At 63.6% G+C, this 68397-nt stretch overlaps 1 protein-coding gene across 1 annotated transcript; it reads left to right on the top strand.

Moving 5' to 3' along the window:
• Positions 1-17692: 17692 nt before the first annotated feature.
• WNT7B (Wnt family member 7B) lies at positions 17693-67058 on the top strand. Its single transcript, XM_047868527.1, has 4 exons — positions 17693-18179; positions 42566-42792; positions 58134-58405; positions 64347-67058. The coding sequence occupies exons 1-4, from the start codon at positions 18109-18111 to the stop codon at positions 64824-64826; spliced, it is 1050 nt and encodes a 349-aa protein (XP_047724483.1). The 5' UTR covers positions 17693-18108; the 3' UTR covers positions 64827-67058.
• Positions 67059-68397: the final 1339 nt, after the last annotated feature.

The raw sequence follows: 68397 nt of genomic DNA, 5'->3' as shown, positions 1-68397 counted from the left end.
AGGAAGCCCGGCCTTTCTCGTCACTTTGAACGAGACCTTCGGGCCTTCGTGGGCTCTGCACCTGCTACCCTGCAAGGGCCCCGTGCCAGGCAGTGGCTCGGGGCACGACAGGGAGGTGGGGGTGCCCAAGGAGTTAGGCGGAGGGCCGAGGCCTGCAGCGCAGGCCCGGTGTCCAGAGGCCGGGAAGATGAGGTCACGAGGACGCGGCCCAGGGTTCAGTGCGCCTGTGACGGCGTCCTGGGGACAAAGGGGAGAGAGCACACCACGGCCGTAGAGTGAAGTCACAAAGCTGAGAGACTGAGCGCCAAGGACAGACGGACCGGCTACATCCTGAGGGACAGACTGCCTCTTTCTTCCATCTCCTTAAGTTGTACAGTTGAAGGAGCGACAGACACGGGACCAGCCCGGGAGGACGAACTGAGGTGCAGGGCGGGCATGTGCAGAGCGGCCATAATGCCTCAGCAGCCTGCTTGGGTTTTCACCCAAAGCTGAGCCCGGATCTGGCCCAAGCTGCTGCTCAGAACATATACAGGACAGAAGGAAATCTCACACTAACCCCCAGCCCCCATGATGCCTTCCCCCGGAGGGAAGCTTCAGGATTAAAATCTGATGCCTTCCGACTCTACCCATGGAATAGTCACTTGGGTAAACTGCTGCTTTCCCTTTTTGCCTTGGCTGCCAGGGAGCTTTGAACCAAAGTTGTGAGCACCTCTCTGGCTCCACTTAGACTCAGCTCCTTGCCCTCGCCTTCCCTTCATTTTTGGCCTCTGTTTTTAATGACGTGCCCCATGGCATGCTCGTTGTACCCCTAAACCTTTTCTGGGCAAGGCCTGACTCCTTTCTTCGGGGTCCTCAGTCCCCACACCCTTTGGATGCCCCCACCCCCGAGTGATGTGGAATTCTGCCCTTGGGAAAGCCTGGGATGCTCATGTCCTGGGCTTGGGCTCAAAGCCCTGGTCCCCTAGTCAGTGTGGTGCCGGGACCCCCTCCGCCCACACTTGCCCCGTCAGTGGGCGCTTGTAAGACGCTGAGTATGGAAGGAACACACAGGTAGAGGTTAAGCGGCAGCTGTCCACCTTGCTTCTATATCTTCTCCTGTTCCGATTCTTGGTTCATCTTTAGCCTGGCCCCTGGCCTCGCGAGTACAGCAGGCCCAAAGTGCCCCTCGCCCCCCAGGCTGAGCTGTCTCCTCTCATCGGACGGGCCCCTCAGATGGCACCCTAGCCCTCTGTCCCTAGGAGCTCACGGTCTGGCCAGGAGACGGGGCAATGGACAAAGTCGTGGGGGCCGAGAGCCCCGGGGGCAGGCGGGGACCATCCGAAGAGGCTGCCTTCAGGAGGGCGCCCCGGAGGGGAGACCGTCAGCCACCAGGAGGCGGTGTCGGGACAGCAGGGGGGAAGGAGGCTGAGGAAAGATCAGACCAGGTGGATCGACAGCTCTTCTGAAGCCGAGGAGATGAGAAGGTCCTTTTCGAACGTGTGCTACCGCGGCAGAGAGGCCTGTGTCAGCCAAGACCGGGAGGTGGGACTCCCATGGGCCTGGGGAGGTGGGGGCAGGTGGGAGGCTCAGGTGGGCTGTGCCTTCAGGGAGGCAACAGGGAGCCACAGAAGGTTATGGGGGGAGAGAGAGAGAGAGAGAGAGAGTGTGTGTGTGTGTGTGTGTGTGGCAGGCCCTCAGATGCTCACGCTGAACACAGTTCTGATCTGCTCATTTATTTGGGCACAATGACCCCTCCGACAAGGGGGCATAACCATCCTTGCCTGGTGTGGGGGATGAGCCGTTCTCTCCACGACTGGCACCCCACAGCCGGCCAGGCAGCCGCAGAGCGGAGGGAGATATCTCAGGGAGGGATCACAGACATTCTTGCCAGCTTTTGACATTAAAATAGACTTTGGAAAGCATGGCTGAGACATTTTGAAAGAAAAACAACAAAAGAAACTTCTAGAAGCCAGAACCCCGGCCAACATGAGTTCTTGTCCCAAACAGCCGCTCTGGAGAGATGAGGAGCCGGTGACTCCGACCTGGCACCGCTGTGGGGTCGATGGGGACCAGGGGCTGGACCTGAGAAGGGTCGCAGCCTATGCAGGCTGCCTCAGGTTCCTGGAGCGGCCGTAAGAGCAGGTGCTTGTTTCCAGACTCCCCAAGAAGAAAGTGCAGTAACCGAGGCCTGGCTGGAAGGGGGACCCCCCAGGGGGGTGCCTGCCTGGACAGATGGCGTCTGAGGCTGGGCACCCCTGGCCGTGACGCCGTCGTCATCAGATGCTGCTGGAACAGGACTCTGAGTTGTCTCAGTTTACCCCGTTGACCAGAATCGTCAGGCTGCTAGATCCAGAGGTCTAGATACAAATTCCACTGCGAAGGAGAGAAATCCATTTCCCTCTTTCCTCAAGGATGCTCGGGGGTAGAGCCCGGCTGGGAGGTCTCAGCCCCTGCAGCCCCCAGCCCAGAGCTGGTGGCATGGGGACCCGTGGACACCTACCGGTTCCCGGGTTTGACCTCTGCGCCCCCTCCCCCCCCCCCCCCCCCCCGCAACGATCCCCGGACGTGGAGTCTCGGGTCCGAATTCCCACGGGGCCAGGAGCTGAGACTATGCGGCTACACTGGCTTAGTGGGAACCTAAAGGCTGGATTATTTTTCTTTGGGGAGGAGGAGGTGGCCGGTCCCGGAGACATTTCACTTGTAAATTAGGTCTTGGCTTTTCTCTCCCCTCTGTCTTCCCTCCCCCCACCCCAATGTCCAGCCCGGGGAGCGGTGGGCTGGTCACAGAGAGTGGTGCCGGCAGAGGCTTCTGGGCGGACAAGTTGCTGGACACTGGTTCAAGGTCCCCACACCCCGCCTGCCTCGGGCAGGAGCCGCTTCCGGCCACAGCACAGACAATGCGCCAGCGGGGGAGGGGTGGCCTGGGGCCAGAACCCCTCCCCCCCCTTCCCAGCCACACAGGAAGACAGCATGTCCTGGAGTGAACCCGCAGCCAGGCGCTGTGATTTAGGGTGGCAGATTCCCAGAGGAAGCATCTCCATGTGAATCAGACCGATTCCTTTCAGCTTTAAAATGACGAGGGGCCCTAAGACCCTGCCTGGAGGGGAGGTGGGGGCTTTAGAAAATATCGCCCTCCTCATCTGCACCTCTCTTGCAGCCCTGGCCCTGGGGTTAGGGTGACCTTTCCACCACAGGGCCTTTGCACCGGCTGTGCCCGCTGCCTGACACGCTGTCCTCCAGGTTTCGGCTGCGATGCTTCCCTATGGCCTGTGTCCCTCTCTGCCCTTGCAGGAGGGTCCCTTCAGTCAGGTGTTAAACGTGCTCATGTGTTGTCTGTTACCCCTGCCCTGCCCCCCTCCCCCTAACACTGGCTCTAAGCTGTGCTGGGACCTGCCTGTCTCGGTCCCAGCTGTATCCAGTGGGACTGTATGAGTTTTCCCCAGTCACTGCCACCCGGCCTTCCCTGCCCAACCCCCACCTGGCAGTCCCCCCCTGCACCCTGCAGGGCTCAGCGGTCATGACCACACCCCAATGTGTCTGGCTGCTCCCTGGTTTCCCCACCCTGGAAACGCCCCCTCAGCCTGGGCCAAGGGAGCCGACGGGCCCTCTGCAGGGCGGTCTGTGACCTGGGCCTCTGGGCCTCACCACAGACCGTCCTCCCTCTGGGTGCGGCCCAACAATTGGGGTGAGGATTCTGGCACCGGGGGCTGGGTGCTCCAGTGACCGGTCAGGGTCAAAGCCGCTGACAGCCCCCTTCTTCTGTGACACCAGGGCTGGCCCCTGGAGACAGGAAGATCCCCCTGCCACCGGCTCTGTGGACCAGGGGGCCGGCTCGCAGAGCCTGCTGGGAGGACCTGGGCCCCCGGATCAGTGCAGAGAGCAGACGTCTGGAGTGGAGCTGCCCTCCCCGAGCCTGGAGGTCCGAGCGCCAGCCCCAGCCCTGCTCCAGCGGGCAGGCCTTCCCACCCTCCCTGCAACCTGGCCGAGGACCCGGCTGCTGGCCGCTCTCCCTAGCCTGTGGCACTCGCCCAGGTCCCCCAGCCCAGCCGTACCCGGGGCCTTGCGCGTCCCGTACCCAATGCCAGCAGCACTCCGGGCTCTGCTCCCATCCCATAGACTCAGCCAAGCAGCGATGCCTCAGGGAAGCCCTCCGGGATCTGCCTGCTCTGCTCTCTCTGGCACCTGAAATTTTCCCAGCACTGAGAAGGGCAGTTTGAGCAGCTCTGACTGGGTTTCTCTCTTGCTCGCCTTGGCTTTTTTTCTCCCCCTGAGGGGAAGGAAGGTGTTCGATTTTTTGCTTATTTTGGTATTTCCAAAATCTCTTAGCATGAAACCTGGCATACAGCGGGCCGCAAGAAAGTACTTGTTGGTTGACGTCTTGCTGGGTGAGTGGGCTGGACCCGTGGCCCGATCCCTGGTCGTCAGAGAGTGAGAGAATGTGTGTGCGTGTGTGTGTGTGTGTGTGTGTGCACGCCCCTTCCTCCCCACCCTCTCCGCTGCGATCGGGGAGGACCATTCCACGGGTCCGCCCCTACCCGGGTGTCCCCAGCCTGGAGCTCAGGAGACTCAGACCTGCTCTGCGGGCCAACTCACCACGCCCCTCGTGCCTTCTGGAAACTTCCCTGGAGTCCCGGCTTCTCCCCCACCCCGCCGCCTCTACCGCTGCCCTGGCCACGTGGGGTTTAGGTATTGGCTCCGGGGTCCCTCTCCCTCGCCCCGGTGACAGAGAGCACGGGGTACTACGCGGCCATGAAAAGGCATGAAGCACGATGAAATTCTTCACACCCACGAGGAGGCTAGATAATCATAATCGTGACCATAAAAACACAAGGGAAATAGCAGGATGGGTAGAAGCTGGGACCCTGGTTCAGTCCCTGGGGGCAGGTTTGGCGGCAGCCCCGCTCGTGGCTGTGCCCCAGGAAAGCGGGGAGCAGTGACTCCAGCAGGCCCCGCACGCCCACGTGCACCGCGGCACGACACAAAACGCCGGGGGGGGGCGGGGGCTCCGCTGCGTCCCACTCGCCGCCCCCTGGGGTGCAGGGGTGCAGCTGAGAGCAACCCGGGTCCTCATCATGTCCCCCTACGGCCCCCCAGGCAGACACCCCTCCCGAGAGGTGAAGGAACCCGCCCTGGGCACACTCCTCCCGCGCCCTTCCGGACTCGCTGCCTGCGGCCACGTCCTTTCCTGGCTGCAGGGCGCCCTCTGGTGGGCGCACTGGGAGTTGCCGGGGACCCACAGGAGAAACCCGGGGTGGAGCGGACCCCAAGGTCAAGCCAGAGGCCAGGGGCGGCCTGGGGACAAAGACCTGCCCACACGAGTCCTGGGGAGGAGCTTGTGGGGAGGCAGAGACCTCTGATTTCTCAGGCGTGGGTGGTGTTCCTGCCCCAAGGCGCAGAGGGGACGGGGAGCCCCGGAAGGGCTCCGGTCTGCATCTCCCAGGGACGCACTTCCTCCCAGCCTGTCGGGGGCACTGCGGACCTCCAGCCACGTCGATGCTGCGTCTACCCGCAGAGGAGAGGATGCCCCCTGCCCTCGGCCACGCAGAGCGAGGAGACCCCGGGGCCCGGGACTGAGGGCGGGGCTGGGAGGGGTGACACTGTGACCTGTAACAAGAAACGTGTGCTGATCTGCAGAGCAGTTCTGGCACGGGGAGCTCCCCGGGAATTTCCTGAGAGCTGAGAACGGCAAAGGTGTCTTTTGTCATGTGAATGAGGTGGCTTGGGGGGGGGGGGGAGCCCACACCTGAGGATGGGGGCTGGTCACCAGAAGAACCCACTTGGGGGACAGAGGGCTGGAATTTTCCCTCTCTGCCCTCCCGCCCCCTTCCCAGGACCTGAGAGGAGAGGGGCCGGAGGGGAGGATCAGTCCCCAAGGGCCAGCAATGTCCTTAGCCTATGGGGCTGGACACTTGTCTCCTGGCAGACGGTGTTGCACCAAGTGCAATCGTAGGGCACCCCCTGGCTGCTGTCCAACAGTGGCTTGGTGACGGAAGGAACCCCCACGTCAGAATTAGGTGCGGAACTTTTTAGAGGGTGACCGAACCACCTGTCACGTCTCCTCCTGTTACTTCCATGGAAAACTGAAGCCGAACTGGGCAGCTCTTGTCCAGAGATGGTAACATGGGGGAGCAGGGAATCCAGGTTCAAAACTGGACCCACCGGGTGGGGAAGAGATTTTCCTTCTTGTCGTAACCTCAAATACCACCGTCACCGTCTCCATCACGACCATCATCACTTGCCAAAGAAACTCTCAGCGGTCATCACTGGGCAGCCCACGCCAGCCCCGGCCATATGGTCATGGTCCCTTCCACACATACCCCAGCCGCGACTCTGGACTCAGGTTGGTGGGGGTGAGGCAGGGTATAGGCGGTCATCGGCCCCAGATCTGCCCAGATCTCTCTCTCTCGGAGGGACAGGGACAGATTCAGCACTCTGGGACCCCGGCCGAGATGGAGGGCAAAGGGGCTGTACGGGACAAGGGAAGGGAGTGTCTCAGACTAGCTGGGACAACCAGGAAGGCTCCCTGGAGGAGGTGCCAGCCACTTCAGTGGGCTGGAGAAGCGTTTCAGGAGTCTCCTGGTGAAGAAGGGGTGGGAAGGGATGCTGTAGGCAATGTGCCCAAAATAGACCATGGGAGGGGGGGTCCCTGTGGTCAGAGGGGGTGAGTGGGGGATGGAGCCTCAGTGCAAGTGGGCTTGATGAGGGTGGGGTGCAGGGACTGTGCTCCTGGGAACCACAGGGAGGTCCCCTATGGGGACAGGCAGGCGTTACACCCCATTTCTAGATCAAAGCTCCGAAACTTATTTATTTATTTATTTATTTATTTATTTATTTATTATTTTTGGGACAGAGAGAGACAGAGCATGAACGGGGGAGGGGCAGAGAGAGAGGGAGACACAGAATCGGAAACAGGCTCCAGGCTCCGAGCCATCAGCCCAGAGCCTGACGCGGGGCTCGAACTCACGGGCCGCGAGATCGTGACCTGGCTGAAGTCGGACGCTTAACCGACGGCGCCACCCAGGCGCCCCAAAGCTCCGAAACTTCTAAAGGAAGCCACTCACGTAACACTGGAGCGCAGCCCAAGCCTGCGTGGCCTCCAGGCTCAGCTGACAGGCCTCACTCTTGCTCACCTCCGTGTCTTTGCTCATGCTGGTCCCTCGGCCCCAAAGATTGTCCCTTGGAACGTCCAGCAGCCCGGCAACGGCTCTCTCCCCCAGGAAGCTTTCCCCGACCACTGCTGTCTGGGCAGCCCTCCCTGGGGTTCTCACTCCGTGGGACCCCTGGGCTCTGGCCTACCGTCAGACTCCGCGGTGGTCTCCCCTCCTTCTCTGGCTGTCACCAGTGCCAGGGAATGAGCCTCTGTCCCCAATGACCGAGAGTGCCATGCCCAGAGAGGCTGGAACCTTGCCCAGGGTCTCCTGGCTGGGACAGGACAGCAGGCCCCCTCAGCTTGTCCCTTATCTGGCGGGGGGGGGAGGGGTTCCTCCACACTTGCCCGTCCTGGGCCACAGGCCCCTGAGGGGACCAAAGCCCCAGGGCCTCAGAAAGTCTGCACCTACATTTCTGGTTTCATAAGAGTTCGACCAGAATAGGCACCTCCCTGGCCAGAGAAGGACGCACCTGCCAGGTGGACCCGGCCAAGCAAACCATCCCAGCAACGTATTCACTCGATATATTTATATATTTGCTGCCGCTGCTGTTACCGTCCTGCGAAGGGCTAAAGAGCCAGTGTGATTCGATTCCAGGCCTTCCTGGCACCCCTGCGGGCTGTCACTCCGTTCACACTTGCTTGCAGGACCCAGTTGTGACGGCCCCGGGGAGCCCCCAGCACCGGTCCAGACACGGCAGACCGTGTCTTCTCCTCCCGTGAGGTGCCTTGGGGAGGAATGCAGCCCCCGATTCCCGCAGGGAGTGTGCGCAGAGGAGCTGGGTTCAGACCCACTCTGAAGACTGGGAACCCCCCCAGTGGGTGGCTCAGTCGGTTCGGCGTCCGACTTCGGCTCAGGTCATGATCTCGCGTTTCGTGGGTTCGAGCCCCGCGTTGGGCTCTGTGCTGACAGCTCGGAGCCTGGAGCCTGCTTCGGATTCTGTGTCTCCCTCTCCCTCTGCCCCTCCCCCACTTTGCTCTCTCTCTCTCTCTCTCAAATATAAATAAATAAGCATTAAAAAAAAAAGACGGGGAACCCCCAGATCCCTCAAGCAGCAGCTCCGAATGGGGGTTAAACCTGGGTGCAGGTGAGTGGGGGGCAGAGGGGGAGGCAAATTTGGATGGGCAACACAGTTCCATCACCCCCTCCATTCATTCATTGGTTCATTCATTCACCACTGTGGGGTGCTGCCCAGGTGACAGGCCACAGGGCATTAGGGCTGGCCCAGGACTCAGCATTGGTGACAACCTCCCATTTCACAGCTGGCCAAACCGAGGGCCAGAACTCGAGATCCAAAGGCATCTTCTGGACCAGGACCGGATCCTGCCCTGACGCCCCGGACGCTCCTTCCGGTGGCACGTGTGCGTCTCAGGCCGAGATGAGGAACCCCCATGAGGGCGCATGCTGAGGGGCGGGGTCCGTGCTCCCACCTCCCCAGGGCCCTCGACGAGGCAGGCAAGGAAGTCCACGTGGCCAGGCCGGGGACCCCAGCCCACGGGTAGGATGCTGGATCTGCTACAGGAGGGGTGGTGGTGCATCCAGGGGACCCCCTTGGATGCCGGGGCAGGCGCACTTGGGCGTGAGTCCTTCCTTGGCCACCGGGCGACCCTGGCGGTTCTCCCCGCCTGCGCTTTCTTCCCACCCTTAAAGCAGGGGCTCCGACCTGATGCTTGGACTCTGGGTCACGTGGGGCGTGGACGCCCATTTCCGGCTGCTGCCGCAGCCAGCGGTCAAGCCCTGGTGCCGCCGCTCCAGTGCGTGAGACGAAGAACTCAGGTCCCATCGATTTGGGGAGGTCAACCTGGCAAATAGGATTATGGCCACGGTTGCAATGACATTTCAGACAGCTAATCCGGCTTCCTGAGGATGAGTCCTTGGCTCAGAAAGGAGCTTCCCACTCCCCCAAATGATTGGCCGGTCACTCCCTGAGTGGGTCCTACTCGACACTCTTCTTGCGAACAGGAATGGCTGGGCGTGTGTGTGTGTGTGTGTGTGTGTGCACCTGTTCCTTTATTCCTTCAGCACAGAATTCCTGGACCTGGCTGTCGGCGAGGAGGGCTGAGCTGAACCCCCGGGGAGGAGGTCTGAATAATCATTTGGGTGGATCCAGGCCAGGGACATCTGAGTAGATCACGGGGTGGGGAGAGGCTGGTGACTGTGTGACCCAATGTTCATCTCCCCATCTGCCTTCATAACAGACAGAGCTCCAATTTTAGCTGGGGGTAGGGCTGCTCAGTGAAAAGACTACATTTCCCAGCCTTCCTTGCAGCTAGCAATGGCCATGTGACCAAGTTCTGGCCAATGAGAAGTAAGCGGGAGTGTCCTGGAATGGATCCGAGGAATGCCCTTATTTGGTCCTTCTTCTTCCATCTTGCGTCCTGGAAAGTAGATGTGATGGCAGCGCCCTAGCAGCCACCTTGCAGTCAGAGGTGAAGGGACACATGCTCAGGAAGGCAGAGTGATGAGTTGTCAGGGGCCTGGGTCCCTGATGCCAGATATGGCCTTTATCCCAGTCCTAGTTTACCTACATCTAGACTTCTTTTATGGGAAAGAAAAACACACATTTATCTTGCTTCAGCACTGCCGTTTGGAATTTGATCATAATATGCCGTTGAACCCAGTCAGACCTGGGTGTATTGGGTGTATGGGGGAACAGCATTTGGAGAGGAGAACAACACGTGCGAAAGCCCGAGGTGTGATCAACTTGGGGGGACTGCGTAGGGTGGGGATCACGCGGTGCCAGCAGGGCGGGACCTGACCCTGGGTATACGGCCTCCTGCACGGCGCTGAGGAGCTGGGGCCACACCCTCCAGACCAGAAACTGTGAAGTCAAAGGCCTGGAGGGGCCCATGGAAACATACCGAGTGGCATGGGGGGTGTCAGGCAGTGGTCGTGGAGAGGGCCGTGGTGTGACAGGAATCTCAAGGGTGTGACAGGCTGCTGGGTGTCCTCCAGAAGCTGTCGTCCCCTTCTCCCTTCTCCCCTGGTTGGGCTCCCTCCTGTCCTGTGGAGTGCAGCCCCCTGGCAGCTGGCCGTGGCCACCGACCCGAACAGTGGACCACAGACTACTGCCCCAGACCCCGGGCTGGATGGCATTAGGGGCGTGTGTCAGGAGCCCAGAATGCCCAGGGCTTGAAAGGCTGCCCTTGTGGGGGTGAGGGGGGGTGAGGGAGAGCTAGTGAAGTCCAGGCCTTTCCTGTCATGGGAATGAGGTAGACTCCGGGCCACGTTTTCGAAGTTTCTATTTGTCGTGGGCTTTTTCAAAGCGGGAAAGGGTCTTGAAGTTTTCTCAGGGCCTTTTTGGCGTCTTTGGCGATGATCCTGTGGCCCTTCTCCCTTGACCTCCTGACGGAGCATGCTTGGGCAGGTTTCCAGGGCCCTGCCATCCTCAAGGCCCTGAGCGCCCCCGTCCCCCTGCCTCAGTTCCCTCGTCTGTCGGCGGGGGCTCGCTCACAGGGCTGCGCCGAGGAGTAGGTCAAGGAACAGAGTCTGTGCCACACGCGTGTGCTAAACACAACACGGTTTCTCTTCCTGCCCTGCTCACTGAGGGGCCTGTGACCCAAGCCAGACCAATCGCAGGCAGTGAGAGTCAATCTTGCAACTTTTGGTTGGAACCGTGGGAGAGGAAGCTCTTTCCTCCTGCGTCCTGGGGCTGCAGGGTAGGGGCCTGGGCTGGGAGGGGCTGCTGCCTGGGGTGGAAAGGGGCTGCCTGAGAAGGAGGCCAACTCCTAGGTAAGCAGAACCAACAGAAGGAGAAACAGAGATCACTGGTAACTTTACCTGAGCCCTGGATTCAGCTCTGCCTGAAGCCGCACTGGCCTTGGGCGCCTCAGTCACCTGGCTCGAAGGTTCCCCCCTTTCATTCCTTACAGCCTGGCCTCTGTCATTTGCACCAGGAAGAGTCCTGACTAATTCAGGGGTCGGCAAGCTACGGCCAGGGGCCAAATGCCCAAGCGAAGAATGGATTTTACACGGTTACAGAGTTGTAAAGAAAACGAACAAATCAAAGAAGATTATATGATAGAGACCGCGTGTGGCCCCTGCCAAATCGGAAATATTTACCATCTGGCCCTTTACAGAAAAAGTTTGCCAAATCCTGGATTAATACATTTCTTACTAAATTCTTTTTTCTTCTCTTTTCTTTTCTTGAGGTGGGGGAGGGGCAGAGAGGGAGAGAGAGAATCCTAAGCCGGCTCCATGCCAAGCATGAAGCCTGACATGGGGCTCGATCTCACGACCATGAGATCATGACCATGAGATCACGGCCTGAGCCAAAATCAAGATCAATCAAGTTAATCACACTTAACTGACCGAGCCACCCAGGCGCCCCTCTTATGAACACGCTTAATCTCAGTACTTGGTTTTACTGATTTTCATCTTCCCTTTTAGCGGTGGAAGCAATGCATTTCCCCGAGCGCGGCTTTGACCGCCTTCTGCACATGCGGCCTGCGGTTCTCTGGAGGGCACTTTCACAACTGGCCGCCCCACCCGAGTGCCGACACGGGGTCTCGTCTTCCATGCTCACTGCCCATCACTGCTCCCACCCTCTGTCCCGAGGGGCTTCTGAGTGTCCTGGGTCTTTGAAAAGAGGGAGGGGAAGGGGTTTGCACAGGGACATCTGGATAGGGAGGGAAAGTCCTGGGTCCCAGGCAGACAGACGTCTTTCCGATGGAAAACTCACGGGTTCTGTGCTGGCAGGTGCAAGACCCTGATGGAAGGCTCTCGCTCCACAGCAGTGAGAAGAGTGGCCGTATAGAGGGTGGCCGACGTGGCCTGGTCCTCCCGGACTGTCTGGTTCCAGGACGGGAAGTCTCTCATGCTGGGGAACCTCCCCCCCTCCCGTCCTGGGAGAGTCGGTCATCCCGGCTGGAGCACCTCCACCTGGGCAGGTATGTGACACTCTCCTGAAGGTGGCCGTCCTCGGGCACCGGCTGAGCTTCCATATGATGGATCATGTCCGAGCAACTCTTCAAAGCCTGGCCCCTTGTGTCCCCAAGTGTCCTCCCAATGCCGGTCCCCCCGTCCCCTTGTTCCTCTCTGGCCCCAAATCCTGGGGGCCCTGTCTCCTTTCCACTCCGGCTCATGCAGCCCAAGTGACCATCTTCCGGTAGCTGGTGCCTGTTTTCTCTCTATTCTGCTGTTAAGATACCCAGTCGCTCTCCACTTTTCTTAGACCCTCCCTCTGGATTGCAAAAACCTGGCTGGAAAGTCTCTAAACTAGGGAGGGCCGTGTCCCCCCTTCTCCCTCTGGCCGTAACAATCTTACTTCCCATTTGGGCAGGTGCAGACCTCTGACTCAGCAGAGGAACCCCGATAAGCCAAGGGGGAAGCAACCCACTGATGCAAATTTCACAATGGTGCTTCGCTCTAAGACTTTTCTTTTCTTTATCCTGGCGGTTGTGTTCGCGGGCAGTGGGAGAGGCGCATCACAAGCCACCGTAAGCTGGAAGTCTGAACAAGGGCCGCTGAGCTGGTGGCCTCTCTGGGTTCAAGTGCCACATCTGGGGGTGGGGATCAGCCCCCCCTGTCCAGGCAGGTGGGGTCTGCATCAGCCAGGGTAAGTCACACAAGACGCAATACACAAACCACCCCCCCATCACGGCGCACTGATACCGTAAAGGTGGATTCCTCTCTCGAATCCCAGTTCAGCCGGGTTGGTGGGGTTCTCTTGGGTCCTCTGTCTGCCCAGCAGGTGTCAGTGGAGGGGACGACACCCACCTGAGAGTGGAGATGAGTGGAGGAAACCCGGTCACCAAGGTAACAATTTGTGATGCTTCCCTCCACAGGGGCCGACCTGACCCCCCGCACCTTTGAGCCAAATGGCAAGTTTGTGGCCCTGAGCCCCCCAACAAATGCCTCGCCTGCTGGGTGCAAAACCTACGCAGAGGTCAGAAGTCATGGCCCCGTCACATAGGATAGCCTGCACGTTTTATTTGTGATGAATGGTGGCCGGCCGCAGGAGCTGACTCTGTCCAGTTCTCTGGGCTTCTGGGCACCCCATGCAATCTTGTCCAGCTCTGGGATCTGCCCTCGGGGAAGGGAGAAGCTCAGTCTGTCCTTCTCCAGGGGAGCCCTCGGCAGCACGTGGAGCGTGGCTCTCTCGAGCTTCTGCTGGAACTCATCTGTCTCCTACAGCCTCTTCTCCCAGGCAGGCGCCGGTCCCCACTCACCGGAGGGTGCACTGCCCCTCCCACGAAGTGGGGGGACTCTTTCCCCTGGCCCCCTCCCTGCCAGGGGCTCTGGAAAACCTTGTGCACAGAGAGGACCTGGGATATGGACTCAGAACGTTCATTTGTCCAGTGGGAGCATTTCCCAAATGTGCTGATCTCCAGAGCCCCTTCCCCAGGACATTCTGGAGAAGTAGGTCTAGGGTAATGCAGGGGTCGGCCGCTCAGGCAAGCCTGGGACGCTCCATTCAGGACCCACCCCCGGTGGGCCTTCTCCCTCACCAGTCTTCAATAGCTCCCCAGTGCCCATGAAATCGAGTCCCTGCTCCTCAGCCTGGCATTTGCGCCTCTCTGTGTGTGAGCCCCCGTCTCCTGGTTTCGTCTTTCACCCTGGTCCACGACCTCCCAGCGCCCAGAAGCCCTTGTTCACGCTGTTCGGTCATTTGGATTTCTGCCTCCCTATCTCCGCATGTCCAAATCGTACCGTACCCGTTTTATATCGCTGTGGGGTTGATTACCGCACACGAAGCAGCTTAAAACAACCCCTCGTGGTTATCCCACGGTTGTGTGCGCGCAGAAGTCCGGCAAGGCGCGCCTGGTTCTCCGCTCAGGGTCTCACAACGTGGGAGCCCGCGTGAGGGCAGGCAGGAGCCCAGGTGGCTCTGGGGAGTTCGTGGCAGAATTCAGGTCCTGACACTGTAGGACCGAGGTGGCGGGTCCCCGGCGGCTGTGAGCCAGGGGCTGCTCTGGGCTCCCAGAAGCCATCTGGATTCCTTGCCGCGAGGCCTCCTCATCTTCAAAGCTGGTGATGGTGCCCCACATCCTCCCCGTGCTTCAAATCCCTCGGACTGCCTCAAGCCAGAGAATATTCTCTGCTGGTAAAGCGTTGGCATGATTAGGTCCGTTGCACTTGGGATCCCCTTTGGATGAACTCAAAGTCAACTGATTAGTGATCTTATCACACCTTTGCCGTGAAACGTAACGGGCATGCTATCTCGTCATAGTCACTCACAGTCTCTGGGATTAGGGCAGGACATCTTGGGGGGGGGGGCTGTTAGGAACTCTGCCACCACAAATCCGCTCCTTTCCAGGCCCTTCTCATGTACCTCCCTACCCCTGGGGTTTGTCCCGTGCCATTGGCACCCTCCTCATGGCCTCCTGCCACACTGTGCCCCCCCTTGAACTGGGGACTTCCAGCATCGGGACGTGGACGTGCGCATGAGGCACAGGCCCTGTCTCCCTAGAGGCCGAGACGCGCGGCGGGAGGAACCCGAGCTCTGCGCCTGATGGGCCTGGGTTCAAGTCCCAGCTTCGCCAACTCGCGACCTCGGCCAAGCACGTCCTTCTCTACCTCAGTTTCCTCATTTTGCGCAGTGAGTCTGCTAACACCATTTCACGAGGCCGCGTGAGGTCCAGCAGCCGGGTACTTTCTGGACGAGGCCGCACCCAACACTCAGTATAACCTGGGGCGGAGCCGACGGGGTTCGGGAAACACTTGCCGGTGAAGCCCGTAGCAAGACACGAGAGCAAAGCAGGAGAAAGGCGGCGAGAACGGGGTGCGGTCGGCGCTGGAGATGGTGGCTGAGCTCAATCTCAAGGTTGAAAAGAGTCCCTGTCAGGCCCCTGCTCCCCACAGCTTGTAACATCTTGGGTCTTGGCTGCCGGCTCCCTCCTAGAAAGTCGTTTGTTCATTCATCGATTGTTTATTGAGCACCTGCTGAGCGAGAACCAAAGCAGAGGTGGACATGGTCCCCATGGAGCTTACAGGCTGGCGGTAGACAGGAAACAAGGAATGGCACATTGTCCTCAGTGTCACAAAGGGAACAATGGAATGTTATGATAGGGAATACCAGTGAGTATGTTCAGGAGGAGGAATGTGTGGGCCCCTCCGATGCGGGACATTTATGCTGGAGCCACACAGAACCAGGGGAAGAACGCTGCACTGGAAGAAGAGACAGTGTGTGCAAAGGCCCTGGGGCAGGAGCCAGTTTTGTGTTTTGGTATGGACGTGAGTGTGTGTGTGTGTATGTGTGTGTGTGCTCACACACACACATACACACACACACACGGGAAAGGGATTCATAGAGCTCTTCCCACCCCAGATGTCTCCCAACCTTGAAGCCATTCAGAGCTCCAGCCATCCCCCTGGAGACGCCGAGGAGAAACCACACTGTCCAGGGAGGGCCTTACAGGTCTCCAACCCCGGAGATACCTTCCTCCGCCCCGCCGCCTCCCTCCCGTGGCCGGCAGGGGGCAGCACCACGCCGCGCCGCTGTCCCTCTGCGTCTGGAGGGGCGCTGCTCTGCGTCCTGCCCTCCCGGGGAAACCGAGGCACAGGGAGGCAGGTCGAGACCAAGAAGGGACCCAGGCGTCCCGCCCACCCGCAGGAACCCTCCCCTCTCCCCTGCCCCGCCCTGCCCGGCTGCTTCAGGAGCCGACCCGCCCTCGGGGACCTCAGGCTCGGGATCCGATGGGGGTGGGCGGCTGGGGGGGATCCGCGCGGCCGGGGGTCTCGAGCGGTCGCCCAGACTGGAGCTGGGGAGGGGCCACCATCGCGGCCGTCGTTATTCAAGCCCCGCCTCTGCCCAACAGCTCCTGACCATTCGCCCCATTCTCGGTCGCTGAGACTGAGGCTGGCGGCGGCGGGGGGCGCGGAGTGGTCCCCGGACTCGGTGACAGGGTCGGGGACCCCGCTCACCGCGCCGACCCGGACCCAGCGTGGCCCCGCGGCCCGCGACGCCCCGGCCCCAGTGCGCCCGCGGGCCCGCGTCTGAGCGTCCGTGGTGTCGCCGCCGGGGGGCAGCATCGGCCCGCGCGCCCGGCTCCTCCCGCGGCTCCCCGCTCCCAGCCGGCCCCGCTCCCGCCTCCGGCTGCTGCGTAGGGCTGGGCCCTGGCCCTCGGGGTCCGGCTCTCAGTTTCCCGTCCCACCGAAAGGGGCGCAGGGGACACCTGGGAGCGACGCTGTTACTCCACTTCTCTTTGAGTCTCAGTTTCCCTGCCTGTGTTCAATCTCCAACGTCCTTTTCCTCTGGGGGCCCTCCCCACGCGCCCGGCCCGGGACAGCGGCACCTGCGCGGCCTCTGATCGACGGGGCGCGCCGACAAAGGGCCCGCGCCCCGGTCGTGGCGAAGGTTTAGGGAACCTGCGAGGATTACCAGGGGATGGGGCAGCGATCTGAGCAGGACTGCAGGGGCACGGGTAGGTCAGGTAGCTAGAGTTCCCGCCCGGGGCTTGGCTAGGTGGGACCCAGGTCTGGAAGCAACCTAGGTGGTTGGTCTGGAAGCAACCGCCGCCGCCCTCCTCCCAGCCCCGCGAGTCTCGGGTCCCAGCGGGTCGTCGGGAATTAAGCGCTTCCCAGCTCCCTCCGCGCGCCCAAGGGTGGCACGCTCGAGGGCGTCCCGGGGCTGTGAGCGCGCGCAACAAGGGCTTGGCCAGGACAGCTGTTAGGCGGCTGGTCACGTTGTGCCCCTCAGGACAGACCGGACTTCGGCGCAGCAGGGTCTGTGGGGCTGGCCACCACTCGGCCCCCCCTCCCCCTGGCCTGTGCCAAACCGGACAGTTCTGAATGTGCGAGGGTTAGACCTCGCGCTCCGGGCTCTGAACGTGAACACTGAGCCGGGCACTGCGGAGGGGACTGAGCAGACTTCGGGGACCTCGGGCAGTGGAAGATGGGACGCAGGGGCCCCCTCCACATCCTCCTCTCCCTCCCCATCGCGGTGCTTAGCGCAATGGCTTCCGCAGGTCATCCAAGCCATCCGCCTGCACCTGGCCGGGCCTGTCCGTCCCTTCCCGGTCCCCTCTGAGTTAGTCTCTCTGGCACCAGCGCTGACAGGCGGGGGTGACCCTGGGTGCCAGGGGAGGGCTGATCGAGGTCTGCCAGAGAAGCAGTGATGCTTGGGTTGAGGGTGTGGCCCAGGAGGCCCCCAAGTGTGTAATTGCTGGGGGGGGGAGGGGAAGCGTGCAAAAGAGGCTATGGGTTGGGTGGTCTCCCCCCCACCCCCCCCTCCCACCAGCGACTGGAAGCAGAGCAGCCATCAAGACCTGTACGGGACGTTCCTCCGGGCCCCACCCCCACCCTTTCGGCCAGCCCCACCGCAGGTGTCTCTTCCCAGACGCACCCTCCCCTGCGGGCCGCCCCCCCCCCTCCGCGCACCCAATCCCCCTCCCCCTGCCCAGTCCCAGGAGGGCGATCGGAAGGGAGCCAGCCTGGGCCGGGGGGTGGTGGGGGGGTGGTGGATGTGTTTGTGTGTCACGGGGGAGGGAGGAGAAAAGGGAGGGGAGAGCCCGGGAGCGAGGGAGAGAGAGCGCGCGGCGAGCGAGGAGGGCGGGCGGGAGGCGGATCCTCCTACCTGGGGCGCGCTCGCTCGCTCGCAGCTCGCTTGCCGGGGCCGCGAGTCACCTGGGGAGGCGGACAAGTGCGGACACATTGGCCGCGCGGCGCTCGGCGAGGCGCGCACGGCCCCAGGCGGCTGCGCCCAGTGGAGGCAGCTCCCTCTCGCCTGCCGTGCTCGGGCCCCGGCCCCCGCCGGCGCTCGCAGGCCCCAGCGATCGCGCAGCCCAGCACCGAGGTCGCGGTCCCCGGCCCAGGTCACTACCCAGGCGCACGCGGCGGCGGCAGCGGCAGCGGCGGCGGCGGCGCCCCGAGCTCACCATGGTGGCAGCGCGCGCCGAGTCCTCGCGCGTCGCCGGCCGCCCGAGCCGCAGCGCCGGCTGAGAGAGGTCCACCGAAGCCCCCTGCCCTTGCCAGCTCCCCGCCCGGCCCGCGCGTCCCCTCCGGTCGCCGCTGTCTATGGCGCAGCCCCCCTCCCTGGATCATGCACAGAAACTTTCGCAAGTGGATTTTCTACGTGTTTCTCTGCTTTGGCGTCCTCTACGTGAAGCTCGGGTGAGTAGCCCCGTGGGCAGGGGCCGTAGCCCCGGGCAGGGGCAGCCGGGAGGGACCGGTTCCAGAGGGTCCCCGCGGAGACGTGGGGCCTGAGGGGGGGCACAGCCGGCTCCTGGGGATCCAAGGCCGGCCTGTGTATCGGACCCTCCCCTCCCCCGGCCCAGCAGGGACGCCCCGGAGCCCCGTGAGCGGCGGGTACTCCCGAAGCGCGCCGGCTCCGGGGCTGCTGGAAGGAAGGCAGGGCGCGCGGGCGGCGGCTAGGCTCGCGGGTAGCGGCGAGCGTGCCCGGCGCGTACTTTCACCTGTTTGGGCTCCAGGCCCTGGGGGTGGGACGCGCCTTCCCTCCCCCGGGCTGCGCTGGGCGCCGAGCCCGGGCCGAGCGCTCGCCGTCTGGAGGGCGCGCCGGGGCCGGGAGCCGGGCGCGTCGGGCGGCCGGAAAGGCCTGGGCGGGCGGGGGGCGAGCACCCCGGCCGCGAGCCTGCAGGCCGGGGCACCTGCCCGGGCCCTTCGACCCTATCCATCACCCGGACGTGTTGAAATTGCCTTGACAACTCGTCCGGCTGGCTCGGGATGGGCCGCGCGGCGGGCCGGCCGCCTCGGGCTCGGTCCGGGGCCCGCGCCCCCGCCCGCCCTGGGCCCTCGGCCCGGCCCCCTCTCGCCGCGCTCGCTGCAGTAGCTGCCCCGAGTCGTATTTCCACATTCCTGAACCCAGCCGAGTCCTTACCTGTTGAGCTGCGATCTCCTTTAGACAGAATCTGCCTCGGCCTCGCTCGAAGTGGGGGGTGGAGGGGCGAGGTGACCGTGAGGGGGTGCGGTGCGCCGTGCTCCGGGGCCCCGCCGCGCCTTTCGCCCCTACTGTGCGCCGCCAGCCGCGGGGAGGCAGGCGGTCCCGGCCGGAGCACAGGCGGCGGGCTGCCCGGCGGGAGGCGGAGACGCGGCTTCCCAGGAGGAGAGGTGGAGGCACCACCGGAGAATCGTCTCGTCTGCCGCCCATCGCCGTCCTTCTGTCGCCCCTTCCGCCGTTTTATAGATGGGGAAACTGAGGCCGGTGGCTGCAGGGGCAGGGCTGGAAGGCCCCGACCTCGCCTCGGCTCTGCAGGCCTGGGCCGGCGTGCCTGCGGCCGCTGGTGGCTCTGTTTGTGGTGGGTCTGGGTGTCCGCGCTGTGTCCCTGGGTGTTTGTTTATGGGCGGTGAGGGTGCCGGCACCGAGTCCGCTAGGGGGTGGGGGTTGGGAGGGAGGCCCGGTTTGGGGATCCCCAGCAGCCCCCGCAGTTCCTCTCTCTGTGCTACCCGGTTCTCAGCTCTAAGGCCTCGTCGGCTCCTGGCGATCCTAGATTAAGCTCCCGTTTTAAGGATCAGGAAACTGAGCAAGGGAGGCCGAGTCGCTTGTCCCCAAGGGTCAGTGGCAGAGCTCAGACTGGCTCTGGCCTCCACCACTGACCACTCCTCCTAACACCCTGACACCAGTTCCTAAACGGGAGCCACCCCAAAGAACATCCACCCCCAGCTTGTGGGCTCTAGGACCCTCACTCCCCACCCCAGGCAGCGGAAGGAGATCCTGATGCCACCGACTTGGGCTCCCAGGGCTGGCTGCAGGGCTCTGAGACCTCCGGGTCCAGCTACCGACTGACGGTGGCTTCCCTCTCCCCACTTTCCTGGGCCTCCCTTTGCCCTCTGTGAAGGAGACTTCAGCTCTGGCCATCCTGAACACGATGGTGGCCGGTGTCTGAGTAGAGAGAGACCAGCCTGTGTGCCCAGGCACTGTGCCCGCCTCTCTGGGAGTGGGCAAGAGAGCCAGACTCTGCCTTCTGCACCAGCCCCCTCCGGAGCCCTGGAGTGGGAGGCTTCTCCCTCTGCTGTGCCCCCTGAAACACGCGCTCTCCCACTCCTGGGGGGAGAGGAGAAAATCTAGTGTCCCCACACCCCTGCGGAACCACATCCAGGAAAGCCAGGGAGCCGCCCTGGGATCTGCTAAGGGGAGGGGCTCTGCCTCTGCCAGTAGGGCAGCCCCTGCCCACCCGAACTGGAGCTGGGGGCTTTGCTTTCTTTGCAAGCCACCTTGGCTGCCCAAAGCCCGGAGGAGGCGGGAGCTGGGCCCAGATGTGACCTGAGGGGCTAATGACTTGGGAGCCCAGTGCATTCAGGGTGAGGTTTTGGCTCCCCCCTCCCCCTCACTCATCGGTGGCCTTGGGTAAGCACTCTAATCTCCCCGGGTCTGCCTCCCTCATCTGCAAAATGGGGTCACAGTAGCACCTCCTTCACCGTACCGTGAAGATTAGTCTTGGGTGCCTGTGTCCTGGGGGTAGGGGTGGGGCCCAATAAACACCTGTGCGCACCAGTCAAGCTCTTCTTATTGTTAATGACCTCGGGATCATAGCCGCTGCCCGCGCCCTGGGGACTCCTCCAGAGAGTGTCTTTCAGGGCCTCAGAATCCCAGGAGTTGGGCTATTAGGGCCCCAAAAGTTCTAACCAAATGTCAGAGATTGTCTGCACTGGGTGTTGGGGGGGTATCCTGTGATCACAGCCCCCCTCCCCCTGCCCACTCCTGTGTGTGTGTGTTTTCGATGTATACTGGGAACCTCCCCCACTCCGGCACACACATTGACGTGCAGCCCCCGGGGGGGCAGGGGGGGTTCAGGCCAGCAGAAATGGAGAACTCAGGCCTCACAATCCCTTTGGCGATCCGGGCCCCAAGAGGAGTTCTGTCTTGGATTTTCAGCAATTTCGAAACAAACGGCTTTGGGGAGTCACGGTTCCTCACCCTGGGACCGAGCCCGCTCCAAGCGGCAGCCCTTGGAGGAGGCCAAGCCGGGGCAGGGACAAGCCGTTGGAATCTGGGCACCCCTCTGCCCACTGAAAGTGGGGTCACAGGAAGTCCCAGGATGAGCCCAGCTCCGTTCCTGCCTCCTCCCCCTGGGGGAGGGGCCCAGTGGAAAGAGGTGAAGGAGACAGCCCCCTCCTTCTGGACGCCTGCCGGGGGTGAATCTCCATGTCAGGTCTAGAAGCCCGGGGTCCTTGGCCATATCACACAGACCTCTCTTTTCTTGTCCCCTCCCCTGCCTGGTGCTTTCGCCCCAGCTGATGGGGGTCTACACTGCATCCAGAAGATCACTCGTATGTAGCCAGGCTTGGCAGACAATAGGAGGTGGGACTCAAAACCTCCAAACAGGAGGTGAGTTTCTGGCCTTTAAAACAAAACTCACTGGAAGAAGGAGGATTGTTTAGAAAGCGTAACCTTGCGGATCTGCTTCTCCCGATACTTATTCCAACCAACGCTTCCAAAGAAAGCAAAAGAAGCGAGATGGGGAAGCCAGAGCTGGGGGCCTCTGTGCACCAACCAGGGGTGCCTTCTTCGCTCTCAGCCCCTCCCAAGAGGCGCCGAGGCAGGACCCTACAGAAACACCAGTGCGCATGTGCACAGGTGAGCCCTGCCTGGCTGGGCCTGGTGGGTTAGCCCGAGAGCCAGCGACTCACGACCCGCCTAACCAAATCCAGGGGCGCGCGCGGGCAGAGGTACAGCGCACACAGTGCATCTGTGAGCACACACCTGCGCCCTCAGACGCGCCCACGCTCCCGCGGGCACACACAGGCACATGCAGGGACATGTATGCGAACACGAGAACAGATTGCCGAGCACAGCCCCCCAAGAGGAGCGCACGCCCTTACGCGGTTATCCCGCTGGTGCCTCCCCCCCCCCTCCCCCAGGTGCACCTTCCAGAACCGGCCAGAGCTGTGTGGTTCGCCGAAGTTGGGCGGGGAAGGGGGGGGGGGTACGGGCCTAGGCAGTTTGGGCAAGCCTTGGGGGCGGCTCCTGTCTCACGCTCCGGTCAGCCTCCCCTTTAAAAAACCCGCCCGCAGAGGAGGCGGATGTAGGGGCGGCCCGTCCAATGGCAGCTGCGCGCCTCGAGAGACTTGGAGACTCGAGCCAGAGCGAGCGACAGAGCCGGTTCCGACCGACCGACGGACGGAGGGCTAGACGGCCGCCGAGGCGCACCCGCTACCCACTTGCCGGTCCCCCGGTCCCGCGCTCCAGCCCCAGCGCCCGCCGCCGTCCCAGCCCCAGCTGCAACGCGATGCTCGGCCCTGGCGGCGGGGCACGGACGAATCCTGCGCCGGGGCCCGCGCGCCCGGGTGCCTAGCGCCTGGTGTCGCCGCCCCACCTCGGGGAGGGCCGCGGAGACCCCGGCCTCAGCTGGCCCAGGCGCGCCGCCCGCGGGGCCCGCCAAGCCCTTCCAGGAGCGCCGGCCCACCATGCTCCTGCTGTCTCCGCGCGGCGCGCTCCTCTCCGTGTATTGCCCGCAGATCTTTCTGATCCTGTCCAGCGGCAGCTACCTGTGAGTGCCGCGGGCCGCACGCGGGGTGGGCGGGGTGGGGAGAGCCCGGTCTTCGGCCTCCAGCGCTGGAGCCGGACGGGCAGGAAGCTCGGCAGCGGAGTCTCTGGGCGGGGCACCGGGTGCCCGACGCGCTCGGCAGCCCGGGGACTTTGGGTCGTCTCCTCGGCCTGAGCCGCCGAGGTGGAGGGCTTGGGGGGCGGCTGCAGCAGTGAGAAATGACGGCTGTGGGGTCAGAGAGAGCGGGGCCCGCGAGAGGCCCTAGCGCCGGGGTGGACCAGACTGCGCGCACGGAGCGCGAGGGCCGGAGCGCGCGCGGCGGCGCGGGGATTCCCTGCGCGTCCCACCCGAGTCCTGGACCAGCGGGATAGCCCGTCTCCTTTATAAGTCCGCGAGGCCCGCACGGCTGCGCCGCACTCGAGAGAGCCGCACGCACGCACCCGCTCCCCCGCGTACCCACAGGCGCACACGTGCACGCTGCGCCCCGCCAGACAGCGCCCAAGCTGTCCTCGGTGGTGCCTGCGGCTTCCCGCGCCTTCCTGCCGCGCTGAGCGGCCAGACCCAGCGACGGGTGACTCCTCACCTGGGGCGAGGGGGACACGCAGCGCGCGTGCGGCTGGCCGAGGTGCGCCCTGGGGTCCGGGCCAAGGCAGCGCGCGGAGCGTGGGCGCGCGTGTGCGTCGGGACGGGCAGCGCCCACCGGGCTCCGGGAAGCTCCAGGCAGGGCCCGGCCGGGCCCGGGAGCCGAGGGGGCGCGTCGGCGCAGCAGTGGCTTCGCCCGATTCCTAATGGGACGCATATGCTCTGGCCTCCGATTTAAAAAGAAGTTTGATTTATGGAACCGCCGTTTGGGGGAATTTAAGCTGGATGCTACTGATTAAACCTCAGAGCTAGCTCTCCCTCCCCTCCCCTGCTCCCCTCCTCCTCCCCCTCCTTTACACGCGGGCCACGTCCGGGGTCGCCTAACGCGGCCAGAGGGGGCAGGCGCTGTCTTCCCGCTCCCTGCGCCACCCCCGCCTCCTCGCGGCCGCAGTCCTAATAAATCGCCGCGCCCCCACCCCCTTTTAATAGAGGCGCAGCCAATTTCTCCTCCAGCTCCTAGGAAATTACTATCCTACCAGTTTTCCTTCTATAAATAGTCGCGCATCTTGAAACAAAAGTTCGCAACCACAGCCAGATGCTGCGAGGCCCGCGGTTTCCCGGGCTGTGGGACATAATTACAAGGTCCAGGCGCAGAGAGCGCTCCAGGCCCGGCGGGCAGCCCCGGCTGCAGAAGCATCGCCTGGGGAGAGGAGTGGGGGGGGGGGGTGGCAGGCCGCCCCAGGCAGGGCAAGGGGCCGGATGGGGACCGCCTGATCGTTGAGGAATCAGGGTAACAAAGTGGCGGGCCGGGAGAGTCCTGCTTTGTGGCATCCCTCCGGGTGAAATGGATCAACCAAGGGGGGCCTTGGAATCCCCGCCTCCAGTTCTCAGAGGTCAGAGGTCGGGAAGCCCCTCCCCTAAACACCCCGCATCTCAATCTTAAAACTAGAGAAGCATCAGCTATTATGCTTTAAGAAATCATTTTTGGAAGCAGCTGGCTGAGGTTTGGCATTATGGGGAGGTGGCCAGGGGTAGGAATCCCGGGGTGGGGGGTGGGGTGGTGGCTGGAGCAGGAATCTGAGAGGGGGAGGTGGGCAGGGGGCTCAGGAGCTGTAGGGGACGAGACCAAGGCAGCAGTGAGGGGTGCCACAGGTGGTGGCCCGTCTGTATCCGTAGACCCCAAGTTTTCCTCCGGGGTTGGCTCCCCCAGTCCAGGCCTGCAGTGACTGCTATCTGTCCCCACACCGGCTCATTCCCTGCGTGTTCACTGCCAGCTTTGTTGGGGAAAATTCTCCGAAGGCGACAGTTTTCCAGACGTTCCCGGGGCAGTGCTGGGGTCCAGAGTAGGTGATGGGAGACAGCAAAGCGGACTCTGCCCCCTCCCCCCCAGCCGGCCCTACCTTCAGCACCCCTGCCCCAACCCCAGCCCGCCTGCCCTTCAGTCCCCTGGGTGGGGAGAAGGGAGGGAGGAAGTGCCGAGGCCAGGCTGTCCCTGAGCAGAGACCAAGTAAGGTGTCCCCAGGAGCAAGAGAAGGGGACCATGACATCTCTGGGATTTCCACCTTGCCTCCCTCCCTGCCCTGTTTGGGTGGGCACAGGGCTGGCTGGGTGGGGAGGATGCCATGGGCGGGAGAGAGCCCCTGCGGTGCAAACGGCACCGGTGAGAGGGACCTCGTGGGTGGCTACGAGCCGGGGCCTGGGTGCAGGTGAGGTGGCCGTCGCGGATGTGCTTCAGAGAACGGCTCGGGGTCAGCGGGAAGCCCACCTCCGTACCGCAGGGATACTTGGCACCGTCAGCCCCGTGGGATCTGAGGATGCCAGGGGCAGGAGGGGCCCCGGGCGGAGGCTTCTTTCTGCTCCAGAGAACTTTCCAGAAGGCATCCCACTGCCGGGATCACAGACACTGGTGGACAATTGATCCTGCCCCTTTCATCTGGGCTGCTCTCCCAGCTCCCTGTCTTGGGCTGTGGTCCGTGCATAGCGAATCCCAGATGCATGCCTGGGCCCCTGCCACTGATTGGGTCGGACGGGTGTGCTGGCCTGGAAGGGCCCTGAGCCCTCCCGCCTGATGCTGAGCTTGGCTGGCGGTGGGAGGCAGCTCTGGCCGGCCTCACCCTTCTCTGTGCCACTGCTGTCGGAGCAGAAGCTTCCGGGGCCGGGGGTGGGGGTGGGGGGGTCAGTGAGGGCCCAAGGGAGGGCAGGTGGGGGGCCGCAGGCCAAGAAGAGGGCCTGCGGTGCCAGTCAGCTGGTGTGGGGGCCTTGTGCCAGGACTGGGCTGGCCTGCTGTCCTGGGCAGGTCCCTTCCGGTCTTGGCCTCCACTCCCAGATGTGGAGGCTGGCTGCAGTGATGCCCCCAGGTCTTCCGGTGCGAGCCTCTCATGGTGACCGCCCGCTCTGGGGAGCTGAGTGAGTCATGGGTGACGGGGCGGTTACTCACCGACCACCTGGCCGTGGGGGGGGCGGGGGGCGCTCACCACTGCCCTGCCGAGGCTGGACCTCTTCCCGGTTCTGCCGCTGTGGCTTTATTGGTGGTGCCAGCCGCAGCCCCAGAAACCCCGTGGGCAGGGCCCTGGGGGGCGGGCATTGCTGAATCAGGCCCCCTCCCCTGGCATTGGGGCCTGTGTGGCAGCAGATGGGGGGCCGCCCGGCTTAGCGTGGACGGGTGTCGCCTTGGGAGGGGCCGCTCCCCGCCTGCAGGCTGCGTCTGTCCAGGTTGGAGGAGAGCTCTGCTGTGTGGCCTCGAGCAGGTCCACGGGCTTCTCTGGGCCACAGTCTCCTCATCCGTCACTTGGCTGGGCCCTCAAGCCGCTGGGATCGAAAGGCATGGGCACGCGGTGGGCGGGGGGGGGGTGGTTAGCGCCGGGAACCTCCAGGGCGTGGGCTGGAGAGATGGGAGTTTGTCCGATCACAAGCGCCCCAGGAGCCTTGCCGTGTGGGCACAGCTCGGCGACCACTAATGGGGGGGGGGTAGCCTCCGGAGATGACCCCATTCGACCCTCTGTGTGTGTGTTGGGGGAGGAAGGGCCAGGAGGGGAAGGCGGGTCCCCATGCCCTTCCTCCAGGTCCCGGTGTGGCCCGGCATCACGTGGAGGCCTGCATTTTCTCATCGAGTTTCCCTGGAATCTTCCCTGATCCGGGGTCCCATCCCTGTTCCTCCTCCTACTGTCGGGGTGCCTTCCGTAGCCTCCCTGTGTCCCAGTACTGGAACCCAGGCGTCTTAGAGTGGCTGTGAGGATCCAGAAAGCCGATGCAGAGACGTGCTCAGCCGGGTGCTGGGTACACAGTAAGTGCTCAAGAGATGACACTGCTCAGCCACGAGGAACAGGGAGGCTGGCCACCCATGAAGCAGCAGAAGGTGTGGTGGCTGTGTGCGGGGGAGAGTGTTGAGTTCTCTGGGGGGGGGGTCTAAGAGGGCTTCCTGGAGGAGGCGGTGCCTAGAAAAGGGGAGGAGTTGCCTAGACAGTAAGCTGGAACACAAGAGAGACTCTGGAAGAAGGAAGAACGCATTCGCCCAGGGTTCCTCCTGAGAGAGCCTCATGGAACCTTGCCGAGACAGGCAGATGGGTTGTGGGGGCCCCGCGGGGAGGCCCGTCGAGGTCACACAGGTCCCAGAGGAACAACCCCCACCCCCCCCACCCCCGATCCCAGAATCGCTCTGACAGTGCCTCTGAGGAGAAATGCTCCAACAGAGAAAGGCGTCCCCCGATCCCTGGGTCTCATCCTCCAGGGAGAGATGCTCTTCGGGGAGCAGACCATCACGAAGGGAGGTCATTTTTGAGGCCCTCACTGCACATTTTTTGCACATTTGGCTCTTCCAGGGCCACTGACCACAGCCTAGCAAATCACACTCCCTGCCCCTGCCTTTCCACCCCTGCCATGTCCCCCCGAGCCTCGCGCCAGCCTTCGGCGGGGGCAGGGGGCTGGGGCTCTGCAGCCTGTGGGGAGCCCGGAACCCCTACTGGGGGCCTGGCCCAAGGCTCTGTCATCAGACTAGGCTGAGCAGAGTCTGAGGGTGGTGGCAGGGGAGGTCTTGACTGTGGAGACCCAGACCCTCTGTCGGCTCAGGCTGGGGGGGTGCCTGAACGGCGCCCCTCTCGGGGCCTGTCTCGCCCCAGGGCAGATGGAGGGGCTTCAGCAAGCTGCCTCGGAGCCTCCACTTTTCCTGGCCCTGGGTCCGGCTCAGATAGGGCTCGGCACCCCCGCCCCCTGCCCCCCCAGCAAGGGACAAGAGGCCGGGAGCCCTCTCTTGTCAGATGAAACCTCGGCCCGGGGCTCCCTCAGCCTGATGAAAGGGTCATTGTGTGGTGCGGGCCGCCCGCTGGCCAAGGACAAAACGGCCGTTTGTCCTCCTTCCCTGGCGCGGGGCTGGGGCCTCCCCTTGGGCTGGCTAGCAGGGTGGGGGTGGGCACAGGTGCGCTCCCTCCTCCCTTTCTCCATCTTCCCGGCCTCCGTCCCCGGAGCCGCTCAGCCTGCCTGGGGCCCCTGCCAGTCCTGCCCTCAATGCGGGGTGTCCTCACCCTCCGAGCGGGGGGCCCCAGGCCTGGGCCAGTCTGCGGTTGGCAGGGAAGCGGTGAGCTCCCCGGCACTGGAAGCATACAAGCAGATGCTGGGCCAGGGCCCCGCCTGGAAGGGAGCCAGCACTCACGGGGCCTCTGTGCCAGGCGGCCGAGGGGTCGGCCCCCACGGTGACCGAGGATGCGGAGGCCCCCGAGAGGTCGTGCCGGAGCCGGTGGCTTCTGAGCACCGACGATGCCACGAAACGCTCCGTCTGAGGGTGTGGCATATGCACTAAAGCCGTGCAGCCCGAGTGGCCGTCCTCCCGCTGACCCTGAGCGGGACGGGAGCAGCGCCACGTTCCCCGGCCGCAGCTCCCGGGGCATCGGCACCTCCTGGTGGCCCCATCCCGAAAACACCTGTGGCAGAACCCCACCCCCAAGGCCACCCCGGTTTCCGACCCTCCTCCAGAGAGGTTCCCTGTGCTGGAGCCTGTGCCCAGCGGGAGCTGCGAACAGGCAGGGCCCCTGAGGGAAGGAGCCTTGGGACAAGGTGGGTGGTATCTGGATCCCCCCCCGCCTCCCCCCTTCCGATGAAGCGGGTGTTGGTGCTGCTGCAGGGTGCGGGGCCCACCACGCCGAGGGGTCCAGAGCTGAGACTTAGGCGCCCAGAGGAAACGCTCCTCCAGAAGGATTGCCCGTCCGGCAGACTCCTGACGGGGGGGCCCAGGGCTCTGCATCCTACTCCTGGAAGACTCAGGTCCTCGCAGAGGGGCCCTTCTGTCACCGGACTGATGGGTGCGCGCCAGCTGGGGTGGCCACCCACTTGGGAGGTGGTGAAGTGGGGATTACGAGGGTCAGAGCGCCGAGTAACTCCCTAGGTCGCACGCAAGGGGGCTGAGCTTGGATTCGAACCCAGGTCCGTCCGGCTCTCAGGGCCGTGCTGCCGATTCCTTCTCGCTCACTGTCCGTGACCTCGAGTGGGAAGAGAGACCAACTAATCCAGCTGGTTAGAATTATCTAATGGCCAGGCGTCATGAGGCGCTGAGCGAGGGCCCTCTCTCTGTCTCTGTCCCCCCCCCCCCTTTCTTCCCCTGTCCCTACCTCCACACGTTCAGATTCGGAGCCAGAGGGACAGCTTTCCTTGGGGGGGGGGGGTGGGTGCGGGAACCAAGAGCACCTCAGATTTCTGCCCCGGGCTGCTAACCCAAGGGGCTCTGAGGCCGGCTTGAGGGGAGAGAGAAGGTGGTCCCAGCTGGCCAGCTCATGGCCTCCGCTGGGTCAGCACGTGAATCGTTGCCTCATGCCATGGACTTCAGGCAGCCTTGGGGACACCACCGCCCTGTTCTGCCTTGGCTTGTCCGTGCGGGTGATGGGGCTGGACGCTGCAGGGCCCCTGCTCTCCCCGCCTCCCCTTCTCTCCAGCCCTTGCCTCCACCTTCAACTTACCCTTCACAACAGCGGTTCCGGCAGCCCCCGGCCCGGTGAGCAAGGCTGGCCGTGTCAGCGGGTGTAATGGGGACTTCCTTCCCTGTCATTTACCCAAAGCCCTGCGGTGCCCTACACGGCAGGGGCCGCTGACCCGCTATCCCAGCTGCAGTGAGGGTGGGTCAGGGGAGACCTGGGCCCTGAAGAACGTGCTGGGGAGAGTGGCATTCTCGGCCGAGGGGTGGATGGCTGTGGGGCGGGCGGGGGGAATGGGGAGTGGGGTCACAGCGCTGGGGTGGGGGGCAGCCCCGGGCGTGGGGAGCCACGGGAGGGAAGGTTTTAAGCAGGGCAGGGATGAGCAGTTTCATCCTGAGCTCAGGAAGGACCGCGGGCGTGGGTGGACCAAGCCAGGGAAGTGGGGAGGGGGCTGGTCCTGCCCCTGTCCCCCCCCCCCCATATCTGATGCAGGTGGGGCAGAGGAGAGGGACAAGATTCCCCAAGGCAGGGCCTACGGGATGAATTGGGGGCAGAGTGCGGGCGAGGGGCCCTCTGCCCACAAATGGTTGCGGTTTCGAGTTGGCCCCCACCCCAGCACCCAGGACCCCGCACAGCACTCGGCGCTAAGTCGGTGCCCAATAAACACCGTGAATGGTCAGATGGCTGCTCCCGTGTCTGCGTCCCGGCAAGACCCATTGACCCGGTCAGGATCCTCTTGCCCAGTGGATGGCAGAGGCCTCCAGGCCCCAGGTGTGCTGGCCCCCAGTGCTTGTGGGCAGGCACAGCGGGGGGGGGGGGGGAAGGGGGGGATGGGCCGGTGGGGGGGGGACTTCCTGGCTCCCTGACTCACGTCTTCCCAGGGTGACTGCATCACTGGCGGGGATCACGGGGAATTTCCAGGTGCTGCCGACACGCCCCCCCCCTTTGGAAGCAGCCGCTTCTATCACCTGCCATCCCCGTGTTCCCTGGAGGCCCGTCCTGCGTGCCCATCCACCCATGTGAGGCCCTGTGGTGGGCTGAGGTGCCAGCTGGCCGCACCTGGGGGCCAAGCCCCCCTCACAGCCCCGGCAGAGTCACCTGCGGGCACGGCCCAGGCTCGTGGGATAGGCTAGGGTGCCAGCGGCCGGCCTGCGGAGGGTGCCCAGGGAGGATGTGCGCGGGGTGGCAGGGTGGGCTAGTGTCACGGGAGCACGGGACAGGGAGGTGGCAGCCTGGCTCTGGAGGCTCACCCTGTCCCCAGTAGCTCAGGGCACTCAGGCTTGGCCCGTCACGCAGGGCGTGGGGGACCCCGAGGGCACGGGCCCTGGAGATGCCAGGTGGAGACTGCTGTTGGTCAGCGTCTGGGAAGGGGTGCTGGGCCGAGGGCTGAGAGCTGCCCCAAGGCCCCAGCGTATCATCTGTGTCAGACCCTGCCTGGGCCACCCCTGCGTGATCGGGCTTTGCTCACGGCTGTGGCTCCTGGAGGGGTGAAGCCGCACCCGCCTCGTTCCTTTATTTCTCTTCGGGCAGGTCCAAGAACCACGAGGCAGGGAGTAAGGTGTGACGATCCCATTGGACAGAGGTGGAGGCTGTGGAAAGGAGGGGTGGGGCAGGACTCCAGGCCACTCACTTAAGGCAGGGCGAGGGTGGGGGGCTGCTGAGCCCCGGGGAGGTGTACTGGGGGTGCGAGGCTGGTGAGGGGTGCAGTGGGCTGCTCCGGGGCAGGGGTGAGCACCCTGTCCCGTGAGGCATCCAAGCCGAGGCGGTTGGCTGGGGTGGCCCCGGTGGCCCAGAATTCTCAGAGGGAGCAGTGGGATGCTCAGAAAGGGAGGTGGGTGGTGAGCGAGCCACGTCTGGGGTGTCCTGGCCCAGAGGGGTCCCCGGTTTTGACGAGAGCAGATGGCAGGGCGGTGGAACTGGGGAGAGCCTGGGTGGGGCCGGGCTCGTTCTCTGCTCTGCGGTGCTGTGTGGCCCAGGCAGGCCCCCGCCGCCATCCAGTCCCGGAAGGGGGCCCCTCCGGGGCGCTGGCCGGAGGCACAGCCCCAGGACCGGGAGCTCAGCCCTGCCCTGGCGTCTGCACAGAGGAGACTTCTCAGTGTCCTCTACCTGTGGGGACTCAGCCCCTGACCCCACTGCTCAGACCATGTCTGTAGCAGCCAGGAAGGCTGAGGTGCTGGCCGACCCATCAGGCGCCCAGACTGCCAGCCTGGCCATGGGCCAGACTCCCTGCCAGCTCCCTCCCACCTGTTCCCCTTGCCTGGCTGTCCATCCACCTGTCCTGAGGCTTCAGGTTGACATCCCGGTCACCCAGGACTGCAGGGTGCCCCAGGGTCTGACAGATCTGGGGTATTAGGGCCTAGGCCAAGGGCCAGGGCTAGGGGTCTCGTCCCTGCTCGGGCCTCAGCTCACGACGTGGCTTCCATTGCCACGGGTCGGCGTCCCCATCTGCACCATGGAAAATGAGGACACAGGTCAGGGTCAAGGCCTGGGAAGGTCCAGAGTATAGCAGAAAGAGCCGGAAGTGTGTCCATGGCCAGGACAGGTGTCGCTGAAGGTCAGCCCCCCAGCAGCCCCCTCGGGAGGCTGGTGTAGATGTGAGCACGCGGGGAGGGAGGAAAGAGGAGACACCGGGGCAGGCTTCTCGGAGGAAGAGGCACCAAGCTGGACCTGGCTGCTGGGAGGGTCTGGGTGCCTCTAGCCTTGCTGGTCAGTGTGACCTGAGCCCAGGAGGGTCACGACGGGTCCTGCCTGCCCAATAGAGATCTGGAAGGGTCTGAGGCCGCAGGTCAATGACCTGGGGTTTTGGGGTCACGGTGAGTGAATGGGGTTCTGATTTCACTGACTTAGCAGGTATGGGGGCTGGATGGACCCTCCAGACCCTATGCCCTTTCATCCGTCAGCTCCCCGAACCGGGCACAGGATAGACAGAACCCCCGGGCTGTGCTGGCCCATCTCTGGCAGCCTCGGCCCCGCCCGAGACCCCCGTCCACCGCCTGCTTTCTCCCAGGATGCCTGGTTTCTCTCCAGGGTGGGGTCCCAGAATGCCAGGCCAGGAATGCCAGCTATGCGGGGAGGGCGGGCGGGCGGGCAGCCGCCCGCCGGGGGCGCGAGGGAGCAGGTGGACGCTCCGCTCTCTTCCCCGGGAACACTGCGGGCAGTGAGCTGAGCCGGGCAGTGGGCTGGAAAGATTGCAGCAGGCAGGACCCACGGAGGGAGCCGGCCTGCACGCGCCCCACCTACGAGCAGGGGCTGTTCTGCCCATCGGACAGATGGGCAGACTGAGACCAGTGAGAGTCGGCGGCCGAGCAGACCTCCGACCCAGGAGCCCCAAGCCCAGAGAACCCTCTTTAGGATGCAGCCACAGGTACCTAGATTGTCGCTTCACTCCCTCACCACACGCGCAGATGGGAAACTGAGGCCTGGGCAGGGCAGGAAGGGGCAGAGGGATGGCTTTCTTTCCCAGCTGAGCCCCCTCCTGCCTCCGGCCCTCTCTCTGGGACACCCCCCCTGCCCACCACCCATGAAGCTCCCTTCGGGGTGCTCTCTCAGAGCCCCAGTGTCCTCATCTATAAAGGGTGCAGTGGGGGTGAGGTGGGACAGTGTGGGGGACGCCACTCATGAAGGGTGGTCATGTTGGCTTGTCCCTCCCCTGCAGGGCCCCCCAACCCCCTTCGAAGTTCTTCCCACCCAGGCCAGCAGGGGGGAGAAGCCATTTGCCAAAACAGGGCTGTTAGGCCCTATTTTCAGATTGGAACACTGAGCCTCAGAGCAGTGAGGTCCGGGAAGGTCCCCAAGCCCCATGCCTCCCACTGAACTGAGCCTAGAGCCCCAGCAGGGGAAGACGAGCAGACGAGCAGGTGTAAGGAACGCCAGGACAGGTGGGCTGAACACCACCGGGCCTTTGCACCAGCTGTGTCCAGCTCGGCCCCGGCCGTTCCAATCTGTCCCGCTCCTCCCCACAGGGGAAGGCTGCGGGGACCCTGCTGGTCCCAAGCTCTGGCACTGTGATGGTGGCTTGGAGGGGGGCGTGGTCTGCAGAGTGACCCCAGACCTGGCAGACATTCTTATCCCCGTTTGACGTGTGGGAGCACCGAGGCCACACCGGCCGCTGCCCCGCGGGACTGCTGGGCTCCGGAGCCGGAGAAGAGCCTCTTCCGGGAAGGGCTGGGCCGACCCCTGCCCACCTGAGGGAGACGCTGGTGGGGACCCACTTTAGGTGGGCGTGGGGGCCGGCTGCCATCTTCCCAGGTATTTGCCAAGTTACTTCCTGGACAAGTGGACCCAGGCCCGCCTCCCTGGCTGATCGCAGATAATTAGAACATTCTTCAAATATTTTGCCGGAGGATGCCCGAGAAGGAAGAGTTATAAAGCGCCCCGGGCCAGGAGCGTGGGCTGCAGGAGCTGTGGGCAGCCAGGCCAGGGCCAGGGATGGGGCCCCAGAGGGAGACCGGGGATCCGGCCCAGGCCCGGCCAGCCTGTCCCCACCTCCCGGGGAGCTGGGGCAGGGTGGGGGCTCACGGTCAAGGCCGGCTCACGGCTGGGGAGGGTGCTAGGCCGTGTGCGGGGATCCCTGCGCTGGGGAGCTCACAGCCGGTGGGGGCGGACAAACCCTACCCCAGATAGCTTTCGGAAAAGCCTGAGGGGGTCAAGCACCCCCCGGCCCCCTGGGGGGGGCAGGCGGGCGAAAGGGTCTGTGGAGGAGGGGCTCTACGGCGCATCTGGAAGGAGAAGGAAGGTGCAGGGGCGGCGGGGTACGGAGTGATGTGGGCGGAGAGGGAGCGATAAGGGGGTGCCCGGGGCCACCCTCGTGGCTGACACCCGCAGCCGGGGTAGCTCAGCACCCAGAAGCCCCGCTCAGGCTCCGAGGCCGCCGTCCCGCTGTGTTGGGCAGGGAGGTGGGCGGCCCCGGAGGGCAGAGGGTGGGGAAACCCTTTCTTATCACTGCTGACCTTCCTAAAAGTGGTGCCTACCACCTGAGGACGTGGGGAGACCGGGAGGACCCAGGGAGGGGGAGACGTCCCCCCCTCCGGCTCCTGCGGCTTGTGGGGGGTGGTGAGTCTGGGATGTTGAGGTCCAGCTCCGTCATGAGGTCTGAGTTCTGGGAAGTACTTGGATGCTGCGTCTGTGTCATGGCGTGCCGTCCTGGTCCCAGCCTAGGGAACATTCCCAGGATTCTGTGGTTGGTTCGGGGCAGGGGCTCCTCCGACCCAGGAGCCTGGGGTGGGGGGTGGGCTGCAATGCGGCTGCTGCTCAGGCCAGAGAGAGGGTACAGAGGATGGTGACCGGCCTGGCACGGGGTCCCCGCCGTGGTGGGGCCGGGTCCCCTCTACTGGGGCATTGCGAGCTTGGGCTGTGGTTTGTGGGGTCGGTTGCTGGGGAATTTGTAGGAGAAATGGAATACTGAGGTCGAGGTGCCTGGGTCCTGCGGCCTCCTCAGGACACTCGGCCACATCCGTGGCCATAGTTTTAAGGCCCTGTGCACGGATCAGAGGGCTCGAGGCTTCCTTGGGATCTGAGAGGCCCGTCTGCCACGCGGTCCTGGGCTCGCAACGACACGATTTCTCACTGGCTTTTTTTTTTTTTTCCAACTTTTTTTTTTTTTTATTAATTTTTTTGGGACAGAGAGAGACAGAGCATGAACGGGGGAGGGGCAGAGAGAGAGGGAGACACAGAATCGGAAGCAGGCTCCAGGCTCCGAGCCATCAGCCCAGAGCCTGACGCGGGGCTCGAACTCACGGACTGCGAGATCGTGACCTGGCTGAAGTCGGACGCTTAACCGACTGTGCCACCCAGGCGCCCCTGTTTTGTTTTTTTTTTTGAGAGAGAAAGAGAGAGAGTGCAAGCAGGGGAGGGGCAGAGAGAGAGAGATTGAGAATCCCAAGCAGGCTCCCCACTGTCAGTGTGGAGCCCGACCTGGGGCCCGAACTCACGGACCGTGAGATATGACCTGAGCCGAAACCAAGAGTCAGGCGCTTGACCGACCGAGCCCCCCAAGTGCCCCTCTCTCTGGCTCTTGAACAAAAGAGGCAGAGCGTGTCGCGCCACTGGCAACGCACAAGGGATCAAAGCCCTTTGGAGGATGGAGGAGGAAGGCTCTCCAGGTAGACAAGTGACCACCCCCCAGCTGTCTTGGGGGTCAGGGACAGGGATGATGAGGCAATTGACCAGTCGGGGGGCGGGAAGGGTGGGTCCCAACCCCTGTTCCCTCCCACCCTCCCTGAGCTACTCAGCAGGTGGCTGGACAGCACGGCTCTGATCCCGGGTCCCCACTGACGCCCCCATCTGACTCCTCTCTGGGCCTCAGGCTCCCTGGCGGTGAGGTGCCCCAGACGTTGTTACCTGAGGAAGCTGGAGGAGGGAGGCTGCCCCCAGGGGGCCCCCAGGCTGGGCTTTGCAGGAGTGGCGGCCAGACCAAGACGGGGTCTTAGCTAGAGTGGCCTCGGCCCGGAGCTCTGTCCTCTCCCAGCCTCGGACAGCACTGGGAGGCTGCCTGGCCGGACCTGGCCCCACTGGTGGGCCCAGCCCCTCTGGGCACAGGGCTGGCCAGCAGGGATGGCCGAGAGCACTGGGCCAGGTGCAGGCTGAGAGCAGGAGGGCACCGTCTGGTGAGCGGGCAGTGGCCTCCACAAGCTGCTTCGGGAGGGGCTGGCACCCCTCAGGGGACACACAGACAGGGCATGACGGGTTGATATGTAACGCTCATGTTATTTCTTTTTAAAAAAATGTGTATCTATTTTGAGAAAGTGAGCGAGCACACGCGCGCATGTGTGTGCAAACGGGGAGGGGAGGAGAGAGAGGATCCCAAGCAGGCTCCGTGCTGTCGGCACGGAGTCCCACGCGGGGCTCGATCTCCCAAACCGTGAGATCACGACCTGAGCCGAAACCAAGAGTCGGATGCTTAACCGACTGAGCACCCCCCCCAGAAGCCCCCGTATTGTATTTCTTAAGTGTATTTACTTTAATTTCTGTGAGAAAACTTGGAGTTTTCACTCTGAGTTTGTACTGCATTTTCACTATGAAGTTTGTATTCCAATATTTTGCTTTTTGGTTGAGATATAACGTGCATAACGTACAGACGTCTCGAGTGGACAGCGTGGTGCGTTTTTACATATGCGGGCGCTCATGTAATCCGTTTCTCAGCTTGGGAGAGGGAACAGTCTGGAACCCAGAAGACTCCCGTGGGCCCCTCCCGGTCTGTCCCCAACCCCCCCCCCCTCCCCCCCCAGCTAAGGGTAACTTCTGGCCTCTATGTTGAAGGTGCGTTTTGCGTGGTCTGGGCCATTCCTCCCGTCTGGCTCACGCGTAAGCTGTTTGCCTTTTGTCACTGCTAAAGCCTCCCGCCGTGTGCACGTGCCAAACTGTGTCCTTCGGCTGGTGACGGACGGACGGACACCGGGGTTGTGGTTCCCGGTTTGCGCTGGGGACACCTGTGCTCGTCCCGTGGTAACTGTGAGGGTTTGCTTCACTTGGGTGCGTAGGCCCAGACTGAATCTGCTGCGTCCGAGGGAAGGGCCGATCCACGAATGGACCCAGTCGCGGTGGGTGTGGCGGTGGGTGTGGCCACCCGCCGGCTCCAGAATTGCCAGTTTGAGCGCTGGGCCTCCCGATCGACACAGCTGGTCCCTGATCCCCACGAGGGACTGGATCCCGGTGGCTCGGTGCATGGAGATCAGGAACGGGTCCCCAGGGAGGGTCGACAATGGCCAGGCTTGAGGACCACTCATCACAGGCCAGAATCGTGTCCTCCTCGGAGCCGCTCTGACACACCCCACTTCACAGGTGTGGAAACCGAGGCACGGAAAAGTTAAGAAACTTACCCAAGTTCTCATAGCTACGAGGAGTCAGAGCCAGGGTTCCAACCAAGCTGGCCCGCACCGGTGCTCGTGTCCTAACCTCTGCCCCACCGGCTGCCAGCTGGGTGACCTGCCCAAGGCCATAGCCAGCGTCCCACCCCCTTGGCCAGTTCTGCACCACCTGCTACCTGGCAGTGGCCACCTCGCCCCTCGCCCTCTGGCGTCCCCTAGTCCCAGAGGCGGCCCTGGCCCCTTGGGACCTCTGGCAAGGTAGGAAGATCTCCTATTGTCCCTTGGCACCCTTGACGGAGCCCAGAGCCGGGAACCCGCAGGGAGGCGCGTCCCTGCAGGACTCGTCCTGGCTTCCCGCCTTCGTCCCGAGGCCCCTGAACAGCGCCAGGGGATGACTGAAACGCGAGCGGCCAGCCCGGCTTCTCTGTGCTCGGGGCCACTCAGAACGTCCCTGCCAGCCCTCCCGGGGCACCTGGGTGGGCGGCTGTGGGCTGAGAAGCCGCCCAGGGTGGGGATCTTGCTGCTTGGGGGTGACAGGCAGGCCCATCCTGTGGGCGGGACCAGGGTGCTCACAGCCTGCCCTCACTCCCAAACTGCCGATTATTCCAGATTATTCCAGGATGCGGCCTGCGCTCACCCTCCTCCCTCTTCCCTTCCCCCTTCCTCCCTCTCTTTCCCCCTGCCCCTTCCCCCCTCCTTCCTCCTCCTCCCCACTGCCCCTCCTCCCCTTTCCCTCCACGCTTCCCTCCCTCCTCCCCCCTTCTTTCCCCTCTCCTCCCCTCCTCCCCCTTCCCATCCCCCCTCTTCCCCTCTCCTCCAGGTCACCAGTTTTCAGTTATCACGTAATTTTGCCTCTTTCCGCTCTGGCGGTTTCCTGATGAGGGCCGGTGGCCCAGGGCTGCAGCCCCTGTCCCCCCAGGTGGCAGGAGCATGGCTGAGGGTCGGAGTGTGACAAGGCCAGGCCTTCCCAGGGAGGGCAGCGCTCAGACTCGCGGTGAACGTGTGGGCCGTAGTTGGTGGGGAAGGGACAGCGCGGCTGAGACGGCCAACACCAGCCACAGAAGCCGTCCGTAAATGTGGAATGGTTAATGAGTGACCTTGGAGGATTTCAAGCAAGGGAAGGATGTGAAGCTGTGTTTGGGGACTCGGGAGTGGGCACAGCTTTCCGCTCGAGGCCGTCCACCGGCACTGGTCATGCACCTGCTGTGTGCGGGGCTCTGGACCCCAGCGCCGCCTTCACCTGAGTTCTGGAAGCAGAGACCGGGCTCTGAGCCTGGCTGTGCAGCCTCAGGCGCGGCCCCCAGCCTCTCTGAGCTGCGGTCTGCACATCTGTGACACGGGGATGCAGGGAGGGCACTGAGACCCAGCAGAGGCCCGTGTTGCCCAAGATGGGCGCTCGGAGTAAGTGTATCTACTACCGTTAGTGGAGAAACGATTTCTGAATTAGCAACCGCATCTGATTATTTATGCTCCTGGCACAAAATAGATTCCCTGATGCCTTTGCTTCGCCTTTGACCCACGCGCTGGCTGCCGGGGGGTGGCCGGGGGCTCTCGTGTCCCCTACTCCGTCAGCCCCGCACGTCCTGGGAAGCGTACAGGCGGGGATCAGCCAGGCAAGGCCCCTCTTGTTCCCTTCTGCCCATCCCACCTGTCCAAGGGCGCAGAAGTCCTGCATATACGCAGGGTTTTTAAAACTTGTGTCCAAAGTCCACATAACATAGGGGCAGCCTGGGTGGCTCAGTCAGCCGAGCCTCCGACTCTTAATCTCCGCTCGGGTCCTGATGTCACTGTTCACGGGTTCGAGCCCCGAGTCGGGCTCCGCGCTGGCAGTGCGGAGCCTGCTTGGGGTTCTCTCTCGCTCCTTCTCCCTCTGCCCCTCCCCTGCTCACACTCTCTTTCTCTCTCTCCCTCTCAAAATAAATAAACCTGAACAATTTTTTTGAATAAATTAAAAAAAAAAAGAATGTGGGGCGCCTGGGTGGCTCAATCAGTTAAGCGTCCGACTTCAGCCAGGTCACGATCTCGCGGTCTGTGGGTTCGAGCCCCGCGTCGGGCTCTGGGCTGACGGCTCGGAGCCTGGAGCCTGTTTCCGATCCTGTGTCTCCCTCTCTCTCTGCCCCTCCCCCGTTCGTGCTCTGTCTCTCTCTGTCCCAAAAATAAAATAAAACGTTGGAAAAAAAATTTTTTTTTTAAATAAAAAAAAAAGAATGTAACTCGGAGGCGTTCTAGTACATTCACGATGCTGTGTGACCGTCACCTCTCTCTGGTTGCCACGCTTTGTCAACGCGCCTCTCAGGCAGGCGGGCGCTCCCCGGGTCCCCTCCCGGCAGCCCCGGGCGACCACTGGTCTATTTTCTGTCCCTGGGGATTTACACCTGTCTTCGGGTCTTGGCGGCAAATACCAAGCAGTGGAATTGTTGGGTCCGAGGGAATTTTCGAGGCTCTTCCTGACGGCTGCCCACGTGGCCGCCGCCTTTTACGTTCCCGTCGGTGCCACACAGTTTCCCCACATCCTGCCAACACCTGTCATTTTCTGTTGTTGTGACTGAAGCCGTCTCAGCGGCCGTGTGGTGGCACGTCACTGGCTTCGGTTTGCGTTTCTCTCGCGAGCGAGCGGGAGTTAGAACCTCCTCGTGTGCTGGTTGGCCGTTTATGGCTCTTTGGAGAAATAGCTATTCGAGTCCCTTGAGCATTTTGGACTTGGATTGCCTTTCTGTTATTAAGATGGAGAAGCTCTTTTAGATGTAATCTTTGAGTATTCACTCATTTGTTCATCCATTTTGCCATTCTGCAAACACTCAGGGATGGCTACAGGGGGAGCCCCCTGCCCCCTCGCCCCGGCCCACCAAGCCCCAGATTTAGCTCTGACCTGGCCCTGCTTGTGGTCTGCTGGGAAGGCTGGATGTGGAAACAGCCACTGTGAGCCCGTGGGGGGCGGGTGGGGGGTTGTTACTCGAGAGACAACGCCCACCACCTGCTTTCTCAGTGCCTGGGGGCCAAGGGGTGTGAGCTCAGGGGGCTTTTCCACTTGGGCACAAGGCTAGCAGAGTTTGCCAGAAAGAAAAAGGCAGAGAGACCGGCACAGGCAGGCATGGCAGGGCGGTCGGAGGTCGGATCCCGGGGGGCCTCTGATTCTACACCAAGGAGCCTAGGGAGCTATGGATGGTCCCTGAGCAGGGGAGTGACATGGCCAGACCTGGGTGCTGGCAGGGGGGCTTTGGGGGCTCCTGGAGACGGGAGACCAGGGCTGCAACATCTGCGTCGGCCCCTGGGATCCCCCCTCGGTCCACTGGGGATCCCCCCCGCTCCAATTCGGAACCCATTTGTCCAAGCTCCTACCCCCAGCAGGGTTCTTACCCCAGGCAGTGAGCTTTGCAGCCTGGAGTCTGCTGGAAGACTTTGGGATTGGGGAGCTGGCTTTTAGCGTCCGGGATCCAGAGCGGGCTCCTGCCCGAGGCCTGGAGGCTGGTTCCCATCCATCTCATTTCCCCGGGTCGGTTTTCTGAGCATCTACAATTACTTTGGGCTGAATTCCCCGGATTCCAGCCCGCTCCCAGCCCAACCCGCCCAGATGATCTTCCTCCATGCCAGCCTCGGGCATTTCTGCCCATTGTGCCCGTGGGAGACCCAGGGGGGTCTTGGCCAGATTAGTGAGTGGGGCGGGCGGGCCGTGGGGATTGAGTGTCGCCGGGCACTCTGGCTACAGCACGTGCTGCGGACTCGTGCCACACGGGGACTTTCCCAGCTGGCTGTGGGTGCCTGGCTGCCCTGGAAAAACACTGCCTCGTTTCTCTCAAGAAAGGGGCCGGCAGCCAGTGGGGAGGAGGAGGGAACTCAGTGGCTCTAGGAGGCCAAGGCCAGGGACATCAGCTTTGGGGAGCCCCTGGTGGTCTCCCTCGTTCCCACCCTTTGCCCCTCGCTAAGCAGGCCTGGCCTGCCGTCTGGAAGCTGGATGCCACTTTGCAACTCAGCCGTTGCCCAAAGGTCTGCCAAGATCACCCCCACCTCCTTCCAGCTTGCCCGCCCTCCTCCTCCGGGCGCTCGAAACCAAATAATGAGTTTTCCAGCCTCTGCGGAAGAACAGTTCGGGGGCCGCTCCGAAAGCTATACAAACTGCCACGTGACCCAGCAATTCCACTCCTAAGACTGTGCCCCAGAGAAGCGGGACAGGGGCTCAGACCAAAGCTTACACGCCCATGTTCGCGGCGGTGCTGTTCGCGGTTGCCGAGAGGTGGGGAGGAACCCCGCGTCCGCTCCCTGGTGCCTGGATCCGTGCAGGGTGGTCCCTGCTTACGATGGAGAAGGATTCAGCTATAAAAGGGCACTGGCACCTGCTGCAAGGGGGCTGAGGCCGGGAAACAGGATGCCAAGTGAAAGGAACCAGCCACAAAAGGTCACACAGCGTGCGATGCCATCGATACGAAAAGTCCAGAATATTCCACAGGCACCGAAAACAGACTGGTGGTTTCAGAGCCTGGGAGAATAGAATAAGGAGTGACCTGCCCAGGGGACTTGGGGTTTCTCTTTGGGGGCGGTGAAAACGTGGGAACACGGTAGGGGTGGTGCCTGCATGGCTCACCGCTGCTGAACTGACTGCACACTTTAAAATGGGTGACGCTGGCGCCTGGGGGGCTCAGTCGGTTGGGCGTCCGACTTCGGCTCGGGTCACGATCTCGCGGCTTGTGGGTTCGAGCCCCGCGTCGGGCTCTGTGCGGACGGCTCGGAGCCCGGAGCCTGCTTCGGATTCTGTGTCTCCCTCTTTCTCTGCCCTTCCTCCCCCCCCCCCAAAACCCTGTCTCTCCCTCCTTCAAAAATAAATAAACGTTAAGACAATTTTTTTTTAATGGGCAACGTTATGTGGTGTGGGTGCCACCTCCTACAACAAACACGCGGATAAACGCCTGAGTTAGGAGAGAGTGAGCCCGGCAAGTGCCCTCCTGCCCCGGGGCCTCAGTTCCTGGCGGGGCCAGGTTAATTCCACAGCAGCCTCAGGGGGCCACCGGGAGGGATACGATGTTGCAGTAAAGCAGCCCCACCCAGCCCAGCACGCGATAGGGGCTCAATTCACATCAGCTCCTGGTCCCTCTCCTGAATCTACCCAGTGATCCAGAAGCGAGGGGACAGTCTTTCTCCATGAGGCCGTCTGGTCTGAGCCCCTGTGGTGGTGGTGGGGTGGGAGGAGTAGATGCTTTATACTCCCATTTCACGGATGTGGATACTGAGAGGCAGCGTGCCTTCCCAGGACTATAGATGGGCTGTAAATGGAGTCAGGAGCCTATGGGTTTGGTTCCCAGCAGGGCCAGCCGGCTCAGCAGCCTGCCTGGCCCCGGAACCCCAGGGGGAGCCCGGGGCGTGTGAGTAGTGGGGAAGTCTGATGGTCGGCAGTTGGGGAGGCTGTCAACTCCCAGGCGTGAAGTTCTAGGACCCGAAGGGTCCGTGTGTCTGGTTCAGAGGCGTGGGGAGCTGTGGTTCTTACGTTCTGGGTGACCGTTGGTTCCTGGATTTGTGACCCTGGTTCTCGTGGTCCTGAGGCTGAGAAGGCATGGGCGCGAGTGCCTTTTCAGGCTGGGATCACGCCTTGTGGTCAACGGGAAATGGCTCGTCCGGGGCAGGGATCTGTGTTTGGCTGCCTGGTGGGCACAGCTTGGCCCGTGGTGGGCGCCCGGAACCCACCGGCTGGTGGCAGAGACTGAGGGAGGCAGGGCGGCAGGCAGAGGGCTCGGGGCCCCGCGCAGCCACTCACCTGCCCGTGTCCTCTCCCGTCTCCGCAGAGCGCTGTCGTCCGTCGTGGCCCTGGGAGCCAACATCATCTGCAACAAGATTCCTGGCTTGGCCCCACGGCAGCGTGCCATCTGCCAGAGCCGGCCTGATGCCATCATCGTGATCGGGGAGGGGGCGCAGATGGGCATCAACGAATGCCAGTACCAATTCCGCTTCGGACGCTGGAACTGCTCCGCCCTGGGCGAGAAGACTGTCTTCGGGCAAGAGCTCCGAGTAGGTAAGGGCGCCTCCGGGCTTGCGGGGACCCCCCCCCCCCCCGTCAGGGCTTCAGCGCCACCCAAGGCCAGGCGAGGCCGGCCGGTGTCTTTGCAACGGGAGCTCCCTCTGCGCCCTGCTCTGCGCCTGGCCGGGGGGGTGCAGGGGCTCGGGACCCCAGGGTCCCGTGTGCGCGGGCGAGGGACCCCTCGCTGGGCTGTGGGGCCGGAGGGCGTCGTTCCCACGAGGCTGTGAGCCGGCCGGCCGTGGCAGGCAGTGCAAGCGGTTAGAGCCGCATCCCGCTCGTGCGGACGCTGTGTGGACCTAGGCACACCCCCTGCCTCGGTTCTGTCCCATCTGGAATGGGACAGCAGGAGTTCCCGCGTGGCGTCTGGGGGCAGGGGGCTGAGGCGAATGGTACCATTTGTGCGGGAGGAATTTCGGGCAGAGGATGCTGTACAGGCACGTGTGGGAGCACCGAGGGAGTCTGCCAGGCTGCGGGGGAGGCTGGGCGGGCAGGGCGGGTGGAGTCGGGCCGGGGAAGGGGTCGTGCCTCCCAAGTCTGTGGGCAGTCCCACGGGTGCCATCTCACGTCCTCACAGCCCCGAGGGAGGCTCTGTGGTGCCCAATTTTACAGGGAAGGAGACTGAGGCCCAGGGAGGGGCTTAAAGGGAGACGTGGGACCTCCAGAGCCCGACCTAGATCAGAAACCGGCTGTGTGACCCTGGGCATGGCGCTCGGGACCTCAGAGCCCTTATGTGCGACACGAGCTCCGAGCGGGCGGGCCCTCCCCTGGCACCCCTCTGGGGCCTACGTCCCGTGGGTTCGATACACAGCTGTCGAACAGGCGAGGGTGCGGAGGTGATGCAACCTGCCTTCCAGGAGGGGCAGATGGGGGAGCGATAACTTGGGGGGCACAGCGCCAGACATGCAGGGGGGCCCTGTTATTTCAGACCCCAGCCTGCAGGCTCAGCACGTCCTTCCGATCCCAGTGGGCCGAGGAGCCACAGCTGCCGGGACCCGGGCCAGAGCCAAGCCGTGCAGGGCTTGGAGCGCCTGGCGTAGGGCTGGGGGTGGCGCAGGGGAAAGCCCCCGGGGCCCCTTTGTGGTGAGCAGCCTGTGGGTGGCACCTGGCACAGGCAGGAGGGTGGCACCACCCCCTCCCTGGGGCCCCACCACCCAAGTGCAGCTCCCGGCCCGTTGGGGAGGGAGGAGTGCCCGGCCCATCCCCCGCAGTGGGGAGGGCGTCGGCCCCGGGACCTGCTTTGTGCTAGGTGCCGCTTGCCTATCTGGCCCCCCACCCCCCTGCCAGGTGCCCCTTGCCTATCTGGCCCCTCACCCCCCCCACAGGTGCCTGCTTGCCCATCTGGCCCCCCATCCCCCCACCAGGTGCCTGCTTGCCTATCTGGCCCCCCACCCCCCCACAGGTGCCTCCTTGCCTATCTGGCCCCCCCATCCTCCCCCAGGTGCCTCCTTGCCTATCTGGCCCCCCACCCCCCCCCCATAGGTGCCTCCTTGCCTATCTGGCCCCTCACCCCCCCCACAGGTGCCTGCTTGCCTATCTGGCCCCCTGTGCCCCCCCCAGGTGCCCGCTTGCCTATCTGGCCCCCTGTGCCCCCCCCCAGGTGCCTCCTTGCCTATCTGACCCCCCACCCCCCCACAGGTGCCTCCTTGCCTATCTGGCCCCCCCATCCTCCCCCAGGTGCCTCCTTGCCTATCTGGCCCCCCACCCCCCCCATAGGTGCCTCCTTGCCTATCTGGCCCCCTGCCCCCCCCAGGTGCCCGCTTGCCCATCTGGCCCCCCATCCCCCCACCAGGTGCCCGCTAGCCTATCTGGCCCCCTCTGCCCCCCCCCCTGGTGCCTCCTTGCCTATCTGGCCCCCCACCCCCCTCCCCAAGACTCCAGGCTCCAAGGTGGCTGTGAGCACCGCCCCCCCTCCCCGCACAGCCGAGCTGGGTGGTTGCCTGCGGCCACACGGTCTGCACTCGGCAGAGCTGGGTTCAGATCCAGGTTCTCATCCACCACCCTGTTAATCCTCACTTCTTCACTGTGCAGAGACAGGCACAGGAGATGTTCCTGGGGCTTGGACTTCCTTTGGGGCCACCAGACACAGGCAGTGACGGGCACGTGGCTTCTTCTCAGGTCAGGTGCCGGGCGGGGGAGCTCACTGGCGATGCACTACAAATGCCCATAAAAAGGCCACGGGGAGCGACGTTGGCCCCAGCAGTGACCCGGGCCCCCCCCCCCCCATAGCGCACACTGTCAGTGCCCACCCGGGTGACCTTTACTGGCCGTCACGTGTCCCCTGGATCACGGCTAACAGCTCGTAGCTGTTCCTTCTCGGAGGCCAGCCCTTGGTCCAACAGGAGCCCGCGAGGGTTTGCAGTCACTTCGCCCCTGGGGCTGCTCACGGGGGGCCATCCAGCAAGGGGGACCCATGGGAACCTCTGGCCCGACGTGCTCAGCATCTTGTTGCCTAAGTCTGCCGTCCCCAGCCTTCCCCCTGACCTGCGCACCTGTCGTCTCTGCAGAAACCTGGTGTTGTTTCCCCGTCCATCCCTCCACCCTGCCCCCCGGCCACTGTGGGGCCTGCCTCGCTGGCCCTCCCCTGGCAACCGTCAGTGCCTCCTCCTGCCTCCCCTCCAGCCCTGGTCATGCCATGTCACTCCCTTCCTCCAAAACCTGCAGTAGCTCCCTATTGCCCCAGGATAAAATTAACTCCTTAGCTTGGAGTCTGAGTGGCCCCTGTCTTACATCACCCTCACCTCCCCGCATCCCTTCTAGAAACCAGAGCTTCAGCCTGGCTCACTTCCTCCTCTTCCCAGAGCGTGCCAACCCTTTCCTCCTCTGGGACTTTGCCCCCACTGCCCGTAGCCCTGGAAGGCCCTTCCCCTCTGCTTGCATCTGGTTTCCCTGGAGAACGCCCTCTCACCCCTCCCTGGCTTTTCCTGTCCACAGCCCGGCCACGCTCACGTCCTGGGGCTTTGTCCTCAGAGCCTGTCAGCCCTGGGCCCGCTCAGCGCCTGCCTCAGGCTCTCCCTTCGCTCTGCCCCAGGGGTGGGAGGGGTGGGCTTCCTACCATCAGGGCTGAGGCCTCTCGCCCTCGGCCCTCCCCGGCTCCAGGCTGCGCCTTGCGAAGGCCCAGCTCCCTTTTCAGCCAGGAGGGCTCGGCTGCTGGGAGTCACGAGCAGGAAGCGGGGCCGGGTGGCAAAGCCGGCCCATGTCAGAGGCATGCGGCTGCCCCGGGCGCGAGATGGGAGACGGGCCATGAGTTGGCAGGCAGCCGGGGGCACTCGTGGGAGCAGCCACTCAAGCGGTGCCAATTAATGATTGGCCCCAAGAGGGGGAATGGCCTGGGTGGGTGGGACGGCCCCCTTCAGGCCTTGCCCGTGACCTTGGGCCATGCCTAAATCTTGAGAGCTGAAGGGAAACCCCTTAATAGGCAAATGAACCCCTGTGCCAAGGTCCCATCCCTTCTCCAGCACCTGGTGCCGTTGCTTGTATACCTCCAGGGACGAGGAGCTCACCACTCGCTACTAGATAGGTCTTTCTTACGATGCCCCTGCCCTGGTTTCAGCCTGGGACCCTCCAGGTGCCTCTGTTGCTCTGCTCCCTTCAGGGAGTCAGGACCCACATGTGGTGTCACCTCCTGTCTGGGGGCCTCCACCCTCTGGCAGCCCAAGCCCACCCCAGGCCTATTTCCTCAGTGATCAAGCGATGCTCGTGGCCTGGCCTCTTCTGTTAACTGGCAATGAGCTTGGGGGGTGGTGCGGATGGGGTAGGGGACACCACGCGAGAGTTGTGGGGGGAGCCTTGTATTCCGGGGATGCTTGTTAGAAACTTGGGCTCCTGGTGACCCCGGGCAAGGCAGGGCCTCTCTCACAGGCAAGCACCGTAGTCGAGTCGGGACTGTTGACAAGGGCTCCCCTGACAGGGTGACGGTAAGCTGAGACCCAGGAGAGAATCAGAGTGACCCAGACTGGCCTGGGGTGAGCACGGGGAAGGCGGTTCCGGGCGGAGGGAACAGCAAGTGCCAAGGCACAGAGGCCACAAAGGGGATGGTATTTCCCAGGGACGCCGGGAGGGTGAACCAGAGGGTGGGGAGACCTGAGGCTAAAGGAGGGGACAGGCTGGGTGGGGCGCAGTGAACCTGAGGGCCCCACAGAAGGCACGGAAGTCTCTGAGCAGGAGAGGGACTTCCCTCGAACCCTGGCTCCCTCCAGCCACTGCCCCACCCCCAGCCTGAGCCCGGAGCCCCTCGGGACCCGCGGGCACAGGGCATGGTGGCCGCGGCTGTGTGCACTCCAGCCCCCGCACCCCACCCCCCCAGCTGCCATGGAACACTGAATCGCGCCCATCATGTGCAGCCTCAGACATGACCAGGCATAGGGGCCGCCCCTAATCCTGGCTCACGTGCTGCCTGGGGCTGGCAGCTTGCTTTGCGGTAGGGACTCAGCAAAGGCCGTCGGCGACTGGACAGTCCGAGGGGGCGAAGTGACTTACGTCTGACAGACGAGGGTCTCTAGGCTTCCAAATCAGCCACCGGCAGGATCCTTGGAGAAGAGGCTGACTTCCAGGCCCCCCCTTGCCTGGGATGCTGCTGACCAGGCCCAGGGGGAGATGTGACATTGGTTCCCAGGGGGGACGAGGGCTCCCGGGCCGCCGCTGGCCGGGAGCCTGGAAATAGGGTGCGTGCCAACCGCGATGTGCCATACGTGTGAGATACACGACAGATTTTGGAGACTTCAAAAGAAAAAGCAAGTAAAATGCCTCTTTAATACTCTCTGCAATGATCACATGACACAGTGGTGATCCTTGGATATATTGGCTGAATAAACTCAGTCACTAAAACGAAGTCCACCCCGTTATTCTCACTCTTCTTAAGTGACCTGTGGGGCTTCTGGGAGATTTCTGCTGGGTGGCCCTGCTCTCGACCGCACGCCTGTCAGCGGCACGACAGTCCCCGGGGTCAGCGGGACAGGCCCGGACAGGTGAACCCAGATCTAACCGTCTCCTCCCAGGAGAGTGTCCTTCATCTCGGTGGGGGGGGGGGGGGGGGGGATGCCGGGAGGTGGTGGCGGTCCGAGGGCAGAAGGTCACTCGTCACCTGCTTCCTAGGGTGGTGCAGGAGTGTGAGGTTGGCAGCCCCTGGTGTTGAGCCTGCATGCATTGAGTGCCTGCTGTATGCCACTTCTGGGGCGGGGCGCCGGGAGGCACAGTGAAGGCCACCAGCCCCGCTCCTGGAAACTCGTGCCCAGGCTGCTTCTCGGGTCCCGTGGTGCAACCTGGGGCACAGACTCGCGCTCTCTAGGTCTGTTTACCCGCCCGTTCCAGGGACTGAGGCTGGGGTCAGGCCTCTGCCAAGGCTTGGGGGTCTCTCTTCAGAACGGGGGGCAGGAAAGCCCTCCACTTCCTCAGTGGTCACGCTGGGGTTCTGCCCAAGGGTCTTGTGGACAGGGAATCCAGGGCTCTGGCCCACTGAGGCAGGACACAGATAACAGAGTGGGGGGGCCTTCACCCTTGGCCTCCGAGGGGCATGGCCTGGCCGGACCTCAGCAGGTCTCCAAGCTTCCTGCTGCCGAGGAGGATCACTTCTGTTCTACTGTCCGTGCACCGTAGACGGGGACACTGGGGCTCCCAGGAGGCTAATGTCTCACCCAAGGTCACACACCGCTAAGGCCTAGAGATTTGTTAATTAAAAAAAAAAATTTTAAATGTTTATTTAATTTTGAAAGAGGCAGAGTGTGAGCAGGGGAGGGGCAGAGCGAGAGAGAGAGGGAGACACAGAATCCGAAACAGGCTCCAGGCTCTGAGCTGTCAGCACAGGGCCCGACATGGGGCTCGAACTCACAGACCCAGAGATCGTGACCTGAGCTGAAGTCAGGCGGGATGCTTAACTGACTGAGCCACCCGGGCACCCCAGGCCTAGAGATGTGATTCAGCAGTCCAGCACTGTGCACCAGCAGGAGTCCAGTTGCCAGGGGGCCGTAGCATAGCCCAGAGGGGCAGGGGCTGTCATTCCACCGTGTCCCCACGCATAAGCCATTGTTGATTTGCCGTAAGCCAGGACGAAGGAACTTTCGAGGGCAGTCTGTCTGAGGCTGACCTCCCTAACGAGAGGGGCTACCAGAAGCCAGGGCTGCAGGAGAGGCCGTCCCAGCGTCCCCAGAGCTCTGAGTGGGGGGTAGAAGCTCCTGGAAGGCCATCCCAGCTTGGGACACGGATCCCGGGGCTCGGGCGCATGCTGGCCCTAAGCCAGGCTCTGCCCACTCTGGGCCTGGCGACCCCCTGCCCAGCTGGAGCATGGCCCACCGCAGGGCTGCTGCGTGGCGTGCGAGGGCCTCACTGGGTCAGAACAAAGGCCCGGCGTGTTCGGACCTGGCAGGACGTTTTCCAGTGCTCTGTTTATGACAACGGCAGAGAAGAGCTTAGTGCGGAGACACTGACTCAGCCACAGGTGAGCTGGGGTGGGGGCCGGGGCGGGGCCAGAAGGAGACAGAGGGACAGATGGGGACAGAGGAGAGAGAGAGAGAGAGAGAGGAACGGAGAAAGAGAGACAGACATACAGAAAGAGGGACAGAGAGAGGGCAACAGAAACACACACACAGAGGACGCGTGCCCGCCCACGGCTTCAACACAGGCTGCACCCACCCACGCAGCCGTGCCAGGCCCGGGGTCTAGGCCCATCCTGACATGAATCATAAAAGCAGCCCACGTGCGTTGGGCCCTTCCTGCGTCCCAGCTGCTCTGAGCCCTCCCTCCGTGGCACTCACTCACTCCCGCTGCCCGGACCCTGCAAGGTGGAGGCCTCCTCACCTCCCCTGAACAGGCGCAGAAACAGGCACCTGCCTGGCCGTCACGGGGCAGAGCCCGGATCCCGCCCCGGGGGGGTCCAGGCCCGGTCCCTACGGAAACCCCAGGCCGGGCCGGGGGAGGGGAGGCTGGTGAGCCAGGGTTCTGGGCTTCCCGTTCTTCAAGTGCACAAATAGGGTTCGGGACCTCGCTGGGCTTGGAGGCATCTCTGGGCTCGCCTGACACCCGCTGTCCCTGCTTCTTGTAGGAACCACCTCCCCGCCCCCCAGCCGGGTCGGGATGCACCTCGGGCAGGGAGTTAGATGCTCAGGGCCGGTGGCTGAGCACGGTCTGGGGCCGAGGGGCCAGGGAGGCTCACCAGCCCCACCCCGGTCCCTGGGCTTCTCCCCTGCCCCCCAGTTCCTATGCTCCCTAAAACCTGGACATGGGCATTGCACCTGCTTGCCTGAGTGACTCCGGGAGCTCCCAGTTTGGCTTAGGGTGTCTTCTCGCCTCCCGGGCCTCAATCTCTCCACCCATAAATTGGGTGTGTGTGGGGGTAATACTTTCATCCCACTTCTAGGCTTATGAGGGGCTGTGGGCGGGTTGGGGTGGGAGTGGGAACTCAGATGCACTCACCAGTTGGCAGCGTCCCACTGGCCAGGCCTCAGGTCTGGAGGACTTGGGGACCACTCCATCCCACGTCCCTTCCCCACCTCAACCCCAACAGCCCTGTTCTGAGGTTTAGAACCCACGGCACCGGCCTCGCTTTTGTGTTACATGGGGAAACTGAGGCTAGGAGAACGGAGGGCTGGGGAGGGTTACCCGGGACCCCAGTTCCATCTGGGTTGGCCCCCGTGATGGCGATCAGCAGGGCCGGGGGACTCCCAGGCAGGGCCTGAGTGCCCAGCGTCCCCTGCCTCCCTTCTGCTGTGCCCCGGGGAACCCCAAACCGCCTGGGGCCAAAAGCAGTGCCTTGATTTCCCCCAAACCTGATCCTTTCCACCACTCTCTTGGTAACAGCCCCGCCAGATGCCCGGGCCCCACATCGGGAGACTTCGGGGCTCGTCTTTCCCTAAACAGTCCACCTGCTAGACCTGTTGGTTCTACCCTTAGACTGTGTCCCAAGCCCGGCCATCGTCACCTCCTCCGCCTGGCAGGCCACCAGTGTTTCTTACCCAGCCCCTTGTGCCCTGCTCCCACTGTGCTGTCCACAGTCAGCCGGAGGGGCCTTTTAAAAAGTCGTTCGTCGGGTCACCCTCCAGGGGCTCCTCCTCTTCTTAAAGTCCAGCCCCCTCCCCAAGGGCTCCCCAAGTCGACGCAGTGAAGCCTCATGTTTCACACTCTCCGTGGGGTTGGACCACTCATGCTCTCCTCGTTCCCTTCTCGGGGACTTAGCATTGCAGTGTCCTCTACCTGCACACTGTTCCCTGTTGTGTGTGTGTGGCTCATGTCTCTTGCCACGCCCTCCCCGGTCACCCCCCCAGTCACCTGTCCTGCTGACCCTCTGTGGTTCTGACCCTGGGCTCCTGCCCATACTCTCAGGGAACCCCCTCCCAGATTGTCGGCCCCCTGGCTGTGCACTTGGCCTTGGGCCGGGGGATGGGTGGGGGCTGAAGGCCTCGCCTCCAGGGCTCTGGGGGTTTGGCCAGGAGGGCAGGCTGCGGTCAGTGTTGAGGGTGCCGGATGGTAACAGAGAAATCAAGGGCTGACGTTGGCCAGCCCGGGTCCCAGGCACTGTCGGCAGGACGCGAGGCAGGACAGAGCACGTCGCTGCCTGGCAGATGGGGAGTAGTCTGAGTGTGACTGTGGGGTCCCGAGTGAGATCCCGGCTCTGTAGCTGGCCTGCTGTGTGACCTCGGGCCAGTCACCTGCCTCCTCTGAGCCCAGCATCCTGAGAGTGTTAAAGCAGAGGACAGGTTGTATGCAGTCCGCTAAAACCCATCAAGTGCTGTATGTTTTTACGACAGCCTGTTGAGGTAGAGTTCACGGAGCCCACAGTTCATCCACGTAAGGGTCCCATTCCGTGGTTTCTAGTCTGAACGTGGAGTCGTGCACAAATCACCACCACCAATCGTAGAACATTTTTAGCACCCCAAAAGGAAGCCCTGCACCCCTCAGCGATCACCCTCCAAGCCCCCGGCCTCTGACCAACACTCATCTGCTTCCTGTCCCCATGGACTGACCTATGCTGGCCATTTCATATCCCCGGGATCATGCAATAAATACGTGGCCTTTTGTGGCTGGCGTCTTTCACTCAGTACGTGTTTTCAAGGCTCCTCCGTGTCGTCGGGGTTTGAGTCTTTTCGTGGCTGAGGACTATTCCGTCACGTGGCTGGACCACCTCTTGTTCATCCATTCGTCGCCGCTGGACGTTGGGGTCACTCCCGCTCCGGGGCTGTCATAAATAACCCTGCCGTGTCTACCTAAAAGCTTCTGTGTGGACGCACGTGTTCATTTCTCTTTGTACCCTGCAGGGGAATTTCTGGTTCTGTAGTAATTCTATGATTAACTTTCATATTTTTTAAAGTTTATCTATTTGTTTTGAGAGCGGGAGGGGGGCGGGAGGGAGAAGGCACGCAGGGGAGCGGCGGAGACAGGGGGAGAGAATCCCACGCAAGCTCCGTGCTGCCAGGGCAGAGCCCGATGCGAGGTTGGATCCCATGAACCGTGAGACCGAGAGTGGGGCGCTCAACCGACAGCCGCCCAGCCCCCCCCCCGCCCCCCGCTTTTGAGGAGCCGGCAGACGGCTCTCCACAGGGGCTGCCGTGTCTTTCGCTCCGCGCGGCAGCGCGTGAGAGTCGATGTGTCCGCATCCTCGCTGACGTCTGTTAGTCGGGGGGGCCTGGTACCTCGCTGTGGTTTTGACCTGCATTTCCGTGACGGCTGACGATGCGGAGCGTCTTTTCGCGTGTTGTTGGCTGGTTTTAGATCGTCTTTGGAGAAACGTCTCTTGGGATCCTTCGCCCGTTGTGACTTGGGCTATTTGCCTGTTTTAGTCTTGTGTCGTACAAAACGCCATATTGTTTTATGAAGGCCAAGTACAGGTGGGCCGACAGGCAAGGTGGTCTGAACCGTGTTGGCCACGAGCACGGGACGTGCACAGGTGCACACGCTCGCTCACACCCACGGGAACTGCATTCACGTGTAAGCCTGGGTGTATGCCCGCGGCCACACGCGTGTGCGCACACGCGCACGGAGATTCCACGTGGGGCACGCCTCTGGCTCAGCCACTTGGCCGTTTTGGAGCAATTATCTTCATTTTGCAGGCGAGGAAATGGAGACAGGGACTGGTCTCCTTGACGGGTCCAAGGCCCCCCAACTGGCCAATCTTAGGGTCCAGACTTGGACTCCAGGTGCCAGACTCTGAGCCTCCCCTCTGGGGCTGGGTGTGGCCCCAGACTTTTGGCCTCACCTCAGTCACTTCAGAACCTCCAGTATGGGCTCCACTCCCTGAGCTGCTGGGTGACACGGGGCAGCACACTGTCCCTGTCTGGGCCTCAGGTTCCTTGCTGGGGACAGAAGGATAGCGCTGGAGGGGCCTCAGCTCTGAGGTCCCAGAGTCTCGGCTTCCCTTCTCAGAAGGGGCCAAGTGCATTTCCTACCTGCTTCCCCCGGCCTGCAGTCAATCAGGTCATTATGAGCTCAATTGTGGTCTTCAAAAAATAGTGTGCCAGGGCCCTGGGGACGCCAGGAGGTGGCAAGCAGCTTTGAGGGGACAGCGAGGGGAACGCACGGGGCATATGGAGGATGGGTTTAGCCCTGCTCTCCCCTGGAGGGCGGGGGTAGCTCTGTTCTGCCCGCCTTCCCGATTTGCTCAGGAGGGGACATCCGTCCCCTCCAGGAGCTGCTCGCAAAGATCTGCCTGGTGTCCAGTGTCCTCCTCTGGGTCAGGGCGAGGGTTGACGGGATGGACTAAGCCTGCTAGGCCCTGGGCCTGGTGGTCTGGCTGGCACGGTGAGGGCATGGGGCAGGCAGGAGGCTGCTTCTGCTCTCTCTGAGTCTGGCACCCAGCAGGGTCAAGGAGGGCTTGACCTTGAACAACCTATAGGAAAGAAGGCATAGAGGTGCGTAGTCCCCGAGGGGCCCGGTGCCTCAGTTTGCCCACGTGGCAGCGGTTTCTGAAGGCTGTGCTGCTCCGGAGATTGTGGATTCATCCAGAATATGCGTGGAGGGAGCAGCTGGGCAGGCCCGGCTGGGTCAGCCCCAGGAAGGAAGCCCAGAGTGATGCCTGGGCTTTCCCTGCTCAACCCCCGCCGCCTGAGTCCTGCTCACCATTTGGTGACGTGAGGCAATGGCCGTTTGTCCTATTTGCTCTCAGAGCCGGGGCGTGGAGCGGGTGAGAACTGTAAGCCCCACTTGGTAAATGGGGACACAGGCTCAGAGAGGGTTTGTGACTGGCCTGGAGCCACACAGCAGATATGGCTTCAGGTCCAGTGCCGTCCTGCCTGTTCCACCCTCCGTGTCCTGCTTTGCTGAAACCTTGGGCCCTACGGGGCTAACGGTTCTTGCCTTGACCTTCCAGGCCCCAGGAACAGACTGGCCAGGAAACAGCGGGCCCTGCGTCAGGGGCTGTGCGCTAGGCGGGGATGGGTGGGGTCAGGCCCCGGGGTCTTGAGGTCATCTCACAGATCTGGGGAGCCACCAGTGGTAGCTGAGCTGGGCCCACAGGTTTGAGGGGCTTGTCACCCACCCGTTCTCACCCTGAAGGAGGATTGCAGGCAGTGCCCCTGGGGCTCGCGGGATGGCCCCGGGAGTGACCTCGGGAGGGGGCTGCCCCCCCATCCGGGTCTGCAGAATAGCGCGGTGATGCCCCCACCCCCGTGGGGCCGCGTGGGAACGACACGAGGTGTGTGCGTGCAGAACACGGGTGCCACAAAGCCCCCCCGATCCAAGACCCAATGTCACCCTCCGCGATTCTCCCCAAACTACCCCTCGCCTGCCCCCCGCCCCGCCCCCGATCGCCTCCCCTTGCCTTCATGGCGAGACAGGGTTTGGCCCATTAGAACCAAATAAAAAAGGAATTAGCGGGAGTGGCCGCCCCGTGAGTAACCGATGAGTAACCGAGAGTCTGCGCGGGGCCTAAAGCAGGTGACGCCAGGAGCTGGCACAAAGGATGGAAGGGAGGCTTTCGAGAAATGTCCTCCAGGTGCACGGGCCCGGCCTCCATGCCTGCTTGCCTGCTTGGGGACTTCAGGACAGCAGGACGTGTCGCGTTCTGGGTAGGGGAGGGCCGGGTGGCAGGTTCCGGGGCCTCGGCGGGGAGCGCCCACGCCATCCTGATCCGCAGGCCTCTTGGTGCGACTGAACAGTCTTTCACCCCACCTCCCGGGCGCCTTGCTCTCGACGTGCCCTCTGCGAGGCCAGCTCCCGCCCCGCGTTCACCTGCCGGCCACTCGCTGAGTCCCAAGGGCCACGGAGGGTCCAAACGCCTCGCCCCGGGGGCTGCGTGTGCCTCTTCCGCCCGAAGTCCCTCAGCGGCAAAGAGACCAGGCTGAGCCCCAGGCCCCGCGTCCCTCCCTCTGCCCCTCGGGGCTTTGATGCTACTGCCTGCGTTCAGACCCTGCTCCGGCCACCAAGCCCTAGTTCAACAGCCTCTCTGTGCCTCGGTCTGCTCACCCGTGGGATGGGCCCGTGACGAGCCTGCCTCGCACGACTGTCTGGGAGCTCAGGGAGGACATACGTGGGGGTGAGGGTGTTTGGCATGCGGCGGGAGCTGGCGGGTGACGGCGGGGATGAAGGAAGCATGGCTCCGCTGACCCGCTTTGCTGAACGGTTCCTGTAGCCAGAGCAGGCTCTGAGGCCCAAATCCACAGCAGCGGCCCCGGAACCAGGGCAGAGAGCACCATCCACTTCGTGGGGTGTCTCTGGCCGCCCTCACCTGGCTCCCCCGGGGCCTCGATGGCCTCTTTTCTCTTTACTCTTGAGCTCACACTTCTAGCATCAGATCAGGAAACGATTTCTTCTTCTTTTTTTAAGTTTTTATTTGTTTATTTGGAGAGAGAGAGAGAGAGAGAGAGAGAGAAAGAGCAGGAGAGGGGCAGAGAGAGAGGGAGAGAGAGAATCCCAAACAGGTTCCATCCCAGCGGCACTCGGGGCTCCAACTCACAAACCATGAGATCACGATCTGAGCCGAAGCTGGATGCTTAACCGACTGAGCCGCCCAGGTTTCCTCCCCCGCCTTTTTTTTTTTTTTAATGTTTATTTATCTATTTTTGGTAGGGGAGGGGCAGAAGGAGAGAGAGAGAATTCTAGGCAGGCTGCATGCTCAGATTGGAGCCTGACAGGAGGCTTGGTCTCACGATTGAGAGATCATGGCCTGAGCCGAAATCAAGAGTCAGACCTCAACTGACCGAGTCACCCAGGCGCCCTCAGCAAACTGTTTTGCACCTTGGACCTTTGCTCCTGCTGTGCCCACCGCCAGGAGCGCACACACCCACGTGCACACATCCACTCACATCCACACACAACACACACCTTACTTAACGTGTCCCCTCCTCCAGGAAGCCTTCCTTGACTCCACCCCTCACAGAGGCAGGCGGGGACGTCCTGTGAGGTTCCGTGACCCCACCCCTCGTGCCCTTTCTTACAAAGCTCTACGGTCACCTCCCCTCCCGGAGCCCCCGAAATGCTTTCGCGCACCCTCCGCCGCGGTGTGCGCCTGTGTGCCTGTGCGCGCGACCTCGTCGGCAGGCCTGCTGGGCTTGGGCAACACCAGCACCAATAGCAGGGAGTCTGGTAACCACTTCGCACCCGACACCCTTCCCTTCGGGTAGCCTCGGCCTGATTTAGAGCTGGGGAGGGAGAGCCCCATATTCTCCCTTGACCCTGCGTCTGCCTGGGAGCCCCCAGCCGGCCCGCCTCGACGCTGCAGGGCTGGGGGCTCCTCGGTGCCCCTCAAAGGGCAACTGTGCTGACAGACGCTTCCCACAGGGGTGGTGCTGGGGACAGCGCCCTACGCCGCTGGTTGGCAGGTCCCAGGTGGTGGCAGGCGTGGTGGGGGGAGCAGTGTGGGCAGGAAGGGCCCGGAGAGGAGCAGGGGCTGGACGGGAAGGCAGAGGCGGCCCTGTGTCCTTTGCAGACCTCCCTTAGCTCTTCTCAGAGGACGGACGTTTTCAGGAAGCTGTGCCTCCTCCTTGGTGGCAGAGGTCGACCAAAGCTTCCTCGGCACTGGGTCTCTAAGACCAACAGGTCCTCAGCCCAGATGGGAGGACCCCCAGGGAACAGGAAGCCCACCGAGGCGAGCTCCCCCCAGCAGGCTGTAGGTGAGGAGGGGACCCCAGAGCACACATTCAAGGCCGATCACACAGCTGGCATGCAGGGTGGTGCTTAGTGGATGTTCACGGAAAGGACTTGACCTTCGACCCTCTGGGGCCATCACTCTAGCCCCCGCTCGCAGGGACAGCGGTCAGGCACTCTGAGGGGCCTTTCCGATCACAGGCACAGGCTCTGTGCAACTACAGGGGCGTCACCGAGCTCCAGGCCCACAGTGCCAGCTGCTGAGGACCTCACAGACCGGGGGCGTGGCCTGCGGAGAGCCTCGGGGCTCAGGGGCAGGAGAGGCCGGGCCAGGATGGCAGGAGGCCCAGGGCCCAGCCGGAGCCTGTGGAAAAGAAAGATGAATTGGCTCTGGAGCCTTCCATCCAGGGGGCTGTGGGCCCCCGTGGAGCCAGGACGGCTCAGCTACAGGGATAACTGGGTAGACAGCATCAGGTGCAGGGAGAGTCAGATCCGTGACTGGGGGCGGTAGGTAGCCCAGGCCCCCTTCTGGCTGGCAGTCTGGAAAGGCTACCTGGCAGAAGAGGCAATGGAACCGGTCTTGGAAAATCATGAGGCTTTGGACAAGGAGGGCAAGGACATTCCCCTGGAAAGACCAGGAAACCCCAGGAGCACAGGAGCAGCTCTTTCCAGAAGGAAAGAGACGTTGTTTTGGGCAGGGGACGAAAATAGGGGGATGGGGAAGCCAGCTGGGCTCGGACTGAGGGCCTTTCCTGCTCGGGCAGAGGAGACCCAGTGAGGGTGCAGGGTAGAGGTGCACTGTGGGCCCCCTGGCTGGTGGCTGGGGGTGGGGGAGGCAAGGAGGACGGGCACCCAAAGTCTGGGCAGTTCAGGGGGGCATCTGGGCCAGGCAGGGGTGTTGAGAGAGAGGAGAGCCCCAGGAAGCCGGGGCCTGGTGATGGGGGGACAGGGGGTGGTCAAAGACACGGAGGCGGCAGCAAAGAGCCTGGAACAGGGTGGTGGGTGGGTGCTGGGAGGCTGGCCGACTGGGAGGGGCGGGGCACAGTCCCCAGTGCCCCCTCGCAGAGCCCGCCCTTGCTCTCGCCCAGGGTTGGGGCCCTTGGGACCGGGAAAGGAGGTGACAGTGGTCTCGAGTGCCGGTGGCAGGGCCGCGGCCACGCGCCTGCCACTGTCCTCGCCACAGCCCTGCTGGAGGGGTTCCGCCCGCCCCACTTTGCTGAGCCCGGAACTCAGAGAGGGCGAGCGCAGAGGCCAGGGCGGCCCGGCGCAGGGCGGGCGGAGACGCGCGCGCGGGTCCTCACCGCACGCACCCCATCCCCCCACCCCCGCAGGGAGCCGGGAGGCCGCCTTCACCTACGCCATCACCGCGGCCGGGGTGGCCCACGCCGTCACGGCCGCCTGCAGCCAGGGGAACCTGAGCAACTGCGGGTGCGACCGAGAGAAGCAGGGCTACTACAACCAGGCGGAGGGCTGGAAGTGGGGCGGCTGCTCCGCCGACGTGCGCTACGGCATCGACTTCTCCCGGCGCTTCGTGGACGCCCGTGAGATCAAGAAAAACGCGCGGCGCCTCATGAACCTGCACAACAACGAGGCCGGCAGGAAGGTAGGGCGGGCGCGTCCGGGGAGGGGGCGGGCGGGGTGGCTGCCGCCTCACCAGGGCTCCCCGCCCCCGCCCCCGCCCCCGGCCCTGAGCCTCTCCTGGGGTGGGGTGGGGGGGGTCCTTGGGGATCTGAACCCCAAAGGTGTGTGGTGGGTGGCGCTGGGCCTGGTCGGCCCCTCTGACCCTCCCAGAGGCCTTACTGTTCCCATTTCGCAGGTAGGAAGACTGAGGCTGGGAGTCAGGAAGTGATGTGCGCATGGCCGGCAGCTGGGGGATGGCAGGGCCGGGACCAGGGCCCAGCGTGGGGGCCACAGTCCCATATCCCCGCCCGGGTCCCAGAGGGGTTGTACCAGCACACCAGGAACGCTTCCTGGAGGAGGTGGCCTTCGGCTCAGATTGCCCTGAGAGAGCAGCCTGAGGAAGGGTGGAGACTGCAAGTTGGGAGGTCTTGAGGAGCAGCCAGCTTCACACAGGGGGCGGGTGCAGCGGTGTGGGGCAATCATGGAGGACGTTCAGGCAGGGCCACACTGGGGCAGAAGTCAGGGTGAGCCCGGCCCCGCCTCAGGGAGATGAGGGCCCCAGATACTGGGCCGGGAGGAGCGGCCACCATGGCGGCAAGATGGCCCGAGATAGAGCGCCAGCCGAGCGGAACGCCTCTCCAGGTCTGGTTCCCCGGCCCCAGGGGCTGCACCCGGGGCACCAGGGCCTGCGGGTCTCTGCAGGCGCGGGGACAGACTTGCCCGCCCTCTGCCGCGGGGACCACAGCTAAGGCCACCAGCTGCTCGCTCACTCACTCGACGAACATCCCCTGCCCCTTCTTTGTGCCTGGCGTTAGCTAGGCTGGGCACGGGAGACAAGGAGTAAGAGTGGCCGTGGTCATGGGAGCCCCCGTGGTGCCACGTGGGTCCACTCAGGGGTGCAGAGGACAGATCCAGGAGCAGTGAGAGCTTGGAGATGGGGCGGGGGGCGGGGCAGAAGCTCTCCGGAGGAGGTGCTGTCCCAGCAGGCCAGAAAAGAGCACAGGCAGAGAGGGAGGTGGCACTGGGAGCGGGGGCCGGCTGCCCGGAGCAGGCCTTGAATGCCAGGCCCAGGGACCGACTTGATCTTGTAGACGTGGTTATTAGCTTGGCGTCCAGTGAGTGCACGGGTGGACGAATGAAGGAAAGAGGGACACAGTCTTTGCCTCCGAGGAGCTCACACACGGCGCGGAGGCTCCATTCTTCGGGCGCGGACACATCCGCACCTGTGCCGTGGCAGGCAGAGGCAGGCAAGGTTCGTTTACCTGGAGGCATGGGGAGGGCTCCCTGGAGGAGGAGGTTCCTCTTAGGTCCCGAGGAAGGGCTTTCCAACAGCCCCGGGAGGAAGGTCTCACCATCCCCTTTTCTGCACGAGGACAGTGAGGCCCCAGGTGGGCAACAGAGATACTGGCGTCCCCAGAGGCCTGGGCCCTGGTTAGTGCTTGGTGGAGAAGCATCCAAATAAGCAGCAGAGATGCAGGGAAGGGCACTCCAGGCACAGGGACCGGCACAACCAAGGCCGGGACGTGGGGGTGGGATTCCGGTCCCAGCTGCGGGGCAGTGAGGCCTCTGGGCCAGCTTAGGGTGGCGGCGTGTGGGACGGGCCCCTTGTGCAGGGCCGCGAGGGCCAGGCCGGATTCTGGCCTCTGGGCGACAGGTGCCGTGGGACAGGTCCCTGAGACAGTGATCCCAGCAGCCTGAGGGCCAGGGGGCCTGGGTGGAGGCAGGTCAGCGCGTGGGGTCTTGAACCGTGAAGCCGTAAACTGAGATGCGGAGTAGGAGGGGAGGGCCCATCAGGGCAGGGCGGTCACAGGAAAGGGCTCCACAGGGCTCAGCTGCCAGGATTCTGGTGCCGGCCGGTGCTGCCCCTGACTGCGTGTGAGTCTTCCTCGGAGCCTCGGTCTGCTCGTCTGCGCAGCGGACACAGCGAACCTTGTGCCCCTCCCCCACTGCCCTTCCAACGGCCCCCGACCCTGAGCTGGGGAGCACACGTGTGGTCTGAGCCTTTGGCAAAGGCCGTGACCCTGGGGGGCGGGGATCCTCCTGCTCCCGCTAGCATGGAGCTTGGGGGTGGCAGTGAGGGGGAGCTGTAGCTTTTGAGGTTTCCACAAGTGGGTCTGGATCTTCACAGGTCCCCCCCCAGTGCTGGGGTGCCCTGGTCCCCACCCTAGTTTGTCCAGGCCACCCCGCCCCCTCCCACTTGCTCAGGGCCCCGGAGGTCAGCAAGGCGGGTGGGAAACAAGCTGACTGGTACGACACGAAGTCCCACGGCCTGGGTGGCTCAGAGCGACAGAGATTTATTCTCCTAGTTCTAGAGCCGGAAGTCCTAAATCCAGGTGCCAGCAGGGCCACCGTTCCCCGTGATGGCTCTGGAGTAGGACCCTGCCTGCCTCTCCCTGCGGCCCCAGGCGCTCCTCGGCTTGTGGCCTCATTATCCTGGCTGCCCCCCTCTGCACATGGTCCCCAACCTCTGGGTCTTTTTTTTCCCTTCTGTCCCTTACAAGGACATGTGTCCTCAGAGTTAGGGCCCACCCTGGTCCAGGATGGCCTCATCTCGAGCCTTAATTACACCTGGAAAGACCTATTTTCCAAATAAGGAAATAGGTCACATACTGAGGTTCTGAGTGGACGTAAATTTCGGGGAGACACTATTCAGTTCACCACATCCTCAGTGGGCCAGTCCTGGGCACTGTTATGAGGATGGCTTTGGACTCCTCTCGTGGGTGACGGAGGTCTGAAGTCAGTGATGGCACCGGGAGCTGGGGCAGGACCCCCGTCAGCTGGGCGCAGCCCCTACCCGACCTCATCTAGGTCGTGCCCCAGGGGGCATGTCCTTCCCATCGTCTGGGTGAAAACCCAGGTCCAGGGAGGGGTGACTTCTGCGAAGTCCCCAGCTGGGAAGCTGCCGGCCATGCCAGGCCCCCAGGCTGGCCGGACCGTGTGGCCACCCCTCTCCTTCACGGCCCGGGCACTGAGCAGACAGCTTCACCTGATGCCTACGCCCAGGTCAGAGGGCGAAGCAGATGTGGGCCTCGTCCCCCGGGGCCTCGCAGGCCCACGGAGGGTCAGGCCACCAGTGAGGGCCCAGAAACAAATGTGTCACGTCCCTCTGTGGCCCCGGGCTCAGAGCCGCCTGCCCACGGCTGTTGCTGGAGTGGAGTGTGAATCGCCTCCTCTAGGATGCCGGGACCCCCCCCCCCCCCCCCCCGCACCTGGCCACAGCTGTTCCCGGAGCACAGGCCGCACCCTTACTGCAGAAAGAACATGAGCTTGGCCTTTTCCCGGAGGCCCCCCCCCCGCCACACAGCCTGGGTCCGGGGAAACCGAGGCCCCGCTCGTCTGGGCGAGGCCAGGTCACCCCGCACCCTCCCAGGTGGTCTCCTGGGGCAGCAGGGCTGGCGCCACCATTGCTGTCACTCTTATCTTGAGGCCACTGGAGACGGAAACGGCACATTCTTGAATCCTGTGATCACTTCCCAGGAGAGGCTCAGGCCCCGGGGACCCAGCCAAGCGAGGATGCGTCTCCTTGCTTTGCAAACAGCTGCCCAGTCGGCTCCATCTGCCCACCGTCACCGGCCTGGCCGTGCGGGGTCCGAACGTGCCTGGGCGGGTGGGCAGGAGGGCAGGCGGTGGAGGCTGGGCTGCCTGGCCTTGAAGAGGACGGGGAGATGGGTGGGGGGGGGTGCAGGGGGAGGGAGGGGGCAGCCGTCCCGCAGGCTGCAGCAATGAGGCTGGTCCGGCTGGCCTGGATACCCCTGCCAGGTCTCAGGCCATCACGGCCTCAGGAGGCATCTCCTGGGCCAGCAGCCCGGGGTAGGGGGCACTGCCCTCCAGGCTGGGGACGCTGAGAGAGGCATCCATCGGGCCACTCTTAGGCCGAGGGGCATAGGTGGCAGGGCGGTGTGGCCAGGGCAAGAGAGGGGCAGGTTAGTGGGGGAGGATTGATGAAAAATGAGCATGGGGTAAGGGTGAGGGAGGGAAAGAGAGGTCTGGCCAGGATGAACAGAAGTGTGGAGAGAAGGGTAGGAGGCAGGCAGGAGGTCCAGACATGCGTTCCCTTGGTGGGGGGCAACCCGCCCTTCACCTAGACCCCCAGAGCTGACTTCCGGTTCGTGCCCTCAACCCAGACACCCCTTGTCCCGCAATTCCAGTTCTGAATATTCCTTCCCCCCGGGGTGCTGGGGCCCTCCCCCACTCAGCCCTCCCCTGGTAGGACATCAGCCTCCCCCTCCCCCTCGGCCCCTCCTCCTCCCAGCCTCCCGGGCCTCCAGCCCCCGGACATCATCCACGGGAGGGAATCCCACCCACCCCCAGGTCCTAGACACCAGCCTCAGGGCCCACCCAGCACCCACGTGATGCACACGTGGGCTGAGCTTTTCCTCTGCGGACCTTGCGCTGCCCGTTCCGGGAAGACCTTCCCCTCTGCCTAAAGAGCTTCTGCTCCTGCATCCACACCCCATGCAGGCACCCCGCCTCCAGGAAGCCCTCTTACCACGGCAGGGGTAGGCTCTCAGAGCGCCCGTTTGTGTCGGCTTCCTCTTCCCTCCCACACCGGGCTGGGAGCCCCCAGGTCCTTGCCGAGGACCAGAGCCCCAGGCAGCCAGGGTGGGGAAAATGGGATGGTAGCTGGCCCTGTGGGATGTTTCTTTCATTCATTCATTCATTCATTCATTCGCTATGGGTCTCCTGGTCTGGGCCAGGGCTGGGGTTCCGGCCCAGGAAGCAGAGAGTGGCCAAGTTCCTTCAGGGCTGGGCTGCTGAAGTGAGGCCACCAGAGCCCGGACAGCTGACAAATGGCCCTTCTGCAACGGTGGGGCGGCAGCTAATGATTCCCCATCTTTAATCAGGCCGGCTGGCAGGGTCCTTTCGATCCAGGTAAATGAGTACCTGGGGTCAGGGCTGGCTCTGGGAACCGGCCTTCCGGGACCACGGAGGGAGGCCCAAGGAAAACACACCCTGCACCCATTGTGGGCCCTCGGGGAGCTGGGGAGAAAGAACAACACTGGCCGGGGGCCGGCTTCCCAGCAGATGGCACGCCTGGGCCTCGCTGACCCGTGCACTCACCTCCTGCTCGTCCACCCCCTCCGCCCTTCAGCAAACACGCGCAGAGCTGGGTGCGAGCACCAGGCTTTCGTTGAACAGCCAGCCATTTATTAAGCACCAACTACGTGCCAGGCCCTACCCCAGGCATGAGGGCAGGGAGTGGAGAGATGGAAGGGTGGGGATCTGCAATTAATAAGCACCTACTGTTGCTGGGCCTGGATCACCGCCGGGCTGGGTGCGATACCAGCTTCGCCACATTGCTGCCCTGTGACCTGCACGCGGCAAGCCGCGTGGCTGAGCCTCGGCTTCCTCCTCCTCGCGTTGACCTGAAGGGTTGTGAGGATTTAGTGAACCACGTTTGATAAACATCCGCCGTGTTCTGCCACGTTCTGGACACTCTCACTGGACCCTCGTAAGGTCCTCTGCAGTAGGGACCTACGGTCAGCAGCCCCATTAAACGGACGAGGAGATGGAGGTTCAGGAAGGGGAGGCACTTAGGTGTGGTCGTACAGCGAGAAGTGGGGGAGCCCTGGAGGACGGAGGCAAGTGGGAGCGGGGACTCCCAGGCCCTGCGGGTGAGCACACTGGGCCCCCGCCCGCCCGGTCGCCCGCAGGTCCAGGAGGGCTGGGGGCGGGGCTCCCGGCCACGCCCGCACCAAGCCCCGCCCAGTCGCCCGCAGGTCCCGGAGGGCTGGGGGCGGGGCGCCCGGCCACGCCCGCATCAAGCCCCGCCCGGTCGCCCGCAGGTCCCGGAGGGCTGGGGGCGGGGCTCCCGGCCACGCCCGCACCAAGCCCCGCCCAGTCGCCCGCAGGTGCCGCAGGGCTGGGGGCGGGGCGCCCGGGCCCGGCCACGCCCACGCTGAGCCCCGCCCTGTCGCCCGCAGGTCCTGGAGGAGCGCATGAAGCTGGAGTGCAAGTGCCACGGCGTGTCGGGCTCGTGCACCACCAAGACGTGCTGGACCACGCTGCCCAAGTTCCGCGAGGTGGGCCACCTGCTCAAGGAGAAGTACAACGCCGCGGTGCAGGTGGAGGTGGTGCGGGCCAGCCGCCTGCGGCAGCCCACCTTCCTGCGGATCAAGCAGCTGCGCAGCTACCAGAAGCCCATGGAGACGGACCTGGTGTACATCGAGAAGTCGCCCAACTACTGCGAGGAGGACGCGGCCACGGGCAGCGTGGGCACTCAGGGCCGCCTGTGCAACCGCACGTCGCCGGGCGCGGACGGCTGCGACACCATGTGCTGCGGCCGTGGCTACAACACCCACCAGTACACCAAGGTGTGGCAGTGCAACTGCAAGTTCCACTGGTGCTGCTTTGTCAAGTGCAACACCTGCAGCGAGCGCACCGAGGTCTTCACCTGCAAGTGAGCGCGCGCGCGCCCCCGCCGCCGGCACGCGCGCGCCCCCGCCCCTCCCCCCGCCCCCCGCCCTGCTGGCTGCGGGGTGGGGGGCGGCGGGGAGCTCAGGGCGCGGGAGGGCTGCTCCCACCGGCGCCCGCTCGCTGCCCGCAGGGGCTCCTTCCCGCCTTTCTCGTCACTTCCGGTGGTCGAGCGATGCCCAGAGGGCAAGGCCGATGGCACCGGTGTCCCCGGTGGGGCGCCCAGCGAATTCTTGTTCTTTTCTCTGGGGAATTGAACCCCAAGGACACACGTCCTGGAAAGCGAAGTGACGACAAGACTCTGAGTGTCCCCCTCCCCCACCTTGTGGCACGGACATGGATGTGCCATGCCGGCTGACCACCCCCGCCCCCTCCCCGCGGGACTTTTTCCCTGGCCGCATCAGCCACAGGGCTTCCCCCCGCCCCGGGTGGTCTGGGCAGATGCTGACACATTTTATTTATGTTTTCTTAGTATCAGAAAAGGATTCTTAGCACTAAGGCATAGCCAGTCCTAACTCTGTACTCCGTGTTAGCGCATTCCCTTGTGGCCCTCTGCTCCCTGTCCCCGCCTCTCTAGACCCCAGGGAGCATCTCCGTGCCCAGCTCCCTCCTGGCCCTGCCCCCAGGGGGCCTCTGAGGGGAGCCACCAGCAGGGATCCTTCTTTTTAAAAAATCACATCCAACAAATCAAAGTGTCACCTATGTCAGGTTCCAGGAGTGCTGTGTTCCCTCCCCGATGCTGTCACCCTCCCGGTCCCCCCTCCAGCCTGGCACCCAGTTTACAGAGCCCCCTGCCCCCCTGGAGCCAGCTGAAACCCTAGGACAGCAGTGTGCTGGTGGCGGGCTGGTGGGGTGGGGGTGGTTCGGGGCGGGGCGGGGGGCGGGGCGCTGCCTTTGGCAGATGCGGACACTGAGGCCCAGAATGGCTCAGAATTAGCCAGAGGCCCCGAGGCCGTGAGTGGAGGCTCCTGCCTTGGCTCGGGCATCCTGACCCCCCAGGCCAGGGCTCCTGACCCTGGAAGACCTACTCTGGGGACATCCAGGTTGGCATGAGACTGACCCCATGTTTTGTGAAATCTGGCTGCTCCCCTCATCCCCTGATGCCAGCCACACTGGGACCTACACCCTCAGAGGTGCCTGCTGGGATTTCTCTAGTGGCCCCGTGCCCAGTCCTACTCCTTTGGCCCTGATCCCCATGCTGAGAAAACTTGGATCCACGAGGACGCTTGGCCAGAGCTCCCCACCTGCTGCCCTCCAGACACCTCCCCCAGGGGCCCCCCCATGCACACCCTCCTCTTAAAGTTCAACTCTCCCTGAAACCTGGGAGAGGAGGACGAGAAGGGTCCCGCTCGGTTCTAAACCACGGGCAGGGTGGGGAGGGGCCCAAACCCTGGGACTTGGGGCGATGCATCCTCTGCGAACATTCCCACCCTCCCCTGGGGAGTCTGAAGCCCAGAGGAGGTGAACCTGCCAGCAAGATGGTGTGCAGCTGGCTCCCGGTGTGCCCACCACTGCTCCTGTGCCCTCCCCCACCCAAATATAGGGTATTTACTTGTAGAAACCTGTGGAAATGTGTCCTCAGGCAGCTGCCCGGCCAAGTGGGCGAGACATTAGCCAGGGGTGAGTGACACTGTCTGGGCCCTGGCGTCCACCCTGTTGTGCCCCTGATGGTGCCAGGACACGCCATTAGCCGCTGTTCTGGGCACTTCCTGGCTGCCGTGAATGCCCCCGACCTGCGCAGCACCCCCTCCCCCGCCCCGCCTCCCCGGGTCCCAGGACACCACTGAGTCCACAGGCCCAGCACCTTCTGCCAAGGAACCTGGTTAACTTATATTGTTATATAGCGTTAAAGTGTCTATCATGTCTTTTAAATTATTGTGACTTACACTGGGTACTGGAGGGAGGGGACAGCCTCAAGCATTCCCCGGAGCCAGGCTCCTCCTCCTGCTTGAAACAGACTCTTGGGGCCTCCTGATGCCATTGAGTCACGCGCACTGTCCAGGCACCTCCGCTGAGACCCTGCCCTCCTTAACTGTCAGCAGCAACCCTTCCCTTGGGTGAACGGGGGTTCGTGCGGCCCTCGTGGGGCGGTGGCGGTCTGGGCACTGCGTCGTCCCCGTAGCTCCTCCCACTTCAGGAGAGCTGCTGGGTTTCCGACGGGCTGTGTCTTGCCTTCCCTGGAGGGGAGCGCCCAGCTCCAATAAAGCTGGAATCAGAAGTGAGTGTGCGTGGAGCCCGTGCGACGCCCCTGCAGCTCTTGTCCCCGGGGGGTGGGGATGCGTGTGCTGTCCATTGAGGACCGGCCCTGAGCCTTAAGCCCCCTGGCCCTCAGGTGCCCCCACCCTTCTGATTCCTTACCCCTTTCTGCGGGCTGGGCTGGCACGATGCCCACGTGTCTCCATTCTCACACCTTTGCCCGGGTCCCAAGCGAGGCCTTGAGTCGCGCCAGCCTCCGGGCACCTTTGGGGCCACCACACCCAGCAAGGGCCACTGGTGGTGGCCGGACATAGACCCGAGGCCTCTCTGGACAGTCTGGGCTCAGGATGTGAGGTCAGGAGGCCATGGGTATGGTGCCAGAGCCAATGCATGGATCTGGGTGGGGGCTGTTCTTAGGAGAACACCGGGGGGGGGGGGGCGCTTAGGAGTGGAGGACCCACAGCCAGGAGGCCCTGGCCCCATGTGTCTCCCCTGTGTGTTCTTTCTTCTTCTGACCCCGGCCGGCCACAGGACCCCTATGGATGCGTCAGTTGTGTCTGGTGGGGTTTGGTTCAGGTGCCCCCCGTGGGGTGCTCCTCGCCCTCTCCAGTCGTGGGCAGATGGCCCGAGGCCCCCGGCAGCCCCTGGCTGGCCACCAGGCTCTGCTGCTTCTCCCTAGAGGCCCGGGTGCCACCGGGCCTCAACACTGCGGTAACCGTGTGAGCACGGGAGGGATGAATGGCATTCCTGCCGAGGGCCGGAAGGCATGCGGCGGGGCCGGTTTGGCCGCTGCCCGCTGTCCCAGCAGCCTGGCATCGGGCGGAACCGCTGATCAAACAAGCCCCTTCCACGCTGTGCCCGCCAGGGCACCCACGGAGCCTGGCCCTGGACCCGGATCCCAGTGGAGAGGCCACCAGGTGGGCTTTCCGAGAAGGACGTGTTCCTGTGGGGTGTGGAGGCCGGGAGGCCGACGCAAAACACCCTGGACTTGCAGCCCAAGCCCATTCCTTCCTACTCGGGCGTGGACAGCTTCTAAGGTGGCCCTACTCGATATATGGCCTCAGTGTCCTCATCTGAGAGCAGGAGGGGGCCCAGGCCAGCACTCAGTGGTTGGGGGGGCCCGTGGGGCCCGGGCCCCGGGCTGGCTAGTTTGGCAGGAGGCCCCGGTTCCCTGCGAGACGGTAAGCAAATCCGCGGTGGTGGCTGCCTCGGAACGCCGGGGTCCGGCTACTCCCACAGGGCCAGGAATGAGGAAGGAGCTTCGAGAATGCCCGGGCCCCGGTGCCCAGACTGTACTTACTTCTTGGCCACGGTTCAACCCCAGCCCCGGCCTCCCAGGGCCGCCCGGCACATCCTCCGAGGGGC

The sequence above is a fragment of the Prionailurus viverrinus genome, chromosome B4 (genome assembly GCF_022837055.1).
Source record: "Prionailurus viverrinus isolate Anna chromosome B4, UM_Priviv_1.0, whole genome shotgun sequence".
Lineage (NCBI taxonomy): Eukaryota > Metazoa > Chordata > Mammalia > Carnivora > Felidae > Prionailurus > Prionailurus viverrinus.
Note: the sequence above shows the minus strand (reverse complement) of the source record. Positions and strands in the feature narration are given on the sequence as shown.

What these genes read in the sequence shown, in the direction of transcription:
- WNT7B (XM_047868527.1), top strand. Translation starts at nt 18,109, where the DNA reads ATGCACAGAAACTTTCGCAAGTGGATTTTCTACGTGTTTCTCTGCTTT. An exon ending in CGGGCAAGAGCTCCGAGTAG is followed by an intron (nt 42,793 to 58,133) that starts GTAAGGGCGCCT and finishes CCACCCCCGCAG; the next exon opens with GGAGCCGGGAGGCCGCCTTC. An exon ending in ACAACGAGGCCGGCAGGAAG is followed by an intron (nt 58,406 to 64,346) that starts GTAGGGCGGGCG and finishes TGTCGCCCGCAG; the next exon opens with GTCCTGGAGGAGCGCATGAA.